At 41.8% G+C, this 72,089-nt stretch overlaps 1 protein-coding gene across 2 annotated transcripts; it reads left to right on the plus strand.

The window, feature by feature from the left end:
* Nucleotides 1-53,824: 53,824 nt before the first annotated feature.
* On the plus strand, nt 53,825-57,022 carry ID4 (inhibitor of DNA binding 4). 2 transcript variants are annotated; one of them, XM_054284950.1, is made up of 3 exons: nt 53,825-54,459; nt 55,115-55,173; nt 55,581-57,022. In XM_054284950.1, exons 1-2 carry the CDS (start codon nt 54,054-54,056, stop codon nt 55,126-55,128), a joined length of 420 nt encoding a protein of 139 aa, XP_054140925.1. In that variant the 5' UTR covers nt 53,825-54,053; the 3' UTR covers nt 55,129-55,173; nt 55,581-57,022. The 2 variants fall into 2 exon arrangements, with proteins under 2 accessions (XP_054140925.1, XP_054140924.1); XM_054284949.1 differs by having other exon boundaries at nt 53,825-54,452.
* Nucleotides 57,023-72,089: the final 15,067 nt, after the last annotated feature.

Here is a 72,089-nt window from a genome sequence, read left to right on the forward strand (position 1 = left end):
ATACAGCTGTTTGCAGCTTAATCTCTTCTCCAGAACCTGCTGAAACACCCCAATCATAAGCTGTAGGAAAGATGAAACTAACATCTGGAACATCTAGCATTCAGGAGTATTTGCACAGGTATACGTGTAAGAGCAAAAATTTCAACCGCCTAAGTTCGCCATAAAACACAAGCAGAAGCCAGATGATACACATCTAAGTGAGAATAAGGTGTGGGGCTTCTAGGAAGAAAGGAAGGTTGGTTTGTGGGTTTTGGGAGTTGGGGGTGGTTTTTTTGGTTTTTTGTTTGTTTTCAATGCTGAAAGTTTTCTTGGTCAGGACACTGAAAAACCTGACTCTAAAAATTAGCTTCTATTGCCAACACTAGTATTTATGGACACAGGACTGGTTGAGTTCCCTACTTAAAAATGCAGAATGCTTCCACACAAGAATGCAGGTAATTTGGAAGCTTCCCTATGTCTCACTATGTTCCAAGTCTATAAAACATTATGTTTGCTGGATTCAGAATCTCTTTGTCCCTTAGGACAAGTCCCAGGGTAACAGGGCATCATGACTTCATCACTGACCTGTTTTATCTGAGAGGCAAACTTCCAACCTTTCTATCAGTAAGGTGGATTCACAGCCTGGTTAGCAACCCATTTTATAAAAGCAGTTTAGTCACTTCCTTCAGTGCACGTATTTGACCTTTAAGCATATTTTTAGGTCAAGGGTCTTGATAGCTATCCTCAATCCCAGCTTTTTAAGCATACACTAGTCATTTAACTGGCCATTTCCCACTCCCAGAAAGCATCCCTGCAAAGCACCTGGGGTTTTCTCATGTCACTGGAATAGCTCCTTCAAGAGACAAACAACAGCTTTCAGCTAGAGAGGAAGAAAAGGAAACCAAAAGCCAAATCACAGCATGCTGCAACCTGCCACTATGGTCTCATCAGAGTAACATTAACAATTCCAAAGTTTTTTTCCTTTCCATGCCTGTCCTGCATGGATGGCAAGTAGCATGCAAACTTTGTCCAACCTTTCTCACAGAAGTAGCACCCTACAAGCAGCACACCTGAGCAAGCTTTCTTCACTTTCAGAACTCCTGAAAATATTAATTTCATTTTTATCATGGTGCACTGTGCATATATATATATATTGTGGGACTATTCCTCTCCAGTCTCTTTCATACTGCCTCTCTGTGCATGAAGACATCAATTCATTGAAAAAAAAATGCATTGGAAGGCTACCCTCTTGACTAGAATTCAAAAATATACAAGCCCATTTCTCAAAGAGACCCATTAAGGCTCCTCTTAGACCCAACAAGAGCATTAGTGATGAAAATGCATTTGAAGTTTAAACTGACTTCAGGGACCTAAAAAAAAAAAAAAATCCCAACACAGAAAGCATGTTTCTGCATGTCTTTGCAGTCTACAGTTGCCATTCTGATACTGTGTCGTGTTAGAAACACAGATAGCTACAAAACCAGCTATGCTGTGCTGGCAAAGTGCCCCGTGAGCTCCGTGCCCAGGTTTCATCACAGCATTCATTATCTGCCATCCTCTGAAAGGCAATAAAAGTTTAGAGATGCTTAGTAGCATCTTCCCTGACTTGCATGAAAAGATGCCAAGAAAATACTGATGATAAAAGGTATATCCTTACAGAAGTTAAATCATAGCAGAGAGTTAAAATAAGGCTCTAATTACCTGAGCTTGTTGCAACTTTTGTTTGGTAAGTCATGGAGAAATCATATCATCACTTAAACCAGTAGACATTTTAATAGCAACTTCAGAGTTCAAAATTCCCTTAAGATATAGCTGGTTTAATTTTAAAGAAAGCTAGAGAATATGATTCCCCAAAGACTGCAGGACGTTTAGAATCACAGGTGTATACAAGTTCTTGGAACAGACACTTATGGACAGTATTCTCATGCATCAAACCCAATACAGGTGCAGTACAAAAGGTATAAACCATGTTATTGTGTGAGGATTAACTCAATACCTTTGATATTAATAGGAGTGTAACCCTCCTGGAAAACAATGGGTTTGATGAAAGCAGCCTTCATCAGAGCTCTTCAATAACATGTTGGTCATCTGACAACTGTTCTCCAGAACAGTCAGTTTCATCCAAATCTACTTCAGCAAAGGTATGGACAGTTGAAATCAAAATTAAAAAAAAAAAATTTAAAAAGGAGATTTTTTTTCTGCCCTCTTCAGATTGTCAGCACTCGTGCAACATTATTTCCAGTTATAGTAAAGGAAAACATTGCAGGGAAACATCTCTCTGCCAAAGCATATTACAAATCACTGTAGTTTCAGACCAGCCCGCACAGAACCAGCCTGCCAAGAACCCCACAAAACAGTTTTGCTTTGTCATGTGAATAAGGTTCAAAGTCAGGAGGCAAGAGAGTTCACTTCTGAGTTGAGAGGCATGAAAATGTGAGCTGCTGACACAACAGGCAGCAGAGAGTAAGAATTTCACCTCGTGGGTCAGGATTCAAGACTGTTGTCTTTATTTTCTTCCCACCCCCACCTATAGTATCCAAACACCCACCCTCCTCTATGGGAATATTGGTTGTCCTTCCAAAATCTAAATTCAGTGCAGACAGTCAGAAGAAAGACATGTAATATAGTCTGTAAGGGTCAAAAAATTCTCTACCTCTGAAATAAAATTTTCCAACTGTAAGTGTCAGATAGCAAAGGATTCTTTATCTTCATTGGCCACACAAGTACTTTTGCACATCTGAATTTGTCTAGTGTCAGCTGTTAGCTACTTGCTTGTTATGTTGCATACCATTATTCCATAATCCATTTAATCTGTCATTGCTCAGTGTTGCTGATTAAAGAGGCCAATCCCATATTTCTCCTCCATATTTTGGCCATTCATTCCCACTATCACCATTGCATCAGTATTAACCAAATAACCAAGTAAGCTGAAAGCCAAATAATTGTTTGGTTTATGCAGGTTAGGAAACTCATGCGGCAACAGACTACCCCAGTTTCACACAGAAAGCACAAAAACCAGAGCTGGCACAAGGGAGAGGCAAAAATAAGCAAATAGAGGACAGTGGGAATTCCCTTTTCAGCAGACACATTGGTACTGTAGTTCCTTGATCTGTTTTATCTGGCATAATTCAATCTGTCAAATTAATCAGTGTAACACCTCAGTTTGGGAGGGATGTAGAGAACTCTCTGTTAATAGAACACTAAATCAGGACAAGGTGTCCTAAGCCACATGCTTGGCTTCTTCAAAAGATGCTGAGAACACACATGGGTAAAATACTCCAATTTGTTACAATGCAGTGATGGCATTCTAATGCTCTCTTCTGGCTTTTAAACCTATGCAACTTATGTGAGAACAGTCCTACCCTTTCTCAAATACACTGGTATATTAGAAATTTATCAACCCCCTAACAAATTATTTACATTTCTTAAGAAAGAATTTGCACCTCTTATCCATTAGTTTAATCCCTCCTATGAATACCTTAAGAACACTTACTTGCATTCTGCATTAATTGGCAGACAATAGTTTTCCTTCCTCCATAAGGTGAGGGGGGGAGGAGTGAAAAAAGAGAGTGTCTACAATTATGGCATTGCTCTTTCATTTCCCAGTGCATATAAAATCCTAACTGAAGCCACAACTCCATTTTATCCCAACTTTAGCACAGGATGAGTTTTCATTAAGTCAAAAGACTCTCAATATATGATGTATGGGGTCTGCATAAATATAGATAAGGCTTTCACATTTCTGCACCCAGTTTGGTGGTAAAAGTAGGAGTGAGTGCTGCTTTTTTTTAAAAAAAACACAGATCTTCAGTCAAAAATGGTACTTAAATGTCTTTAGAAGCCAATCAGTTTTATATGGAACTTTATACTTCTTTCTGTACTGAGTTTTACTAAGATCCTTACATATATTATAATGGAAAGCTGATTAAAATGACAGGATTTACTGACATCTTGCCACTGAAGAGGGGAAAAAAAAGGGGGAAAAAAAAAAACCAAGACTAAAGAGGAATGTTCTACAGGTTTTCACTGCCTCCTGCTGGCCTCAAGGCCAATGTTTTCAGAGGCACATGGTGCCAGGGCACTTGCCATTCTCTTGCTCAGGTTGCCACCAAGACAGATTTCTCATAACCAAGCCCAGAGAGAAAGGGTCAGGCAGTGGGCATCCATCTGCCAGGCCCAGCACTGAGCAATAAGCACCAAGGCGCAGTGCTCTTGATCCCACCTCCCAAGCACATGGCTGGCTGATCAAACAGGCCTTTGATCCAGCTGCTTTTGGCACGTCGAGTTTGAAAGCAGGACAAAGGCTGAAGAGCTGCTCCCACGGATCAGGACCATTATCTAGTGGGGTTTCAGAACTCCTGCTTTGCTCTGATGCAGCCTCACACTCTGACAGCCCTTGGCAGCCACTGTCCCTCTCTCAACAGGGGGCTGGAAGTGCCACCAAGGCACTGGCACAGCGGTGACATAACCAGCAGCCTGTTCTTGGGTCCAGCTAGTCCAAGTACAGCAGGGTATTGATGTAATACAAACTGTCTCCACTGAAGTTAGCTCAGAAATTGGCTCAGCTCTGTGCACTATCCTGTGGTAACGTACAGCAAAAAATTAGGGAAAGTTAGCTTTTATCGCTCTCTCTTACACACACGCCCTTCAACAGGCATCCCACATGCACTGCTGCTGTTCAAGAAGGTTCAGGTTCCTAAATTCCAAAGAATTCACAGCCAGTGTTTAGCACACATCATCACAAGTGTTGCCTCTTTATGCTTCATTTCGAAGGTCTTAAATGTTAAATTCTGCTATAAATCATCCCCTCCGGCAAACTTCAAACATCAATAGACTCCTCAAAAGCATCTGGTTAAGTTGTGGGTAGAGCATAAAGTTTTATTCAAACCACAAAGGCCTATAGGAAAAGAAGAATTGAAAATAAATAAATAAAACCCAACCAACAAAACCCTTACAATAATTTGCTTTGCCACCTGCACATAAATCCTAAGGAGTTCAGCCGGAATACCCAGTAGTTCTTCACAAAACATATTCAGGATTGCAGTTCCAGTTTGAAAGTTCATGATGCCAAGGTCATTTGAAAGCTGTGCTTCAGTTATTCAGCTCATTTATTTTTAAACCATACAATTTGTTTGATGCTCAAGACACCTCTAAAAAAACCCTTAAAGAACCTGACTGCAAGAAGATATTCCCTGGTCTATTGCACATCCTAAGAAACACATGGGCTGCCTCATGAGGAAATCTGAAAAAGTGTTTCTTCCTCACAATGCAGCTTCCCACTTGAACTCAGCCCTCCAGACAACAGTTTTCCCTTTCACACTTGCAAACACCTCCCAGGTTCTCCAAGAAACACCAAGTTCAATCTTTGAATTTCTGAAAAGTCATTAAGATCAGGGCAGACACAGTACTTCCTTTCTTGATTCTGTGAAGTAAAATGCAGAACTTTGAGGATTTTAATATTTCTAACAAAAAGTGAAACTTCTGCTTTCCACAGCCACAGAGTTGCACCACCCCTCTTCCCACCATGGCCAACCAGGACTTTTGTGAACAGTATCACGGCCAGAAGTCCATTGGATCATTTATCTTTATTTTCTTTTCCAGATCCTGCTTTCTCAAATGGTAATACCACCAAGTATCACCCTATTTCTAGTGTGTCATGATTTTTGTCTGTGGGGGTTTTTTTGAGTGAAGGATCAAGCCTAGAGGAACACCAACAGTTTTGCTAAAGCAGTTGTTGCTGTAAGTACAATTTGCAGTACATAGACTAATTCACAAGTGGTCACAGAATGAAGAGTGAAAAATGAAACAAAATGTTACACTGTCACCTGAGGCTGATGGGATATAAATATTTTATATATAAGGGTGTATATGCATGATTTAATGTGTAAGTCCTTGTCTTACACAATTAGGTCTAAGTGTCTAAGATTTAATACACCTCCCTGACACCACAGTCATGAATTACTGCAAAACATTGAATACAACACATTGCTTTGGACCAGGATAATAGACTGAAGATGCACAAAAGAAACACATCAAAACCTACTTAGGTCCTGCAGTGGTCACACACCATTATGTTCACACAGAAAAAGGAGCTTCAAAAGCTGCTTTTGGCAAGAACAACTTTGTTGCCTGCATTCACAGGGCTTCTCATATTTGTTGATGTTTGATTTTTAAGCATTTTATTTCTAAGCTCCAATATCCTAAATAGATTATTTGTTTTCAAACCACTGAGATGAGTTAGATTCTGCTCTACTTGTGCTCACTCCAATCCTCCTTATACCTGAGAAAAAAATCAATGCAGTCTTTAAATTTTTTAATAATAAAATAAAAAATTAAAACTTAATAATGAGCTAAATGTTACTATTTACAAAAGATCAAGCAGATCTCAAAGTTGTTTGAAGCTATAGCAAGTGCTTGTTCTTTCCAAGAGCATCCCAGCAAACAGGGCTTATGAGATATATTCCTGCTAGTTATAAGTGTACAGGGGCTTCTTCTAAATATTAACACCTCACTTTTTCTTGAGCATTTAGGGGGAAAAAATCTTTATTAGGCAACATACAGAAACTTCACCTCAAAAGATAATTCAATCAGGCTTGCTACTATGCAATCTATTTGCAGTGTCTCTGTAACTATGCAGCTGCAAGCATATGAGCCTTTACCAACACAAAGGCAAAGATTGGGAAACTAAAAATGGAAGTCTGCTCTGAAATAAAGGGTTATATATACAGGATTTTTTTTTCCATCTCCATTCTGAGTTTTATCCAAAAGAGAAAGATCAGTCCCTTATTTCTTATTTATCACAATCCTGCAGGAACAATATCTCCTGTGGCATGTGGGTATATTCTCCAAGCACAAAGAGGAAATGGTGCAGAGAATTTCATTCATCTCAGTATCTTTAGCTGTCCAAAAGTCAGTATCTAATCTTAACTAGACATCTAGGCTGCCTCAACAGAGAGAGAAGCATCTCCAGACAGTGATTCATCTCACCAGAAAACTATTTCAGCTGGGGTGGGGGGAACAACCTGCACAGGTACCTGGAGAGCATGATCACTCTTCTCTGGCCAGAAAGGGGCCATCCTGATGAGCATTCCCAAACTCTTCAAGAGCATCATGGAATCACCACATGTCCACGTGTCTTTGTGACACAGCACAAGGCGTTTACATGTGAGCAAGATGAAAACTGGGCAGCTGAGGGGCTGACATCACCCCCATCACAACAGAACGCCACGCACAGGCACTACAGAGCCATCCTAAGAGCTCCCAGACCACAGGGAATTCTAGTTGTAGGTGGATTGTTGCTTCTTTGTAAGATGGCTTAGGACTGTTTGTCTAGACCACAATCATCACAGCAATTTCTGACACAGAGGTTACAAAACCTCATTCACAGAGCCTTGCAAAGCAGCAGAGTTCTCTGGTTGCTCAGTTATTTGGCTTTCCAGCTGCAGAAGAGCATGAACACTGTGGATTGCTGTTGGGTAATAAACAAGCCTCTCACCAGTCTTCAGAGCCATTAAGAACCTGCAGCTGCCAGCACAGCTCTCCCCATCATCCTCCAGCTACAAAGAAACCTCCTGTTTAAGGTGTACTCCTCTGGCAGGTTCCTTTTCCACACCACATTCGGTAACCCGTGGCCTGAACTGATAGTTTTCCTCCAATGAGCTCATTCCATGTAAAGATCAGGATGTTTATTTCTTATGACAAAGAGCAATCAAGCAAGGAATTTGACATTCTGATCCATCTAGCAAAAGATACATTATCCCCAAATATGTCCTTCCCATTCTGAAGCCTTATTGCTGAAACTGCTGCTATGATCTGCAATTAGAAAATGCCTGTATCTGCTTAGGAATTGCTTACACAAACTGTCCCAAACACAGGCAGCAAAGAGAAGGAGTGCTCTTAAGGACATTTAAATAAAACCATGATCATTGGGTAAACTAGTCCTCTCAGAAGGAAAGCAATGAAATATAAACCACAGGTCACAATTCAGTATTGGCATAGCTCAATGGCAGCTGGTAGGCACCTGCCAAACTGAAGCTTTTATTTTCACCTACAGAAGAATGCAGATTTCACAGTGTGGAATTAGTGCTTTACAACAGCATTTGACTGTTGCTTGAGAGTCCAGCCTCTTAAATGTAGAGTTCCCCACCATCTAGGAGGAATTGATGCAACAAGGATTCTGACATCCCCCAAAGAGGATGAGATAGGATTTCAGATGCATCCGAGGGGAAAAATGGGACTTTCAGCAGGTTGTGATATTGGAATTGCTAAAAATTGTCTTTCAGCAGTATGCAGGTGACATGTTCCACAAGTAGAGTTTCTCAAATTAAACAAAAATATGGAACAAGGAACAAAACCACAATTTTTTAAACATTTAGATCTTGTTTCCAAGGGATCCTTGAAGATCAAAGGCAGGAGTCAGATGCACCATTTGAACAGCAAGCTCAGTACAGGCTTCAAAGCTCAGAAAACCAGAAGTTGCCCAACTGGAAGTTAAATTTGATTTATTCAGCAGCATTGGACTGGGAGGGGCACAGCAGCTTCTCTGTATTTCACAATGGAAACTCTTCTTTATTCATTCTGCCTAATTATATACTGACACTGGAAAATTACATTATGAGGGCAGTAACTTCTCTAAATAATTGTCACTCAAAGACACTCTGTAATGCTTTGTGATGTCTCCCAAAGCAGGCTATCCAAAGACTAGAGACAGTTTTATGCCAGAACAACTGGTTCATATAAGATTGAAGCATTTTGTTTTCTACAGCTTCACGTTATAAAAGCAGCTGCAACACCTGTTGGCCTAAGACATCTCATGTGTGTTTCATTTATCTATTGGATCAGCCACTGGAAACCTGGCCCCAACACTAAAACTGACATTACAAAAACTGGCCAGACTTAAGAGCATTTGTCTTTGGCCTGATTGGAGTTAACAGAATGTTTGTCTAAGAAACCAGACAAAAGTTGCATTTTAGGTCTCAAGAGCTTGGATCTTATCTTGCAGTTTAACCATTGAACAGAACTAGCACAGAGCCACAGGGCTGCTTGGAACGCTGGGGACCAGCCTGCAAGAGCTGGCCACGTATGTCCATGATTCACCAGTCAGACAGGAGAAAAGCAGGAGGTTGGGTGGGTTCATCTGAGAAAATGTGGGTTTGAGAATGGACACAGCCAGCCACCGAGGTCTCAAAGACTATTAGCAATACAGACATTAAATGAATTAACAAAGATGTTTCAAGCTTTACCTGCTTGAGACTCTGACCTAATCGAATTTTCAAGGTTATCCATCATTGGATATTCCGATGTCTACTCTGAATGGAGGAATGGATGCAGAGCAAAGACCCTGAAATATCACCTGTATGTTTGAATAATCAGATTTTTCAAGATCAGCCCTTAATATTGGAAGCCATCAGGCAAGATTTTAAAGAGTAGGAGAGTCAGCACCCTCAGTCTTTCAAATCAACAAGAGACTCTCTATAGAATTACATCTAATAAGCCTTAGAATGCCTAGCTCTAGTTAGTCGCTCACTTTAATGTTTCTGTGGTAGCATGCAGGAGGTTTTCTGACACACACTATTATAGATAGCAACTACTCTGTCAACACTGCCTTGAAGTATGTTTTCAAGGGAAAGAAGTAAAAATCCTGCACTTACTCGTGCTTGTAACACTATCGTTCTGAGATGCTGTTATTCCAGATTTGAAGGCGAAAAAAGAATGCATCTGAAAGGTATTGTGGCAAAACAAAAGCACAGCCATTTAAAAGTAAATAAAGATGCAGTTACCTGTTTTTACTAGCGCTCATTATTCAGACTCCTCCAAAAAAATACTACACAGATGAACACTGCTAGCCTCACTCACAGAGACAAGAGGATTTATTTGGGTCTATACATTCATAAAGCTTGCATATAGGCATACATATACACTCTTTTAGTAAGCCTCAACAACTTTTACAGTAAGATTTCCAGACCCTAATTATCACCTCAAATATTTTTAAATGGTTCATATAATGTTCTTGCCCAAGTTGATATTTTTATCTTTTCCTCATGAAATTATCCTTTAAATAAAAGCTGTTTATCCACGCTTCCCATCATAATTCTCCTTGGTCCCCGTGACACACAATGATGCTCTAGCAATACTCTGGGCATGGTGTGATAATGTATTGGCACAGGCCTTTGAAAGAATAAACAAACCAGAGTAAGCATACTTTCTGTTTACTTGCATGGGAAGATTAGCTCAGTACTAGATCTTCTGGCTGTGGTGACTAATTGTGGTTTGCTCATCTGTGCAGATTTGCTAAGAAAGTTCCTGGTAGGCACTATACATTGGAACTGCCTAACACCAAACACGAACTGAGATTATCCCATTGTGCTGTTTGATGCCATATAATCCCACACAGACTAAACTCCTAGTGACTTAAAACAAAAGTTTACCTCGATTGCACATTTCTGATCAGCACTTGTACTCAAGCACAATTGTAAAATGTGGAAAAATGAAGCTGCAAAAGGCATAGGCTAAAGATGAAGCCAATTCTATGAACCTTTATTTGGTAACTTTTTTCTTTTTTTTTGCAGATGATAAAAGTGGTTCCACACATAATGAGACAGAAAGAATAATCAAACCTGCAGACTAAAATATTTTACATGCCCACACCTTTTTGTAGATAACTTACTGATACTCATTTCAGCCATTGCTCTCTTTGTGTAATATTCCCTGGTTTAATTACTGAGAATAGAAAACTTCTGATTACCCTGCATTAGGGGAATCACAGCAAAATGCAGCTGCTTTATGGTCAGTTTTCCATTTCTATCATCTCTCTGAGCATCTGTGCACAATGTTAGTGATTATGAGTTGTACCATTCATTCCCCAGCAGGAGAAACAGTGCCAGAAATTCTGCTGTGTGTTTTGCTTGGCAAAAAATAGAAATCCCTCTGGAAAAAGAAAAAGGAATGAAAGCAGGGGAAAAAAAGCAGGTACCCAAGTCTCTTGCATTTTTCTTTTGGTTTTGCTCAGAACAAGTTTCCAAGTGCACACAGGTGAAAACAAGTCTTGCACGGTTCCAACATTATGACAGAACAATAGGAAGATTTAAGTGTGGCCATACACTGTGATATAGCCTAACTCTCACAAGCTGACAGACATTTCTTGTTAATTTTACTCTTTTCCCCAATCTTCAAAATAATTGAACATTGGAGTAGAAATCAAAGAACATATGTTTTTCTATCAGACTTACAGTTTTGAAAAGATCTGAGGATTCATTTTGAATTTATGTCAGAGAACTTCAAACAAAGAAATATTTTTGGACCATAGTGCCTAGCAATGAAACTACCTAGCGACAGATAATGGAAAAAAATATCATCTTTTTTTAGTCAGAGTAAGGCAGTTATCATATAACAGTTTCTTATACTACCTTTTATAATTATTAGAAAGATATTTCTGTAAAAACAGCATAGATTTCTGCCCCCTGTTTTACTAGATTTTAAGAAGATTTTGGGGACAGAAAGCGTCTCCGAAAACTATCTGATCATTTATGAATTTACAAGTACCCTCTAATGCCCTCCTAAAGCCAATGACCCTTCTTCAATTTAAGAATGTAATAAGAGCTCTATAGTAACAGGTATAGCATACAGCAACAGACCCAAGTCTTCGTTTCTTCATATAAAAGTACTTTCAGCAGAGGTTAAAGCTCCCTGTGTATAGTGCCCTGATTAAATATCTTGCCAATGAACATTCTCCTTCCACCCAGCAGCAATTTTAGATTTCCTTGTGGCATATTATCTTTCTTAAAGATTCTGGTATGCTTGTTTTTATGCTTCCATTCAAACACATGGCAGCAGTGGGACAGCAGGTTTCAAAACTGCACACCCTGACATCCTAAAAGTCTGCCCTCATAGGATCAGTGCAGGAAAAAGATTGAACTGCTAAAAATCCTGCTCCAAGGAATCCACCTCTGGTGCCACAGAAGGACAGTAAAGTCACCAGGGAGTGCCAGGTCAGCATGGCCAGGCAGAAACCCCGTGGGTACCAGGGTGCTTAGCAAACCATGGTGCCCTGATTTGTACCTGGATTTAAAGGAGCACTCACACAGGTTCAGAACAGGGCAACTGGAATGACAGCATAAAGACACAATTGACTTCTGGCCTCCCCACAGGAAAAGCCTGGCCAGCCTCAAGGATAAGAGGACTCAGTGTTTAGTCTTTTTAATTAGCTGGTTTTCCTCAGTACCCTTTTAATTATTTTTACATGGTACTCACTAGGGAGGCTGCATGGAATTCATTTTTCTTTAGGGAAGAGAGATCTTGGGGCCCCTGGCAGCATCCTTCTAGTTTGCTTTCTCTGAGACTAGTCTCTTTACCAGTAGAATCAGCAGGACCATGGGAGTTAATAAGCAGCTGGCCAGATGGTGCCTGCCCAAAGGTGTTGGCTTTGTAGACAACTGGAACTTCTCTTTGGGAATAAAATCAGTGATACAGGAGAGCCAGCCTGCATTTCAATCAAGTACAAGCAGGCAGACTATTAGTGGAGATAATTACCTTGCCTTTTTTTCCCCTCCTTCCCCCTCCCTTTCCCAAAACCAGTGGATACGGACCTAGGGAGTGAGAAACAAAGGATTCCCAGGGTTAAAAAGAACATTCTTCCAAACACCATAAGCAGAAAGCCAAGTGTTATTTATTCAGATGCACAATTCAACAATTACACCCCCACTGCTGAGTTAATACCTATGAAATAATGAAATGGCATGCAGCAAAAAAAGCTTTTGATACCAAATACTTAAAAACAAGTTAAAGACTTGCTCCATTGGTTTTTGCTAATCAGGCCACTCTTATGGCTTTATGACCATTATCACACAAGGTACTTCAAGTGATGATGATGCAGCCCTGACCATGCCACCAGCTATGTGGCTGTCTCAACTAACACCATGTTCACATTTCCAATAAGGAAAATGTTTCAGTGCAGCTCAGGCCTGAAGGGAGAATCTACCTAGACATCAAAACACACAAAGTCACTGAGTTTAAGTACACATCAGAAAAACATCTACATGGTTACAAAAGAACTTTTCTGCCAGAGCATTAAGAAAATAGCATGAGGCTGTTGATTTTTTTTCCTCAAATATGAGAAATATAAGAGCTAAGATAGTAAGTAGGAGTTTGAGCTTGTTTTCCTTTTTTTACCACACACACAGGACTACCACAAACCAGTCACTTCTTCTGTAGCCTCTGCTCTACCTCTCTAAAAGGCAGAACACACAGGTTATCTTAGTGTGGTGCCTTTGGGATACAGACCTTAATGATCCTCACAAACTGGAGTTACCAAGAAACTCAACACTGGTGCTTTGATACAGAATCAAAGTAAGGACTTGCATGAACTCTATACTCCTTCCTTGAAACAAGGTGGAACTAATTTGCTGCTCCAGAAAGTTCCCTCTGCCTGTAAATACATGCTTGCTTTCAGAAAGCTTCTTCTTTAGGCAACACTAGGATCTATTCAGGTGTCCCACTGACACCACTCCACAAAAGGTGTGTGAATTTGGAGAGATGACAGGCAAGTTCCCTCAGAGCGGCAGCCATCAAATCCTACAGTGCATAAGCCCATTCTTTCCATCCCATATCTCAGCCATGTAAGCTTGCTGTGCTGTTTTGTGCTGTTGTTAAGAAAACAGATCAATGAAATAGTCAGAATGTTTGCACCTCTCTAGTAGTGGAAGGCAATTCACTGCTCTTTGCTACCTGAAAGAGCTTCTGGAGCTGGAAGCTTCTGGGCAAGAGCAAGTTCTCTGCAAACAGACTGTTCTGACAGTATTGAGGCCAGCAGAGGAATGCAACTCATTCCAAATTCACATTGTTTCCTGCTCCATCGTGTATTTAAGTTCCCACATGCAGAGCCTGACTGCAGTACATACCCTTTTCTAGGAGGAAAAGAAAAAAGATAAAGAAAAAAAAGCTCTCTCCCCAAGTATCTTGGTGAATAGATCCATTGCACAGAAATCCAGATTATTCATAAATCCTAATTTAAAAGGATTAAATTTTTTCCTGCACATTACTAGGCCAATATGAATAGCCTTTTCAGAATCCTCACTGACAAGTGCAAACTGAAAGCTGCTTTGTAGTCTCCATGTTTCTCATGCAAGATTCATACTAGGTAAACAATCAAATTATCAACATTGCATTGTGTCCAAAACTGCCACCAGCTAGAATAGACTTACAGAGAATGTTCCTACACTGAATGCAGAAAATATTTTCTGCAATGTCAAGTAAATCCTCCATTCAGATGACCTATGAATAGCAGCATTTGTGAAAAGCACAAAACCAGAAAAACCACTAGCACACTTTCCTGTGCTTTCATGCCCTGACACTTCTCTCACCATATTATCCTCCTTTCCCATCTGTGTAATGCCAATCACAGTATAAAAATTCAACTGCAGATAGATCCTCAGAGTCCACATAACAGAAGTTTTGCATGACTGCATTAATTTCTAAGTTAAAAATCTGTGATTTGTCTTCCTCCTTCCCAGCTCTCACAAATGGACATCATATGTTCACTAATGCAATTCTCTCCTTTTAAAAATCCCATACAGATTTATCTGCTGTCTTTCTGTTTGCAACTATTTCCCTCACATAACAGATCGTGGCCTTTATATAACAAAATTAAAGCACTAGGGGAAAAAATAAAAAAAAAATCACACAGAGAAAAGTATTAGAACAAAAGACTCCATAGTAAGATGTATTCATCAGCTTCTCATCAACTGCAGTTCTCTTTTCCTAACCCTTGAGTTACTCCTGTACTTAAACTGCAATATGGATGCAGACCAACAGGCTTGTACCTTCATGTAATTAAGGAAATGTCTCTGCTTTGCTGCTGCACTCTGCCATAATATAACAAATAGCACAACAGGATTAATCTGCCACCTCTGACACCTTGTCCATTGCAGAATCCTTGACTCAGACTCATTCAGGTGAGAAGGGCCTCAAGAAGCCTGTTATCCAACTAATCCCTCAAAAAGGCCAGCTAGAATCAAACCAGCTTACTCAGGGTTTTATTCAGTTGAGCCTCCAGTGATGGAGGGCCTCCAAGCAATCTATTCCATTTCCTGACTGTTCTCACAGGGAAGGTGATTCTCCTCCAAGACAGTCCATGACACTGGTTCTCACTCACTTCCTACATCTATGCAGGTATTTGCTCCTAGGAGCAAATGTGGGACTCCTTCCATGCTTTCCCCACAGAGTGAAGGTAGGCTGAGGAGCCTGCAGGTCATTGTGTGGCACTTTTAACCTTTCCTGGAGATAGACACAACATTTGGCTTTGTCCAGGACTTGGGGCTCTTCCCCAGTCTCCATGATTATTCAAAGACCCCACATCCATACAGACATGAACCAGCTCTCTCAGCAGTCTTCAGTGCAGCCTGTTCTGTCCCACTGACTCAGATGGTTCAAGTTCTCCCAAGTATTCCCTGACATGCTCCTTGTCCCTTGATGGGGCTCAGTGTCCTCCTTGAACTCTTTCATTAGGAACAGAGGCCTGTGAAACCTCACTGGTGAGGACTGAGGCACAAGGGACAAAGCTACCTTGGCCTTACCTGTGCCCTCACACATCCCACTCAGAAACAAGCCCCAGAACCCTGTCCCAGAACCCTGTGACTGTTCATGCACACTCCATCCTTGTCCCAAACCTTGTGGCTAATCTTGGTACACTCAGCATACCCTGTCAGTACCACTGATGCTCAGGTGGATATGCAGCAGGAGGGGACAGCCAAAAAGACAGGCAAGCCTCAGCAGACTTCCCCCACCATCCCAAGTCTGAGCAGCTGGTAGGCAGCAAACCCACAAAGGCTTCAGGTCAGTGTGGTAGATAGGTGCTTCCATCCCACACATGAGATTCTCCAGCAACTATCATCCTCCTCTTTCTGTTTGTGCAGAAACAGATAAATTAAGCTGTGTCTGACACCTCCCCTGAAGGCCATATTTTCAGGGCACAGCACCTGTTCTGTAACTACAGAATAAGCCTGCTGCAGGTGCAGAATTTCAGGGCTTTGGGAGAGAGCATTCCAGAATAGTACAGAAGATAAACAACCGATTAAATGAAAGAACTATTTGTCTTAATACAATTCTTTTTTAAAAAGAACATAAACCAACAATTTCCTATATGTGTATAAAAAGCTCAAAGCATAAAAGTATTTGCTCAATTAAGAAGACAAAACATTTGCACAATTCTTACCCAATGAGTTGCCCTGCAAGAACAGCAATGTAAGAGTTCCCCACCTGAACGAGTTTCAGCAATCTCTCCTCATGTTCCCTGCACATGCATTTAGGAAAAGCATTCCCCTCCCTCCTGCACCAAGTCACACACAATTGGTTTGTCACGTCTCAACAGCCCCCTTCAAAGTAACACCAGTGTAATTATTTTGTTTGTAATGAATTTCCATGGGTAAAACAGACTGGAACAAAGCAAATACTCTGCAGATAGAAACAGGGATTCAACCCCACAGCTCAGTCCACCATGGCTGCATTTAATATTGAAGCTTTTGCCGGAACAGCAAGTGATATCTCACTCAACCATGATCACTCACTGCCATTAACCATGACCAAAAGTACATAGGAACAAATGATGAAAAATACACCGTTTTATACCAGACTGCAGGCATTGGAAGTTTACACCAGATCTGGTTGTATTACAGACCAGAACTAGTTTTCAGAAATTAGGAATAAAACCTCATAGAACTATACTTTTACAGCCTTTACCTCATACAATAATGACCACTGCATTATCTCCCAATGATATTGAAGCATTCCTTATGCTTTCTAACTAGCAATAATGACCAGCAGAAACCAGATTTCATTGCAAGTTGCTTCATTAAATTGTGGATTTGCTACATGCTCATCTAGATAAGCAGTGGAATTTTAGCAAGCTGTTATCTAAGGTATAGGTGACATTTTAAGGGCAAAATAATTACATGCAATTGAGCCCTTTTCCCTAAGCCTGTTCATAGGATCATTTAGCAGGTAGTGTGCATTGGGTGTGGCTGAGATGGAGTTAATTCTCTCCACAGCAGCCCTCCAGAGCTGTGCTTTGCATTGGTAGCTGGAAAAGTGCTGCTAACACTCCTGTGTTTGGCTCTGCTGAGCAGGGCTGGCACAGCATCAGCACTGTCTCCCCAAAATTTACCTCCAGAGTAGGCTGGAGGTGGGAGATATCTCAGGAGGGGACACAGCCAGGACAGCTGACCCAAACTGACCAAAGGGATATTCCACACCATATGAGCTCAGCTCAGATATAAAAGCTAAATTAAAAGGGGAGGAAATGGCAGGGGCTATTTGTTACCTATAGCCCTTTCCTTCCAGAGCAACTGCTTCCTGGGAAGTGACAGGACATCACTTGCTGATGGGAAGTAGAGAATAAAATTTTGGTTGGTTTTGGTTGGGGTTTTTTTTTACCTTTTATCGCACATGCACAATCTCTGCTTTTTCTTTATTAAATTGCCTTTGCCTTGACCTGTGAGGGTTCATCCTATTTTCTCCCCTCTGTTCTGCTGCAAAGGGGAGCGATGGAGCAGCTTGGCAGATACCTGGTGTCAAGCCAAGGTCAACCCACTGCACACAACATTAGCTTAGACAGCACCACTTCAGTAGTTTTGAGGTCTGCTTATGCAGCTAAAGTTACACAGGCCCAAGGCATCTGAAATGGCCAGAGTAAACTAGCAGAATGGTCCAAAAGGTCAAAGGTCTGGTCTGAAACTGAAGGCTGAGTAAGACAACCATTGGTATGGCATTTTCAGCTAAAGCACAGACTAGAAGGACTCTGTTTATCTGTTTGTATATCAGTTTCAACCTGTACAGGAATATCAATTACTTTTCAAGGATAGCCCTCACCTTGTTATTTCAAAAGTGAGAAGTGATAACAGCATATGTTGATTTTCTTATCTTTCTCACAAAAAGCCACAATTTAAAATAAACACTACCCTTGCATCTCACAGAGAAAAGGACATTTATTCCCCAGAATTTTTAAAGGTGTGAAATTCAATTTAATAATGACAGGTATATTAAATAACAAAGCTCTAGAAAATATATGTAATTAGGTGAGAACATGGTCATTTAAGCAGATATTTGTATTGAATCTTTGCTAGATTCCATGCTTGTCACCAAATTAGATGTTGTCCCATGGTATGCATTATAAATGAGGCAATTCATTTCATGAGGTTTATAACCAGTGACTGGAATTATAATCAACAATATATATTAGTGCCTTCTAATATCTACAATATTTTGGAGCTTATTATGAGTTCATGCTAGTTGCATGTGACAGTAACTCCCCTGTCTTTGTACAGACTACTGATTTATGCTGGGGTGCACAAGAATAAAGTCTTCAAATTTATACGAAATACTTTGGTGCTTAAATATGTTTTTAAGGTACACATTCTTTTCAGATCATTTACATACTGCAAGGCATTTCCCAAAAACAGAAAAATGGGATTACTTTTGTTTTTAAATGGCTATCATCCTTTACAAACTGCAACCTTTCCATTTGCATAAAGCTGAAGGTCATTTAGTCCCTTAGCCCCCAGAAACAGCAAAGGAATGAGACTATTCTCTTTTTCCTTTTTGAAGCTACATGCTACAATACATGCAGCAATCCTGGCTCTCTTCTGCAAGTTTGATTTAAGAAAACAAAATACATCTTTTCCTACACCTATCATTGAATCATACCAAGGAGTTTTTCCATTTCTCTCAGCAGGAAATGCCCCTATCTTCAACAGCTGTAATCATTTAAAATGCATCACAGTAATCTTATCCCATAGGTATCTACTGAAATTTTCTACCATACACATCAGATGCATTCCCTATTCACATGTCAAAGAAATAGTAAAATTATACCTTAAGTGCCACAAAAGCAACAAGAAAGAATTTCTGCAAAGTCAGCATCCCTACAGAAACTTAGTGGGGGTGGGAATTTTTTTTTGGGGCAACATATTTAGACATTGGGTTGCACCTAAAGTTACAGAAAAGCAGAGTTTCTCATTGACAGGAAATGTCAGGCTCCAGGACAAGCAAGACTAAAATATGCAAGTATTAGCCTCTATACAAACCACAAGCATAAAGAAACTCAGTCATATTGCCCAGGGAAGACTTCCTGCACTCCAGAATCACAGTGAAATTAAGCCTTGCTAATCTTCCTTCTCCTCCTTAAATCTCTGCTGCTGTATTAAGTGATATTCTCAGTTTTCTTGATCAGGTACAAAAGCTCCCTGTACCTACAGCTTTCAATCAGCCCTTTAGGCATACTGTCCCAGAATCAGTGTCCTTGAAAACTCTTCCCAGGTTTGCCATTCCTTAAATCCTGCCTCTGAGACCTCCAAGGCTCATTCTACAGAGACGAGGCCAAACCCACATGAAACCCAATCTCATCTGATTCCTGGCATGGGAGCACAAAGCATGGAAATTCTAGTTGAGCGATTCAATCCTATATCTCTGCAAAATTTCCCATTCCCAAGAGAGCCTGCTTAGCAGGTTTGCTGCACAGTGACACAACCTGACAAGCAGAGTGCCACAAGACTGATGAGGCAAGGCTTTCAAGATACCCAGCTCAAAGGCAGAACTAAGAAGTGGACAATTCTGACCTTAACACCACAAGAGTTCACGTCAATCCTATCTCAGACCCTGCTGAACGGAAATCCCACTGCTCTAAAAATGCTGCAAAGAAAACATTCCAGGCTTAAGAAGGTGACATTCTTCTGAACACATCCAGTTTCTTCTGTTTATCTCCAAATATTTGTCCACGCTCAGCAGCATCTTGGCTCAGCGTGTCATTTTCTTCACATTGATCCACTAGGCTGATTGGAAGAGAGATGGAAAACTTTTGTTAACAGGAAAAGGTTTTCCAACAAATACCCAAGAATTGAGCTGATCTTCAAATGCTCTGTTCAACTAAGTTGCAGCCAAAGCTTTCAGGTATAAGACTGGTTATTTCACACAGCTGTGAAACAAGGGACAAGAACAACATTCAACAGTAAACTTAGGGATTATAAGAAATCCAGTGTGTTTCAACCATTAATCATATTCTTACTAAGATTCTCAATACAACATGTGAAAGCTGGAAACATAGGGAATCATTCCAATCTCTGAAAAATATTTTGATTTGATGGGATATAAAAATAGTTTTACAACTATGTAAATATAGCAGAACCACATGTACTCAGATGATTTCTACTATTGCAAATAATTACATTGTCTAGACCACTGAGATATGATGTTAAAACACCTAGCTAGAAAAAGACATTGATTGGGTTTCTTGTTATAATAAGCAGAAATCTAGAGTATTGCTACTGAAGCCAGAGTTCCGCCTAGCCATGCCAAAGCAGCACAGGTGTACCACTATCTTACAGAAATTCTTTAACTTCTCACGTCTTGAAAGTTGCAGTCGGGAAATAAAAATAAGTCACTCCATAATCACACAGTAGAAATCTATAACGATGTCAACTTTTTATACTGAGACTCTGAAAGGCAAGACCTATTCAGCATGAAGACAAAGGCAGAAAAACCTGTGCTGTACAGGAGGAGATACACAAGACAGAAGACTCGGTACATCCATTTCATACATGGAGGCTGAGGTGTAGAAAGAATAAACATTTCTGGTTCTTTTAACAGCTTTGCAGCAAGTCCATGATCAGTCAAACAGGATGAATATAAAAACACTGAAATTTCATACTTAAAATAAACATGCAGGTCAGTTAATCAGGAAAACAAAGAAGGTGTTAAGCTATGAACCAAGATAAACACCTTCTCTTTCACGCCAGGGATTTAGGAGAAAAGAGAAAATATGAGCTGGTGAGCAGTCATTGTAAAAAGTCAATGGCAACACAAATACATTAACATCTTGGCATTAACAAGATTTTACAGCGTGGTCACTGGCATTCTGCAAAAAGGGAAAAACCCATGTCACTGTTAAGCCATAAATAAATTGCTGAGACTTCAACTGAAGTGAAGGCCTTTTAGAAGAATATAAAAAAAAGGCCAAAGACTATAGACTTGCCACATCAAACCAGGGAAGGTCAGTTTCCTAGAACATGACCTAATCAATAAGTGAAGAAAAGGCATGAGGTAGTCTCCCACATGAATTTCTGACTTGGACAGGGAAGCCAAAGGACTTAGAGAAAAGGGATTTAATTCTTTGTAGACCACTGTGTTTGGACACTCTGATGTCTCTTTGTTTGCCTCCTCCTTGAAACCATCCACCTCTGACTTGTATTATTTACCCTCACCCACACTGACATCTGTCAGCTGGGCTCTCAGAGCAATTTAACTGGCATGTCCTCAACTGGCCAGTCATGCTCAAAAGGACACTACTGTTCCCTGAGCTCCTCAGCTATTCCCTATGCACAAACACAGCTATTCACTTAGCACATTCATATGTGGCTTCTGCCACACTGTGCCTGATTCTCCACTACAGATTTCCAGGAAGCAATCTCACAGCTGAGCAATCATGACTCCCAGCGCAATAAAGTGCCACACTTGGCTCCCTTCAACAGATAGTGCCTTCTCTACAGCATCTAGAGAACAAGCAAGGATGTTCTTTATATGAAACGTGCATGGAGGAATGGACCACCAACAAACACCCTAGAGCCTGTGCTTTTTAAGTTTTATTCTTTGTCCCTTTAAAACAGAAACAAGCAGGGGAGTGTTTAACAGCATTTGAAACATGAAAAGCAGCAGATTTTATATGGTGTACAGAAGTCACAGAAATTTTGCCTTACACAGGAAACCAGTTTATGCTAAAACAGCTATAGAGCAAGTTAGTCTCAAAATGTACACTTAAGGCAAGTTTGCTGGTTTCAGTACTCGCAGACCCTAAAAATGAGATTCTGTTCTTGATACCTGGAATTGAAAATACAAGCCACTTATGACTTTCAGCCATGTCTTGTGACTTACAGCCATAAGAACACAGCATAGTAGAAGGGACTGGGGTTCTAGCAGAGGTATCTGATATGAAACTTCAAAATTAGTAAGGAAGTCCAAATTATCCCATGCAGTAAAATGGCATTCAGAAGCCTCCCATAAGCAAAACTGTACACAGTGAACTACTTTTGACTGTACAAGATAAGAGCTTCTCTTTAAACTTATTTTACAAAACATCTTTTTCTTCTGAAATTCCTTTCAAAATACTCTTGGACTGGTTGAGAATCCTCCTCAAATCCCAGATGCAGAAGCCTTTTTCTTCAGCTGTTATTATGCATAATATAAGAATCCAAGTAAGGTTTTCAGCCTTTCTATGGAACTGGAGTCTGTATCAGTCTGTATCTATTTCATGAGGATGATTCTGAAAACAAGCCTGTGAATGCCTATCTTCACTCAGATGAATAGCGACAGCAAAGTCCTGCAACACATGAAGGCATGTCTTTCTAAACCAGGAAGAGGAAACAGGCTTACTGCAGTCACCATACATATTTGCCTTGAGACAAGGCTGTACTGAGACACACCTTCCATAACTACACTCCAAGGACTGCTGCTTTGATCCAAGCCTGCCCTGCACAGCTCCCACCACTTGCATATCCAAGTTCCTAGTGATTCATGGAAACAGCACAGACCCCTCTCCCTGAGTCAGCCTGAGATGAACTTTCCAAGGTGGTGGAACCCAGCACATTCTTCACCAGTTTCCCACTCTCTGCAAAGGGGACTGGTTTGTTTTCTACAGAGTCAGGAAAGGGTATAACACAAACAGGACTTCTTCAACTGGGATGCCCTGTGCTCTCCTTCTTTCAGACATTCAGGCCATTTAGCTCTCAAGTATTTGTGTAGAACCAGAAGAACAGGGCTTCTGATTTTATAAGCCCATGCACAGGGTGCAGAGTTCATCAGCAGCTGCAGGGCAAAATCATATGCTTCTAAATGGAGGCCAAACACTAATTCTACTCTCACTACAATCAAAGAAAAAAAATCTTCATTGATTTCACAGTGCTGCTGCCAGATTATATCCTTTCATTCTATTATCTGCCCCCCTGTCCCCCAAAATCTACCCATCACACTTGATAGTATCTCCACAGAGTTATAAGGGCTGCAGAGATCTTTCTGGTGATTTTCAGACAGACATCTACAATGAACACTGGCAATCATCTACCCCAAGTTAGGCCAAATGAGCTCTCCAGTATTACTCAGGTATTGTATTGCTACCACAAGAAGTCAGGTCTAGCGCTTGGAAAAGAGGTTTTGGGATTTTATCAGTTTTCAGGACTTTTGTCATAGCTTCACATCTTATTACCACAATCTTAATTTGGAATAACCAAGAGTAATAGCATAACTACAAAATCACTAAAAATCCTAAATACCATGCTAAAAATTGGCCCCCTTACAATAAGATTGACTTTCTAGAAATATCCAGTATAGCCCTAAATTTTGTGCAATTCAAAACCTAAGGAAATCTCAAATCCATCATAAAAGATACATATTCCAATGCTTATCTAACATGAAATACATTTGCAATACTTGGCTTTTTTGCAGAATTAGGAGCTGGTTTATGTATCAAATGCTACCAACCAAAAATAAACATCTTTTGAAACACAACAAAAAAAAGTTTAACAGTTTCAAAACTGGAAGAACCATGGGCCTTTGCCCTTCTCTTAAAATTCCTATTGTTGTAAGAGAAAAGGCTTTACTATATTATTAAAAAACAAACTTTGATTTCACAAACCAATCTTTTATGAAATTTATAAGTTACTTTCTTTTTCATGTAATTAAATGCTGGAATTTCTAAAACACCCCATATTCTGCTGCTGCAGTATTGAGGACTCCCATTTGCACAAAAAGGCCTGAACTCTGCAGTCTTCACACACTCCTGGTGACATAAGCCCAATGCAGACTGGAACTTCTGCTGCAGTTAGAAAAGCACCATCTACACCAGGAAGTAACAGAAATTAAATCAGAACTAATTTAAGGACACAACAGAGAGGGGAATCACAAAGGTGCTTAAAACATTGGTTTGCCCTTCACCGTGTTTGGTGAACTGCGTTGCAGGGGTTTTTAATGAGGATTGATGACCAGCTGGGGTTAATGGCCCTCAGCTGCACCTCAGGCCATTAACTCCTCCCTATCAGTTATTAATCCCCAGGAAATACCCTGCACCTCTCTCCTTATTGCTTAATCATAAGTAGCAAGAGATGATCAACCAGTCAAGATCCTCGTGTGGTGTGAGTACTCCTGCTCCTGCCTCTTCACACAGCATGCCTTGTGCTTCAGAACAAACTATTTAGATATTACCACACCGAGGTCACAAAAGAATGAAGAAACACATGTGACAGTGAGAAAACAAACATTTTATCTGCTGACTGCATTTCACATTCTTTCTTTAGAATAAACATAATATTTATAGCTTGTATACTTTGTGAAATTACACAAATCTGTTTGCAATCCCACTGCTATTAGACTACCGGGGGCTCTTTGCAGCTCTAGAGCATATGATGGGGCCAGCGCTCTTACTACTGCTGATTTTAAAGCAAGAAAGTATCAAGCAGATGTTATCAAATTGTAGCCTGAGAAGTAAAAGTCCTGCGGTCAGACCAAGACGCTGCACCAAGAGGCCTGTGGAAGCACAGCATCACAGGCCTGGAACACTGCACTTTTCTTTGGAAAATGCACAGCTCAAAGGAGACTCAGTCCATCCCTACCCCTGCTTTTCCCAAGCCATTGAAACAGTGGTTTGGCCCAGTCTCAAATCCGTATGTTAGCAGAGGATGAGCAGAGAGCTTATGCTTGGAGCAAATATAAAAGTAAGGACACAGCCTTCATATTTAAATTCTATTGTAGAGAAAGACTGCAGAAGAAATGGATTTGGCTGAAGAAGGGAAGTGGAATTTGTATGATACAACATCCTATGGACAAAAATTATTTAGTCTTTCTTTACTATTTGCACACCAGATTTGAAATTTCTGAGAACAGGGCTATGAATCAGGACATGTATAAGTAACATCCTTTAATCCACACCTAATGAGTTCCCCCCCTCTGAAAGACGACACACAAATACACAACTGAGTGATCTGAAGATCATCTGTCTTGACTGCATCTTCAGTAAGAAATCCTACATGCTCTCGGAATGTCATTTTGTATCAACCTCACAGAAATAGCAAAAAAGTGGACTTTTCTTTCATTCTTTACCTTTCCAGTTTATTTGAACTGTCCATGTTGTGAAGCTTGTGGGGCACTATTTTTTTTAAATGGATCAACAAACAGTTCCTTGTGTCTGAGAAAACTCTTACAGGTAAAAGAAATTGTGATTTTCATCCTATGAACACCGAGAAGATCATTGTCAACAAATGCTTAAAAACATCTAAGAAACAGACCCCAAAGGCTACAAGCTGTTGATTAATATTATGCTCTTTAAAGGGAATAAGATCACATTAAGCTTCAGATCAAAATATAGATCTTTCTAGGTCACATTTACCAATAATCCATGGTGATATAAATTAAATCAACTGCATCTATTTGTATACAATTCATCAATTATGAATGCTCTGCTATCCTACTTAAATGTAATTATCTACAAACATATAAAATACTTTTTGAGCTCCTTCTGACAATGCCGTACTCTTCATAGTTACAGGCAGGACACATTTTGAACATTCAGTAGAATTACATCCATTTAGAGAGTTAGAGCTAAAAATCAACATTTGTTCAATAAAAGTTCTCCCAAGACGTGGGTGCTGTCAAAAATAACAGAAGAATCAAGAAAAAGATTGTTCAAAGAGGTAGTACATCAAATTCCTGAACAGCTTGTTTAAGTCCTTATACCACCTCAGCTCTAACAACTTTTTCATCAACTTCAGTAGGCTTTGGATCAGGCTCCAAGTTGGAATGGAAGTTGATGATAAAAGTAGGAGTGCACCGGCTGATGCCAACAGGCTTTGAATCGGTCCATTGTCATGAAAGCTGTTTACAATGTATGAATAAGTAATCCATGCTGTGCTATATACACTACCTCTCTGCTAAGGATAATTAAGCTAGTGTATCTTACTGACTCACTGTTTTTACCATTTGCACAGCCAACTGATATATTGCTGAATATTTTATAAAACAAATCTTTACATATTTTTAAAATTGAAAATCAAAAGATTTTCATGGGGTTTATAAAAAAATACAATAGAAGCTCTCTTCCTCCTACATTAGTTTTTTTAACCTAAGAGCCAAGCTAATCCTGATGAAACATCTTTACATCAACTGCCCATGTTTTACAGAATGTTTTTCCCTAATGAAATGAATCAGATATATCATAGTCACATTTATTAAGTTTTGTTAATTATTAGGAACATTCTCATACAAAAAAAATTTAAAGATTTGTTTAATGTCATATCTATATGCAGTAGATAACAAAATTATATTCATTTAATTTCCTGATTTAATTCCTTTGCTTAGAAGTAGGTGAGAGAATTATGAATACATACGTCAGTCCACTTTAATACTGAAAACACACATTGTAACCAGCAACAAGTGGACATTTTTAAAGATCATTTGTGCAATGTGCTGAACTTATAGTGTCAGATTCTGAACACTTCTGTTCCTAGAAGGGATTTAGAAAATATAAGGGACTTCTACACAACTGCTGTGCTTGCCTCTTAGAATGGGGATTAAATAAGCAGCTATATCCATCTTAAGCTTTTGCACAATTTTTTTTGTAAAATACATACTTGAACTCAACTAATCACCAGAATGGGCTTCTGCAGAGACTAATGACTAAAATTTCTTGGTATATGTTATAGAATAGTGGTTCACAATAGTCTCTCCTGTCCTTAAAGGATATAAGTACATTATGAAAACAGTACTACTGAGTAACAACTATAATATAAAGGAGCTTATTTTCATGTAATTATAACAATAATTTACTTATAAGCTTGTTGTTTATGTAGTTTTCTATCAAACATATAATAAGGAAACTCTGGATATGGTCCTTCAGAAATCTCTGTAGAAAGGGTTTTGGTCACTAGCATTTGTAATTCACATATCACCCAAAATAAGAATTCAAGTTAGCGGCTTGATGCTAAGAAAGAAGATAAGGTCTAGAAAATAAGTCTGCCTGTAGCTCATGGCAGAAGACAGACACCAAGGCAGTTCAGCCCACTGAAGCTCTTTGGACAATAGCCTGTGTACCTGGGAATGATTCCTAACTGCCAGCTTCAGATGCCGCCTTATCCCATGTTCCAACTCTGTATCAGGTCAGAACCAGGCACATATGATCTCTTCTCCCATTCTGCCCTGACAACTGCAAGAAAGAAGCATGACCTTCGAGGTGAGGAGGCACCACAACTTGCTCCAACTAGATCTCTGATTTAGACAAACCAATCTTATGGCTTGGAAACCTGCCCCACTGTCACAGTGTATGTCACAGTTGAGACAGCCACAATACACAGAGTAACACCATACAATATCAGAAAACATCAGCCCATACAGAGTAACACCATACCACTTCAGAAGGCTTCAAGCATCTGTCCACACAGAATAACACTACTTGAGAAGGCTGCAACTGCCTTTCTTGTTCTTCAGCCCAACCTTCTACACCCTTATCATTCATTCCTTGCACCTGTGTGTCCTCTGTTCCCTTTGGTGGTTGGTCAGGGCACCTCAGCCCTCTATGTCTCATTACCTTCAACACTGTTCACCTGCTTTTCACAGCTGTACCCATTAGGGATGAGGCTCGGCCCCAGCCCCATTCCCAATTACCACAAACTGTGTGCCTACACCCCACGACAGTAAAAGTACAGTCTCCTTAAAAGTACAGTCTACAGATAATGTGCACCTAAATTGGATCCCTTGGGTAAATGCTTGCAGCTGGTTGGGATTAATCCAGTCCTTATAGGTACATCACACCTGAAGTATGGGATGTCATCCAGAGGGATCCAGACAAGCTCAAGAAGTGGGCCCACAGGAATCTCATTAAATTTAACCAGATCACATGGAAGGTGCCGCACACAGGTTGGCACCCCCTTATCAGTACAGGCTGGGTGATGAATGGCTTGAGAGCAGCTCTGCCAAGAAGGGCTTGGGAGTGCTGGTGGATGAGAGGCCAGATGTGACCTGGAAGTGTGCACTCCCAGCCCAGAAAGCCAATTGCATCCTGGGCTTCATCCAAAGCAGCGTGGGCAGCAGGGACCTCACTTGGAACACTGCATCCAGCTCTGGGGTCCCAGCACAGGAACAACATCGACCCATTGCAGCAAGTCCAGAGGAGGCCAACAAGATGACCACAGGTATGGAGCTCCTCTGCTATGAGCAAAGGCTGACAGGATTGGGTTTGTTCAGCCTGGAGAAGAAAAAGCCTTGGTGTGACCAAACTGTGGCCTTCCAGCACCTGAAGGGAGCCTACAGGAAAGATGGAGAGGGATTTTTTACAAGAGCATGTCGTGACAGAACACTGGGGAATTTATTCAAACTGAAAGAGAGTAGGTTTAGATCAGATATTAGGAAAAAAGATCCTTACTGTGAGGGAATGAGGCACTGGAATAAGTTGCCCAGGGAAGTCATGAATGTTCCATCCCTGGAAGTGTTCAAGGCCAGGCTGGATGGTGCTCTGAGCAAGCTGGTCTAGTGCAAGGTGTCCCTGCCCACGGCAGGGGGATTGGAACTAGATGATCTTGAAGGTCCCTTCCAACCTGAGCCATTCTATGATTCTATTAATATAATTGTTCATTAGGAGCAAAAATAAGGACAGATTCATCTCTAATTCTCTGAAATACAGATCTTAAATTTGGTATTGCCTAATATTTTTCTATCATTCTGAAGATATTGACAGAACAAAATAAAACAGTAATATAAAGCAACACTATAAACAATATCTATTTTCCACTATAAAACTTGCCTGCATTTTTAACACTAGAAATACAGATCTATATTCAATCCTTCAGAACCCAGCTTGCATTTTGAACATAAATTTGCTTCGCCTTACTCATGGGGAGAAGGAAGAAATCTAATCAAATTCTACTGAGTGTTTTCTCTGCTATAATTTAGTGGTAAAACTGGCAGGCTGCCTAACCACGTCAAAAAAAGATACATTTGAAATGCTGTAACTATAAAATAACAAGGAAGCTTTTAGCCACATTCATGTAGTGGAGAGTATGAAAATGTTTACTTGTAATGTTGTTAGCATATGAAAAGATTAATCTAACAGGAAAATACATTTTAAAGTTGTGAAATTGTCTTGCTTGGTGTATAAATATTTTATGTAAATAAAAGCGGATTTGAGATTCATATAACATTTATATATTTTTAAAACTAAAGGCATAGCAACTGACTCTGCAAGGCGTTTTTCAGTAATCCCCTCACTCTGCTATCTCCACTAACGCCTTTATTTGTTTATATTAGCTGTTCCCCTAATGAAGATGGCGCCGGTGGTTCTGTCTGGCTGGGCTGCTGACAGGACACCATCAACTTCCAGGGGAGGCATCACTTGGGGGGAGCAGGCTGGTTTTCAGCTCAGTGGTTCTCATGGCAGGCCACGGTGAGAGGAAATTGGTGCCAAAGACACGAATAAGGAAAGGTGACTTTCCCTCAAGATTGTGATTGGAGAATTCTGAGGAAATTGGGGTGACATATAGGGATGCTGCTCTTAGTACTTCAAATGTCTGAGGCCATTTCCTCAGGTTGGGGGGTTTTTTGCCACTTTTTTCATCAAGTTGTCACTGGAACACAGAAGTCATTTTAGATTGCTGAGGAATTGGAGATGGTTTTTCAATCGCATGATAGAGAGGAGTAAAGGGGCCTAAACACAAATGAAAAAACAGACATTCTTTTTCTATTCCAACTCAACTTAACCAGGGCTTATTTTTATCATTTTTTTATTACTTGGGACAATTTTTAAAGTGTCCTCCATTCAAGAAACAGAACATAATTTCTTGGCAGACTAATGGCCAACTAACAATACCAAGTAATTTTCATAAGACGTAGGCAGTTGCTATCACAACCATCACTCCTGCAATCAAAGAGTGGGATTACTTTGTGGAAGAACCACCACTTTCTACCAAATTTCAAAGCTTTTTCAAAAGTTACAGCAGACAATGAATGTCTGAGTCAAGATTCAAAGAAAAGACCAACAATTTCACTGCTTTGGAGGCTCAAATTCACAATTTTCCAGAGAACAAAAATGTGTCCATTAGAGAATCTACAAAATGACACATTTTCTTTGTAAGCCAGATAGCATTAAAACCCAATTGAAGAATAAAATAGCCTGTATCTGGTTATTGGGGAATGTGGTGAGTTACTGCCTCTCAAATCATAATTATGGCACTAGAATTTTTCTTATTAATTGTTGTTAAAGAAGGAAAACTTCCATGACCCATGTAGCTGATATAGTTTACAAACTCTCATTCTAATTTAGGATTATAGTATAATTTTTTTCTCTATTGTCAAATCTAAATAAAACTGAAAATACAGTCAAGTTTATACAGTGATAAATATAATGAAGTCTGTGGATTTGTGTCACAAAGTTAATCAAATCAAAGGCATTAAACTCAAATCTAAATATAATTTCCTGGACAGAAGCATAGCCAAGTTTACATGGTGCAAGTTTGTGGATCACTCTGCCATTGTAAATGCTTGTGAAATTCTGGGGCCGGGGAGAGGGATGGAGGGCTGATGCTGATATACACAAAGAACTGGATGATTCAAGCACTTTGACACACCTAATCTGGGACCATCAGCTTCACCTCTCTCCTAACACAAAATCAGAAGCATTCTGCATCAGTTTCCAGTTGGGTTTTTTTTTAAAGGCATTTATGTGAATCAGGATTCAACACCAAGGGGTTTCCTCTGAAATGGAAAATTACTCTTAAGCAGTAAAAAAGCATGAGTTTCAATTGGTATACAGAAGCTGTATCATGAGAACTATCCAGCAAACAGAAAACTTAAAAATATCTTGAACATTCCCACAAAAATTTTACCAAAAGGCACACTGTACACAGAATTGTTCCTCATGGGATGAATCTTAACACTTGAAGCGGCAAGAAATGAACAGCAATTTCACCCACGACACACAATCTGAAAGCAGGGGGGAAGACAATCACCTAAACAAATAACCCAATTCGCAAGTATAGATCTGCATCCCTCAAACCAAAGATTGTTTTGTTGTTAATCAAAATAAGAGAAACAACAATTAAGTAATATCTTTCTTTTAAATATCAAATGCATTGAAGCGGCAGTAATTTATTTTTGTGTCATTATTTCTCCTGAAACTATGCAAAATAACATTTCAAAATGCTGGTTTTCAAAAAACATAACCATTAGGATAGTTGTTACATATTTAATTTCATGCTCCACTCAGCATAAAGCAGTTGAGAGACTGCCAGCCAGAGCAAATTAAGTAACCGGTTAGATAATTTCCTGCTTAATTGAAAGCAGGTAGTTTTTAAAAGTAATAATTGATTTTGTTTCTAATAAGCGTGTAGCTATTTCTTCCTTTTTCTATTCCTGTTATTAAAGGAGATTGCACTAAACCTTTGTACACTGTTAATGACAGGCAAGGGAGGAAAAGAACTGGAGAACACTGTTAGTTTAGTATTTTAGATCCTAATTGCAGCAAAAATAACAGCAGAATGGCACCCCAATATTGGTCCTGTATTTCAAGATCATTACTTCAGAATGTAATTCAGGTCAAAAGTTCTCATGTTCATGCTTTTCAAGGACAGGAAGTGAACCAGCAATCTCAGCATAGTTCAAGGTGAGGAAGCATCAACTATTCTAGCAGACAATAACCAACCTCAGGAAAAAAAAAAAAAAAAAAGAAGAAGAAGAAGAAAAAGGTATTTTGCTATTACTACTTTGCTTGACTTTTAGGAATGGTCACTCCAAAAGAAAAGAAAGCTGTGATGCCTAAAGATGATAGATAAAGAAATCTTTGACTGATGCTGTTATATGATGTAGTAGAGAAGGACTTAATTCTCTACAACTGTTCAAAACACACCTGTCACAAGCAGTTATTCACTTGAAAATTTTATTTAAAAACAAAAGAATAATTGTTCTATTAAAGTGTTTGAACAAAATATTACATTTTCTGATCTAAAGAAAAATTTAAAATGACTGTGTCCATATTTTTTTATTCTACTTTGAAAATTAACAAAAGGAAAAGCACATTCTACGTGTGCAGAAAGTATGCCTGCAATCTTTGTATTACAATCCAATGTTTTGACAAGTTGCTATAAGAAATAGTCAAATTCCAGTGTGACTCATTTTAGACTCTATCCTCATAACTGTTGAGCACCTGACTGCTTCTCTTCCACGGCTGCATATATATAAGCAAAAATTCCCTAACTGAGAGACAGAAAACAACCTGGAGCCTAAAATCAGTAACACATCTGTATAAAACGTATTTTATCTGTATAAAAAGCATAAGCTATAGCATCATATGTACATATGCACGCAGTAGATTTATAACCACCACAAAATGCCGAGATGATTCTCTCAAAGAAGAATCACTGCTGATTCCAGGCTGTCAGGCATTTTCCATATTGCTATTACTGATTAGAATGCTGAGACAATTAAGACCTGCACCAGTTTGGGCAAGCAAGAGTTCTGCGGCCTGTCAGTAGGTTGATCCATGCATTACTGACACCATTTTGTGCAGCTTTAAGTATTTAAATCTGGTGTTTAGTATACAAATCCTTCTTCTGAATTTACAGTCTTACATGCAAAGATTTAAAGAAAAACACTCTCTCCTCACAGAACATAATGCAAAGGCATGCAAGGGTATCATAAGATTTGGGGTTATCTCCTTTAGTTTCTGCTAAGTACAGTCACTGGCATTTGCTAGTATGCCAAATGACATGAGGTTTTTTGGTTTATCCACACTGACAAATCTCTAAAGAAGCTAATAATCTTAACAGCAACACTATGATGCTTTTTCTGAAAATCACGGCTGCTAGCCCTAATGAATTCTCATTTTGCTTAAAGGTCACCCATACAGTACTTAGAGTTTGCCCATTTGTATGCAATGACACTAAATCATGCCTGCATTCCTGATAGCTCTCCCCCACTTTTTCACATGGGAGTATTTATGTACAATTAGAACTCAAACTTCCTTACATATATGTGTGAACTTCAGTCTGTAATGCTGTGGTCTAGAGTGGCTGGGGATGGTGGTTAATAAGTGCAAAATTTATTCAAATAACTAAAAAGCACGTGCCTGAAGAACATGGTGTCATCATGCACTGCTATTGTTAAAATAATCATTCAGTGGCAAAAGCGTTCTAAAATTTCCAGAGTTTCTCTACTTCTGGTCTTGAGTGCTTCCCATATCTCACCACTTCTGAAGCTAAATGCTGGGTTTTCTACCAACTTATGTCTCCAGTTCTCAAAATAAAAGAAATTAAACCCAACACATGCAAAAATACTGCAAAACCTGACATTAAGTAGTATGTCTCACCTAATGTCATGTTTATGTTACAGTAGCTTTCAGTTCAGCAACAGGACTGGGGCTGATTTACAATATCTGCTTTTGATATTTATAGGATTTCATAGTCCTCCTTTTGACTCCTTAGATATCAAAGAAAATTACATTAAATCTGCAAACTGCTAGGCTGTCCACCACTGACCTTAGGCCAGGGTCATTTAAAGATCAAACTTATACAAAAAGAAGGTATGGAAAAGGAAGACTGAATAAGAGGAAGAGGTAGAAATACGGTGTGGATGTCTGAAAACTGAAGGTAGGAGAGGGGGACATGCCTTACTTCATGATATCCAAATGAATGCTTCATGAATGGTCACTCCAGTAAAAATCTGGGATATCTAAGGACAGTGGAAAAATTTTTGGTGGACATGTCTCTTCATATACTCCCTACCCCTCCACTCCAAACCCCACCCAAAAAAAATCCCAAGCAACCAAGCAACCAACCAACCAGACTTAAAGATTTCCTTCTTTATACTTAATCAAATGACAGACATCCAAATTCTGCTTGAAGTTATTAAGAATTGCTGTCAAGTGACTTGTTCTTGTTGAACCAATGGATTAAAGGTAGCTGATGCTTAAAAGGAACAAAGATACAGGATGAATACTTTCAGAATATGACTGCACATTCACTGTTATGACTTCAGAATATGACTGCACATTCAGTGTTATATAACACTGTTATTCACATGTGTTATATATACACATGTACAGTGTAAGCACACATATATGCAACTCACATAAATACACTCTGTTTATTTTTAGATTCTGTAGTCCAAAAAAATGCAGAGTATTAAATGTGTGCTTTACTCCTGGTATTTTCACCAGTCCTTACACTGCTATTAGGACAAACTTTAGGATGCTGAATTGAATAATGACCATAGGACACAATTAAGTGAGCTGTAGTTGGCCAAAACAACTAAATAAGCTATTTTCAACATCACCCACAATTGACCCCAACTTACAGGTTCTCAGTTTTACATTAAATTTGTGCCAAGAGCTCATGGACAATTAATATAATTGTATGAGTAAGTCTAATTTCTGAATTACTCTCAGTATTTAAGTGCAGCTATTTTCCCCCACAAGCTTCAGAAAGAAAATGAGTCATTAAAGATTGCTAATGAATAACTATAGATTAATATCTAATAATTAATCATAATTATATGAGTAGGAATTCATACTCAAAACATTCATCAGAACAGGTTTACTTATCTAAATACATGGATGACCACTGTGAAATCTGTTTTTTGGAACAGATACAATGCTGTATAACAAAACAAGTAAAAAGTTTTGGGGGAAATGAAGAGAAAAATAGCATAAAGTGGTGTCCTTTAGAAGCGTATTTATGTATATGCAGACAAACATAAATTCCAATTTCTTTCTTCTTTGCAGTTTCAGACTGCAATGAATTGGCTCTTATGAAAGCTGGACTGTAAGAGCAAGAGTCTCCAGACAAAAGTAGATTTCTAAACTTGCCTTATCTTAATGACCTCAACCAGAACTCTGCCATCAACTGAAATAAAAATTCTGTCAAGTTTTTAGAATATACAAAGTCACAACAGCAAGGAAGCATCTTTTCTTTATCAAATAAGGTATTTGAAGAGGGCAGCCTGGCCAACAGAAAGTCTTTAATTGATCAAAATTAATTACAACTCCGAGAAAAAAGAATAATTCTTTGTTCTTGCTCGTCTTAAGACCAAACTATATTGAAGAAACCTATACAAAAGCTAGATTAAAGGTTGAGATGCCTCTTGTAACACACCAAGCTTAGTCTTGTCTTCTTCTGAGAGTTATGGTCCTGATCAGTTTACCCTCTGCATCATCTGCATTTATCTGTCACTCAACCTGGAATCACAGTAGTCACATCTGAAAGGAAGCTAACCAAGTTCTTTGAAATGTTAAATGCAGTTTTTACTTTAGTAGCTAGAAAAATAAAACTTAACTTCAGACAGCTAAAATCTTCATGAAAATCTGGAGCAAGTTCTACATGAAGGTTCTGATTTTACATGTGACCTGAGTGCAAGGTCACATTGAAGGACAAATCTATTCAAAATTAAGCACTGTGGGTAGACCTACTTTCTGAAATGTTATTAGTCTCAAAACATCTGCCATAACCACCCTTTTGAAGTGTCCTCTAGGGGAAAAGAGAAATGGGGAGGCAGGGAGGAAGGGAAGGAGAAGGGTTCATTAGAGAAAACATGCACAGCATTTGTCATATATTAAGATAACCAGCTACACACTTTTAACTTCAGTATTTTAAATCTGCACTGGAAATGGTGATCCCTAGGAAAAAAATAGTTCAGCATGGGTTGGCCAAACAGAAACAAAGTCTGTATATATGTTATTAGATCCCTGAGGGTTGAAAGAAAAGTCTCTCATTCCCTGAAGGGAGAACAGAAAACAAACAAAACCCCTACTAAATAAAATAAGCTTTACTGTGAAAAAAATTATCTATTCTTCCTCCTCTCTCAAATAGTAAAGCTGTTAATAGCCTCAGCATTTCAGTGAGGAGCCAATTACCTTGGCCACAGGAGTAGCTGTGGCTCTGTTAAGACAGGACCTTAGTTATTATCTGGGCTCTGCTGCTGAGGCTGCACTTCCTCATGGCCCAGCAGGATGCTCTTTAGGATAACCAAGTCAACCTCTGCCCCAATGTCATGCAGAGCTCCTCCCTATCTGCTGGCTTCACCAACCACTCAATATTATTTTCTCTCAGGATTTCACCTAAGCAAAAACCTAAGAGAAATTCTGGCAATCTATCATGCAGATCAGTGTCCAGAGTCTGTGCCCATAGGTACTGTGGGGTAGACCAGTAGGTGTCAGGGGGATTCAGCTTGCCTTAGTTTTGTCTGTCCCTGCTTTCTGTACAGCAGTGCTGGGGTTTATTGACTTAGAATCATAGAATTGTTTAGGTTGGAAAAGACCCATACGATGATTGAGTTCAACTGTTAGCCCAAGACTGCCATATTCACCACTAAACCATGTCCCTAGAGTGCCACATCCACATTTTTTTCAAAGTTTCTAGGGATGGTGATGTCCATTCCAAGGACAGCTTGTTTCAATGCCTGACCACCCTTCCACAAAGAAACTTTCTCCTATTATCCAGTCTAAATCTCCACCGATGCAACTTGAGGCCACTTCCTCATGCTGGCTCTTGCTGCTTGGAAGATTAGACCAGCCCCTAACAGCATTGGAGAGAGGAATGATGAGGAGGACTCCATGATATCAGAAGGCTAATTAATTACTTTATTATACTATATTACACTATATTACACCACATCTAAACTGAAACTGCACAAGCACACAACTCAACAAAATCTCGTGACTGTCTGCTGACTGACAGTCTGGACACGCGCTTGGCCCTGACAGGCCAAGGAAACAAAACTCCATCATTTTGGGTAAACAATCTCCATATTGCATTCTACTTTGGCACAACACAGAGCAGCAAATGAGGTAAGAATTGTTTTGATCATTCTCTTCTCTGCTTCTCTCACTGCTTCTCTCAGGTTCAGAGAATGTGAATCTCACAAATCCCCACCTGGCTACAGTCTCCTTTCAGGAAGATGTAGAGAGCAATAAGGTCTCCCCTGAGCCTCCTTTTCTCCAGGCTAAACAGCCCCAGATCCCTCAGCCACTCCTCACCAGGATTGTGCTCCAGACCCTTTCCCAGCTCCGTTTCCATTCTCTGGACACACTCCAGCCCCTCAATGCCCTTCTTGCAGTGAGGAGCCCAAAACTGAACACAGCACTCCAGGTGTGGCCTCACCAGTGCTGAGTACAGGGGGACAATCCCTGCCCTGCTCCTGCTGGCCACTCTATTGCTGACACAGGCCAGGATGCCATTGGCCTTTTGGCCACCTGGGCACTGCTGGCTCATTTCCAGCCCCTCTTCCCCCAGCCTGGAGCACTGCCTGAGGTGCTGCGACCCAAGTGCTGCACCTGGCCCTGGGTCTTGTTGAACCTCACACAACTGTGCTACAGCAAGGTATTCAAGGGTGTTGTATGCCATGACAGACCAGAGGAAGTGGAAGCTGATCTTGCAGGGCTGAGTTTCCAACTCAGAATATATTCAGCAGAATGGTGTCACCCTTCCTGTGGGACTTTTTGGTCACATTACCTGGGCCAGTCTCCTCTCTCCCCAGCCTTGGCCAGTACTTCCATTCTGCCATCAACCCCTATCTTGGACAGCAAGGTAGGAACTTCCAGACAATAGCGTTCCAGCTGTGGACAGACCTGGACAGGAATGTAACACCAGAGGGAACCTTCAGCTGCTAATGCTTCCATGCTTCCATTGTGAATACCCTGGATGGAATTCTGTTGCTAGGAGAACCTCCAGCTCGTTGTACTCCACAGGTGAAGGGCCCAGATAGCTATCCAGTGGTGTGCCAGCTGGATAGGATAAATGTCAGGAGTGGTGAAACATACAAAGATGCAGCAGAAGAAACTTGGCTCTTTCTCTGAGGACCCCTATGAATATCAGTAGCCATTTTCCATAATTTGCAATGGAAATTTACATGGACTACTACTAGCTTTGACTATATTTGCAGAGTTGTTCATGAAGTGGGGGAACAGAGGCCACTGTGAGCATCACAGGAGGAACACAAAAAGGGAACTCTATAGCCATGATACATCATTTCAACCTGCTGAAACTAACATACCAGCTTTAGTCAGGTGGACAGGCCACCTTATTGAAAAGGAATATTAAAATTTTGTTCAATAAACAGGCTGGAATTTCAAGGTCAGAGTCAAAATCTTAGTTTCCTGTTGCTATTCATTCCAGAGAAATGTGGTTGATTTTTTGGAGTAATTGGATTTTTTTCCACAAATTAATCTCAGTCACACTGTAATTAATAATAGTAATAATTAATAAAATAAATACATAATTTTAGTATTCAAATTTGAGGGAGTTGGATACTTTATGTATCCACATATGTCCACATCACACAAAAAACATTTTTAATTGAGTTAACACAGTTTATAAAGTTAATATGAGCCCTCTCGTGGCCAGGCCCACTTATTGGGTGATTCTAAGGATGTAATGACACATAATGGAAATGGGCTGGTTTTCATATCTTATCCCATTTAAAGCCTGGAAAAGACATCTTTCAAAAATAAAGAGAAATCTAAAATTGTTCCTATTTCACAGATTCTCTCCAGCAATATGTTTTATCTAAGACCACCTCACAAAACTTCACACAGACCATGTGAAGTCAAACATGATGGTTCTATGCTTGTTGCACCATGCACAACTGTCCCAATTTCTCTAATAGCATATCTGACAAACTTTTGCATCCTGAAAAATCTGAAGCAAATATATTTAAAATAAACTACAGTAAGAGATCTGCACTGACACTACTGTGTCTTCCATGAGAAAGACAGATCCCACACTAGTCTATAGGTGACCTGGTTCTCTAAAACTGAAAATGTACCCCCAATATGCCAGGGAAGAGGCTCTCATACAGGGTTCTTGAAATTTGTCAGTCAGCCTTCCACGGGAAGCACAGCCAAATCCTCAACTCATCTTCCTTTGAGGAATTATGTTCTCTCTGTGAACACTCCACTGAAGCTTCTTCCTCTGTGCTATAGCTCATATCACAGGTTGCCTGAAAATATGCGCTTTACATTTTTTTTATCATTCCTTCTACCTTCTTGAATGGGCACAAAGTGTTCGTGATAATCTAACCCCACAAAAACCAATAATAACTTGGGACTTCTGGCACCCTAACATCCTTTGGCTTCTAAGAAAAATGGAGAGAAAAAATGGTTCAGAATAAGACAGTATGTTTGAATACGTTCCAGTTATCAGAAGGAAGAGTCATGAGGCCCCAATAATACAAAAAAAACTCTGAAGGTAAAGAGAAATTTCTAGCTTAGATATCTGTCACTGATATACCAAGGTAATAATTTTGCAGTACTGACGAGGAAAGTGTGTCAAAAACTGTTTATGAGTCAATAAAAACTCAATAAATAGTTCCTAGCACATGAAAAAAAATCATTATAATGATTTCTTTTATTTTTATGCTAAGGGATTCTTTCCTTCTTGGATAAAGCACTTTCTATACAGTCAGCTGAAGACTATGTTTCCCATATTTCCTTATCGAGTCACTGCCACCATCACAATATATGTCTAGCCCTGTTTTGGAAACTGGGAACTGTCTGTTTGTATTTCAAATGGATGAGGAAGGATAAAAAGCTTTGAACATGTCTCAGGCATGTTGGCCCACACTACTTCACCAAAAGAAGTCCTCCAAGTTCAAAAGTGTCTGCCAAGGCTGCATACATGACATTTGCTATTTCAGTTCCTATGGGAGAGTGAAGATAAGATCCTTATGGGTAAGGAATAATATTAGACAATCTCTAGCCAAAGATTTCAGAGAATGCTTTTGCCTTTACTTTTTGGAAGTACTGAAAATGGCCCTGATCCAGTAAAGCTCTAAAGAACATAATTTAAGCACTTTGCTAGATTAGAACTGTAGCATGCAATGGAAGAGAACACAAATATGTGACTATTACAAACACTGGAAAAGGGAACATACAAGCACAATTGAGGTTTAGTATTACAGTCAGTTTTTCGTATGGGAAATCCCATGTTCCTATGGATCTGCTCCCTTTCTCATAAGAAAAATTAATGGCAAATTGCCAGGGTATGGACCTAGTCTTTAACACAATCCCCTTGTGCTACTGAGTCTCTCTCTACAAATGTTCTTCTTAATGCTTTTAGTGATATTCTGTGCCAAATCATAATTTACCTTACGCATCTACACAGACAACACCAGATAAAGTTAATCTGCAGATATGCCACAGGTGATGAGCTGTAGATCAGGAATGCTGAAGCAACAGAGACACCAGGATGAGCTCTGTGCAGAGCCAATTCAGGTCTGATTGAGTGCATTAGCTAAGGCTGCAGCCCAGACCACGGCAAGATTCACATCCATACAAGTACTTTCATGTAGCACAGAATATGAATGCATCTTGTAGATCTTGCCCAATTATCCCTATGCTGTGCTCCCAGGAGAGTTAGGTAGCAAAGTCCAGATGGATTTGAGAGGCTTTGGGATGGAGTTAGGGCTATTAACCCCAGACTGAACTCAGTCTGGGCTTTGGTGGGCACGGCACAAACCCAGCCCGGATGCAGGACTGCTGCTGAGCTCATCTCTGCGTCCTGTGGAGCAGAGCACACGGGCTCTGTGCTCAGGCTGGCTCAGTACCTCCTGCTCAGCACCAGGCAGCATCAGGCCTCTGTCAGGGCACCTGCTGCGCTGGGCTCCTCAGCACTGCTGATAACAGGAGTGCAGCATGGACACACCCAAACAGGCACGGATCTGGTTCAGCCAGGCTTAACACATCGTTTCCATAGGGGTGGAATGCTGCTGGAGTGTGTCCAGGTGCACACACAGTGCTAGGTGTTCAGAGCCACTCTGGGTCCTGAGGAACTGCTGATCAGACACCCTTGCAACAGAGTCCTTAGCTCGCATCAGAGTTTCCACAGGGCTCCCCTCCCCAGCATCACTTACAGGAGTTTGCCCTGCCTCCTTTGCATAGCACCCAGCTCTTCCATCTGTCCTGAATCTAAGTGCAGCTCTCCAGGAAAACACATCACAGAAAGGTAGGATGCAAACACATTACAGAAAGGCAGGATGCAAACACGTGAAGGACTGAACCTGAGACACAACAGCATCACAATACTGATGCAAAATCATCACAATCTGTGCCAAATCATACTTACCCAAACCAGGGTAAGTTATCCACATAAATCAGAATGGATGCGCTGTGATTGCATTATACAGAGACCATCTTTATAACAAGATGCCAGCATACCAGCCTGGCTTTTTTGCGTCTAAAGCTTTTGGTTACAATGAGTTATAATTCGTTATAACAATGGTAATAAATTAAAAGCACAAAGGGGCAATTACAATCACATTAAAACATTCCGTAATTTTGGAAAATTAATGTTTCACTAAGCCTTCATTTTTACAGATAAATTGAGTCAGAACTGTGCTGTTCCTACACTGTGCTAACTAGTATCAGTGTTAAGCTTTTTGGAACCATATGGAAAGCTATCAATTTTTTTCTTAAGTAGGATTCTCATCACTTTGTTTAATATCACTACAAATTACACAGGCTAATATTTACAGATGGTTTCCTGTAGGAACTGTGAATCAACAAACTCCAAGGCAATAGGTAGTAACTATTCATTCTCAAAGGAAGTAGTGCGAGCTACCTGCCAGAGGGTTGTATAGAAAACCTGGGAAGCTCTCTCACTTCCAATCCTTCATTTGACTCAGGGGCCCCTTTGGGACTTTGGAAAATCACACGGAGCAAATCTGCAGCAGTATCAAACTGTAGCATGAGAAGTTCCCAAATCACGTTTAAAAAAAAAAAAAAAAAAGTATAGATATATAAAATCACATCAGTAGCTTCAAAAGTCACAAATTTTAATGTTCCTCTGTAGGTTTGTTTTATTTGTCTCCTGATGCTACTGCTGCAAGTTTTAGTGAACTCAGACTTCAAAAATTCTCTTAGTGAACACAAAGCATAGAAGCATATCTATATAGAAGCATATCTATTAGGTCAATAAAACAAGGTATTTGCAAAGTTGACATTGTCCCTAGCTCTTTCACAGAGACATCGAGCATTTTGTTTTTCAGGCAAGCTGAGAAAAACTACAGCCTTTAAGCTTTCAAAACACTCTGTATCAAGATTTTCATGTACTGGACCACAATACTGGGGTAAAAAATGTTTCACGCTTGGGCAGCTAAAGAGAAAACACTTTCCAGAAGTACTCAGCACACGAAAGTCCCGTTTCCATGCAATCCTTCTCCCACCGCCTCAAAAATCACACAATTACAGGCTTGCGGAGAGGAGCGTCCGAACGAAAAGTCGGACCAAAAGTCCGCACGGGAGAGGTAATAGAAATCTATTTTCCTCAGCTGTGGGGAGGAAAAGGAAAGCACCTAGGGAGAATATGGTGGAAACCAGCAAAATCAGTTAACATATATATGTATATATATGTATATATATGTGTGTGTGTGTGTGCGCGCGCGCGCGCGTATGTATATATGTATATATATATAAAATGTAGATTGTATATGTATATATGTATATATGTGTACATGTGTATATGTGTATGTGTATGTGTATGTGTATATGTATATATGTAGTTATGTAGGTATGTACGTATATGGTGAATGTGGAATTTTTTAAGACCACACAAGCTTCCCGAGACCCGGGGGCGCCTCTGGTCCCGCAGCATTCATTCCCCATCGCGCAGGGCACGGATAAAACACCAGCGGGGGCAGTGGTGGGGGTGTAAAGGGCTGCCCGAGCCGGGGACGGTCAGAGCGGGGACGCGCGGCGGGGCGGTCGGGGACGCGCCAGGCGCGCTCCCGGGGCCGGCCGGGCGGGCAGCTGGAAGTCATTGCCCGCGGATCGGCGTCCGCGTTGCCGCGGCGACCGCCCCGGCGGCGCCAGCCGGGCCGCAGTGTGAATGGGTGATGTCACGGGCCCGGCGCCGGCCAGTCTGCGCCGCCCGGGCCAAGGCAGCGGCCGGGAGGGGCGGAGGGAGCCGGGGGCCGGGAGCGGGAGCGCCGGGAATCGCCCCCCCAGCCCGCAGCGCCCCGCGCCGCTCCCACGCGTGGGGCGGGAGCGCTCCGCACCCCGCCGGTGTTCCCGCCGCTTCCCGGGCCGCTGCCGCTCGGCCCCCGCTGGCCGTGGGGGCCGGGTGCTGCGCTCGGTGCTTGCCAGCTCCCCATTGTTTGAATGGAGATGTCTCTGTTTCCATCCTCAATTCATTTGCAGGCACTTTAGAAAAGTTCTTTCCTGCAGGAATGAGGGGCTTTTCACTGCGCTCCAGCAAGGTTTTACAATCCCTGCCAACGCTCACAAACTTGCCACATTCAGCCTCGAAGTTTCCCACTGCTTTCAGCAGCAAGATTCCCACACTGCAGAATACACGATTATATTGATAATTTGGCCCGTTTCAATAAAATAGCCCCTCAAATTCGCAGTGGAAGCTTATTTCACGTGTGAAATTCTTCATTACTTTCTTACTGCAGTTCTTCACGAGAGGATATGTTCTTAATGGCGTGTCTTAGGCCCACGGTGGGAAAATATGATTGTTCCTTAATGTAAGTTGTTTACATAGATCCACTCTTTACATTAGTTTCAGAGAGTTCAGGACAAAGACTCCTCAGCAAAAGCCAGCGTAGCTCTTTTTTTGACGCAGCAGGAGATGCAGGTTGGGTTTAAACATAAATATCTCTCCTTAGAGACATTAAACTATTGCAGAGTGCAGGGTTTTGGTTTTTTTTTTCAGGGAATGGAATGGCCCCTCAACCATCAGTCTGAAACTACAGCTCCTCTGTATTTTACCTCATCTTCATCACACAGCACCTCTAGCTGTGGGCCCCAGAGCCCGCATGCATGGGAGCTGTCCCAGGCTGTGCAGAGGGAGATGTGACATCAGGTACCCCTATCAGTGCAATCTTAGAGCAACTCAAGTTACAGCTTTGTGTTTTGCTTCGCTTGGCTTTTGCTGAGGAGCTGTTTGAGGCCAGGCAGGTGGGACGCTTGCAATGCTTTTAGTTGCAATTCTGCTCGTTTTAATTCTCACATTAATAAACTGGTTTCTGCATAAGTTCTGAGAGAACGAAAGGAGGTTGACTCCGAACCTTTAGGAATTATAACAACCACTTGCAGCCATACAGAAGCCTCGAAAGGCAGCAGAAACCGTAGCTGAAATGTCACCCGTCAGCCTGCAGACCCTTTATCTGAACCTTGTCGCAGCAAAGGCTCAGCCACCCGAAGGAGCAAGAGTGGCAGCAGGAGAGGGGACACTGGGAGCTGCAGAGTCTCCACAGGCCAGCAGGGAGGATGGGGAGGGGACCCGTGTGCCCCACCAGCGGCTCAGTCCTCACAGTGGCAATGGATTTTTACACCGATTCAAGCAGCACATTCGGTCTGCAGACGAGGCGAAAGCTGATGCCCTGCAGAAGTCAGCATGCAAAGGGACCTTGCAGTCAGTGCAGCATATCAGGACCAATGGCTTCATTCACGGGTGTGCAGCTGGGCATTGGGACAGGCAGGTACGAGGGACTCATGTGCAAACACCAGTTTATCAGAGGTTACTCAGTGCACACACATTGCAGGGTCAAACACTCGTCTTTCGTTTGCTGGACACCTTGAAAATTGGAGGGTGGCAAGTAAACTGAGTTTATGTAAATATGATTTTAGTGTGAGGCTCAAGTCAATTCTTTCTGATTTTAACTGCTTGATATGATGTTTATATCTTCAATGACCGGTAACCTTTAAAATCTTACTGGGATTTTAACACTGAATGCTTTTGATGACTGCTTAAAGGGAAATTAATCTGACAACAATCACTGACAGTCAGCCATCTCCATCAGGTAACTTCGCAGTAAAGGAAATAAATTCCAGCTGGTGGGGGAAGGGAGAGAGTGTCCTGAGAAACTCACTCCTGTGCTCCCATTGATCATCACCTGCACCGGACTTCATACAGCAGTTTAATCCTATTCTCTCCCTCAAAGGTTTCAAGCCTCTGCAAGATCCTGACTGCTAGGGAACAAAGACTGGTATGTGGTTCCCTCAGAGGTCAGTCATTAACCTGCCCCAACAACAGTTTTAGGAAGATCAAGGCAATGAAGAAAAAATAAGAAAAAGCACTTTCACTTTGGAATGAATTGTTCAAAATGCCCTTATGCATTCGGTTTTATTCCCTTTCAACTCCACGGTTTTTAGTTCCTGCACGTATTTATTTCTCATCAGGAATAATGGTAAGATTTGCTCTCCCAGAGATTTGACCTTAAGTTTATTTTAGCCCCAACACTATAGATCATTCTATCAATTATGAATGTACTCATGTGTACAGAGGAACTGGTAAGCCAGCTCAGTAATGCTACCTTGTTCTGAAGACTTACCTTATAAATAAATTAGGGACATATCTTTATGAAGTACCAGAAAGAAAGGAAAAGAAAAAGAAAAAGAAAAAGAAAAAGAAAAGGAGAAAAGATGGAAGAAAACCAAAATCTAAAAAGCCACATTTTTCTAAAGATAGGACAGAAGCTAATATCAAAATTGGTTTCTCTGTGATTTGTATTTTCTGTGCCTGCATGTCTGTATGTGAGACAATATACTGGACTTGCAGTAGCCAGACTCTCAGTGAGACATTTATTTCCATAAGTTATTGATGACCCTTTACCTCACAAGTGACAGGCCAAAGTAGAGCCACGAGCAACTTCTGAGAGGTCATCAATAACAACTGAAAATAAATGTTTTATCCAGTCCCAGCCCATTGTGTGTCCTCTTTATGCAATGCCAGTTAAGTTTCATCTGGCAGAGTTTTCTGTGGGCTGTAACTACCTCAGCTCCTGTCTGAAGCAATGTGGAAGGAGGAACACACACACACACACATCCCCATGTGGTTGCTCACACGCTTGGTGGAGTACCTTTTGTGAGATGCAGAGGTAAAAGCAAGCATCTCTCAGCACATGAGGATGAAACAGTACCCTAAAGAGTGAAAGGAGAGACTGCCACCTTACTAAAACATTAAACACCATAGAGGATCCTGATGCTGCAAATGCAAGACAGTTCAGGAGAAAGAAGATACAGAGGGGACAAAAAAAAGAAGCTGAGATGCAAGGTTGTAAATAAATCATACCTCATGCTAATATTACAAATACAGAATATTCTATTAATGTATTTCTAATAATAATTCATACCATACTGCAAGAAAGACTGATGTATTGTGTGTGTTAAGTTGTCCCTGAGGGCAAAAGAAAACTCTTTTTGTCTATAAGGAATGTCTTACTCCCAGTGGAAAAAGACAGCAATGGACATGGGATACAACACCATGGGGACATAAAATGTACTTTGAATAATCATCATCACTTGCCAAAATGTCTTTTAATTAAACATTTGTGCCTAACATTTCCATTTTTCTTACTTTTTTGCATATGCATTTTCACGTTTTACAAAATATCATTTTGAGAGCCAGTCCTCAGGTGCTCAGTGTTCAGCAATTATTTCAAGAGGCTGGAGTAAGCTAATGACTTTGCATCCAGTTTTGAAACTTCTGCTCACTTGAGCAGTCCCTATATCCATATCCTAACTCAGGCAAATAAGCTCATTAACTTCAAGAAAAACTTTCTATATAAGCAAGGATTTGTGCTGCTTTTCAAGTCAATTTCTCCATTGAGGTAAATTAAGAGATTTACTTGAATAAAATTTTATCAGTTCTTTAAAGTGTTGAAAGAGCACGTTAGTGGAGCAAAAATTACCAAAATAAATGTCATTAACACTTCAAGATAAATATGTAGAAACATACTGGTATCGAGGACAACTTGAAATAGTTACTTAGCATAAGCTGTGTGATTACCCAAAATATTCTCATATATGCACATCATTTAGCTTAAAGAAAACAAAGTGAAACTATAAGAAATTTGCATGCTGAAGCATTTTGAACAGCAATTTTGAATATGTCTTTAAAATAATTTTGCTTAGTTTGTCCCCTGTACAAGAAGCAAAACCATGAAGAATTACTACACAATTACTCCTAAATGGAAAATAGCATTCATTCCCATTTCTTCTAAGAGAAAATTAGTAAGTCATAGAATATATTTAACTGTGAAGAATTGCACTTCATGGATCACTGTCCAATATTCCCCCTACATCCATCTTTCTTTTTTCTGCATCTCCAGCCATTTGCAGTTTGCAATGTATATCTTGATTTAAATTCACGGTGCTACACAGTGGTTTTCATTTGACAATCCTGTTGCCCTAAAAAATATATAAGGTCACTTTAACATATACTATTGCTGAGATTAAACTCACGATGTGACCCTGTCTGCCTCTAAAGGAGACGTTACCTGGCGATGGTTTCTTCATGCTCTCTAAACATGAAATCCTGCAGATTTCAAAAGAGCAGTTTCTGTCAACAAAAGCTGAGGTCTCTTGTTTTCTTAAGTGATGACTTTCTCAGAAGCCACGCAGGCTGCAGAGAATGATCACAGGAAGCAGCCTGCTACAAATTAATGCAAAACTCACCCTTTGAGCAGACTGCTTCTTTCAAACACACACAAGTACATAAGAAAATTAAACTGGTGCTATCATCCTATAAGTAATTTCCTGCTATTCTAGCATTTCTTCTGCAAGCTGAAATAAAAGAATGAGGAAAAGCCTTTGTTACTAAGGTCTTGGTAGAGCCTCACATGTTATGGCAACAGGAACTCTATAGTGGGTAAATAAATAGATAATAAGATTACAAAGATTTCAGCAGGTATGGGAAGTACATGGTGTGGCTCATAAATAGCTGCAGTCAGGGGATTTGAAGATGCATTGAAAAGCTTGTCGTCCACAAACACAACCACCAGACTTGAATTTCTAGTCCTTTCTAACTTCTGTTCCCAGTGGTGGCCCCAATTTGACTTGAACCAAATCCAGCAAACGCCATTTTCTATAGTGCCAACATATTTGTCAGGCTGTCAATAGCATGAAACAAAATGCAGAACTGGAAATGAGTATTTGGCAAGCAGGTTATGTCTGAAGGTGACACTGGCCCATAAAAGTACTTTGAGCACCAACTGACTACAGTCACACAACACATCAATGCATTCACATCAACACAGAGGAAGCAAAGGTCTCTCCATCTACCTTGGATGTCCTGGCATTCTGGGAAAGGTCTTCACGGTCAGGGAAAAAGAGGTGATTTCTTCTTTTAATTTAAAACATTTTTTTAAAGATTAAAAAAAAATAAACAGACGATTTTGAAGAATTCCTTAAAACACTCATGGAGAACAAATAATAAGCATGTAAGCATTAGCTTTCAAAATGTAAAATGTTGTATTAGTGCAAAATATTGCTGTTGAGGGTTTTCTTGTGGCATGAACTTAGACTGCTTTTGCTGATGAAGCTCTTCAGGTCCCCTAAAAATAAATACCACTATCATTGGTGTAATGATAACATATGCAGATGAGCATGTACACATCTAGATACTTATTTAATTTGGGTCGATTTGCCCATTGTCCCTGTAGGCTGCATTATTTGTGTGATTATAGACCTCTTAATGTAAACTCACAACAAACACAAAAATAGCATGAGGTGGTATCATACCATCGGTTTTCAGGCAGATTGGCTGAGGATTTCTGTCTGCAAACAAAAGGTATGACATTGCACATAAATCTGATCTAAATCTACACAAAATAAAATTAAAGTTAAGACTCTAAATTCAATCTGTTACTATGTAACTCAGTTTAATGGAGTGTTCCTCAGGAAGCTGCTCCAAATACTCCTGAATTATTTTCCCCTTCCCCCGAATAAGCATCTTGATTGCTTATATTTGGACCACACTGCAGAAGGTTGTCAACATGAGTTATCTTTCTTGCCACAAGCCTGCTTTAGTCAATGCAGAAATCTGACATTACCCAACAAACCCAGTGTTTCTGGTCACCTGAACAAAGCAACCTTCTTAAATGACATTAGCCTTCAGCTGACATACAACCACCAGCAAATGCCAGGGCGCCTGTCAGTGACATACCAATGTTTGCTGCTGCTGCAGACTCTCAAAGGGACAAGGTGGCTTTGAACAAATTCCCACAACACAGCTATGCTGGAAACAGCACAGAGAAACTCTTGTAGACATGAAACTCATCACAGTATTTTTTTGGTTCTCTCCACTAACTGAGGTAAAATATTTCCTTATGCATTTGTTTCAACATTTGTGTAAAAAAGAGCATACTTGACCATCAAGCCATGGAGAAGGGCTTTTTAAATTCTGTTCCTCATCTCTCCGTAATGTCTGTTGTTATGTGACTTTCTTGTAGCATACAAACCCGAAGGGAAGAATAAAGTAGTGGGCAGAAGTATGCTCCAGTCATAAGAAGGGTGCTCTAATCTGGGGAATTACATGAATATGCAAGAAAAAGAAACCAATTCTCTTTTGTCTGTGAATAGCTTGAGCAATCAACAATCATTTTTCCTTTTATTTTATATTAAACTTCATGCAAGGGAGGACTGAGAAATTGAATGTCTTGAGAATCTTTTAGGTTTTCTTATTGAAAAGAAATTTCTGTAATAAACACAACCATAAAATGAGAAAAAAAAAACAAACACATTTAGTAAAGTGTATGAGTTGTATTTAAAATCTGGGTTTGAGGAATATAAGGACAACAGTATTGAAGATGGCTGGTGTTATTTGGGGAAAAGGCTGTGTTAAGTGAAGTTCTGGTGATCAAGAGCTTTGGTGATGAATTGTTTCTGGTGAGGAGTGGTAGCAGAAGGCAGATGGATTTCAGTCCATTGGTACACTCTGCAGAGTGGGGTAACTTCTCTGTACTCCCTGAATGCCCAGTGGATCTTCCCTGATCCATTTGAAGGATCCATGGGGTGTCACTGCAAAGGATTCTGCAGTCTCACCTCCAATCTGTTGCCTAAAGGGACACACAGACATGTGGGAATAATAATCCAGTAAAAGATTTACACAGTCTTTCCTCCATCTCACTCCTCCGCCCAATTTTTCATTTCATATCACTATCCCCTGTTGCCAAGAGGAGTTTATCTATGGTGTTGGATAAGGGAGCACTAAACACATTATACTGCTATTTTAAATGACATCACAACTAACTAGATATTTTAATTGAAGGTAAATAACCAACATTATTGCCTTTTGAATGATAGCAATAGCTGAGAGTAATGGCACCACTGAGGAATCAATTGCTATTTCCCTCATAAACCATAAACCATTCAGAGATTTATAATGCTTTTTTAATGATCAGCTTTTCTAGGTGTTGAGCAGCTCCTCCAAGATCCTGAGTTTCTGGCTGCTTGCTGAAGTCACCAGGAATGGGGAGCAGGGGGTCTCAGTGTCATGTATCTCTGTGCCCACCAGGATGGAACTTGTCACACCAGTTACCAGCCTCCAGCAAAGGAAAGCTTGGGGTTTTACTGCACTGCTCTGACACCGTGTGCCCCAAGCTCAAAAACGAGGACACTTGACTGAACCACTGTTTCATAACCTGCTTAAGAATAAAAATGCATTCAGCATTTGTGTGCATTTCATGCCCTCTTAAGGTAGGTATAGCAAGTAACCTTGTGTAAGTAACCACGTTGATTGCTTCCTTCCCTCTGCATACCTTAATGTGTTCCCTGCAAATTTTATCTGTCCAGAGACTATTTTAACTAATGTGTTGGTTCAATGGCATCATATCATGCACAAACATCTGTGGATCCAGAGTGCTGTCAGAGGAAATGCCACACATTAGTGCTTGGATGGATTGTCCCCCTTCCCTGGTGCCATGACTCAAGAAACAGCATCAATGTCTCAGGTTTATTTTCTCACCTGGAGTCAATGGCATGTTCATATACTCAGACCTGTGCTGACAAATTCAGAATACATTATTCATTCTTGTTAAATTCAGTGGGATTATCTTCATGACACAAGGGCATACAAGGCCAGTCATTACATTTTCATTTTCAACTTGTTTTTCTTCGGGTTTGAATCAAAAGTGACTTTCCTAATCTTCAGAGAACACCTATGATGTGGTCTGAACTCATTGATTCGCTTTTAAGAGACCAAACTGGTCCAATCAAGCATTATCAAGGACTGTGGGCTAATACTGCAAGAGGTTCTTACAATGGAAATGAATCTTGACTCTGGTTTTGGGAAGAGATCACAGAAAAACCCAGCCAGATAAACCCCTTCAGCCAGCCAGAAAGGGACCAGATGTTTAAAGTTGCACAGAATTTATTTAAAAATCCAAACTTAGTCTGGTGAAAAACGGAAGTGGTAATCTCTATATACTCACATCATGAAAAATATTACTATTAATGGGACAAAAGCATGAACAATAGCCACTGTTCCTCCTTCTTGTGTACAAGCCTCTTTAGGGATGAAGAGTTTTACCATGCCCACCTAGATGGATAATATTCTGGGTTCTCCAATCTGTGTCTGAAGCAATTTACTCAGCACATCCACCCTAAATTTTGAAAAAAGTAGCCAAGCTAACCTGGTCCCACTTAAGTCATGACAAAACCACCACTGATTTCAAGGAGAGCAAAAGCAGACCTGTTGTCGGCAGGGAATTGGTGCGTAGTGCTCAGCCGAGCATGTCCGACTAGCATGTATCAGCTTCATGAGTATCAAAGGGAGTTACTAGAGGAAAACCCTGAATATTTATAGGGTAGTTGAAGGGAAGGGCTCTTTTTGCCTCTCCCACAAATCTCTGCTGTGATACATTAGCTATGAATGCACGAAATCCTCTCACAACTTCAGCGCTTGCAGCCCCTCAGATTTGCCTTTGTACCCTCTGTGCTGGAAGTAGCCTGATGGAAAAAGACCTGGTGGGGCATTTCATGGTTCTTCATGAGTTTACAGAAATACTGAGTCATCTTCAAGAACCAGTGTGGTCTCAGTGGATTTGCTGCTCCAGGATGAGTGTTTTTGTGCGTTTGTGTGCATGTACAGAAATAATCTGTCCAAATTAGCTTGGGAGGACTAGGGGGGAACCAGTTACATATTGGGGTTTCCCAGAGATTTCCAGTGAGATCAGAGAAGCTCCCAGGGGGGATTCAGTACAAACAGAACAGCCCAATATTACAGGGTATCTAGTTGCATGCCGATTTTAATTAAATGGCACCAGCAAGATTTGAGCCTGCATTTTCACCATAATTTACAATGGGTTTTTTTTTCTAAACAGCACATCAAATCTGTCCATATTGCCAGGACTCCAGAAACAGACAAAGTAACCATAATACACACTTTAAGGCCTGTGCCTGCAAGGAAACCCAAGGAGTTTCACTGAATAAAACCAATGACTACAACACAATAGGGATCATGCAGCCCATAGGTAATGGAAATACACCTTCTCATCACATCCTCCTGATGTAGCATACATCTAGACTGAGGTCTAGATTTACACCTCAAAGATTTACACTGCACAAGTGGATTTGAAGCTGAGAGGAGCCTAACTGCCGTGAATGGCAGTGGCAGTGTGGTACAAAATAAGGAAAACAGGAGTGTGAGCATTTCTAAGCAGAGCCTCCAAACACGCGTCTTTAAGAGGTGAGAGAGAATGCAAGTGTGCTTCATTATACGCTTCAGATGATCCAGCCTCACCCCTCATTCAAGTTCTGGCTTTGACAGCTTCCCACTGTATCCTTTATATATCACCCGTTGTGACTAAGCTTGGAGGGGACATGTAATCATTAATCACCATTATGGATTCCTTCCCTTCTGGTGGGTTAGACGTACAAGCCTAGGGGCAGATCCTGCAGCCTTTTCTCCTTCCTTCAGCCCTTTGCCCCAGCAATCAGCCCTGCTTTGCTCCCGGACAGCTTGCAGTGCTGTAGGATCGGGCGCCAAGTTTCTTACACCGGCGCCCCATTCAAATACACAGCGGCTCTTAATCCTTAGCAGGAATTAACAGGAAGTTTCAACACTGCATTATTAAATTAAAAGGTTACAATATGCCACAAGATGACTTAAGCAGGACTCAGGAGTATATGTCTGTTAATTTTAATGCTCTGTCTCGAAGTACAGAACTCTGGACATTTCCAGCATCATATTTAAAACATGGTACATCTACTAATACGTGATCTGGTGCATTAATGGACCAAATTAAGTTACAGGTATGAATTTTACATAAAACGGATTAATATTATATGTCATGGAGGAATTTTAAATACTCCATCTCCATGCATTTTTAATAGTTATGTGCTCTAATTTAATGTTCCCTGGCTTTGCTTTGCTGGAAGTCCCTAAACCCTCCTCCTTCCTTCTCCCCCACGCTCCTCAAGTTTTGCTTGGGATTTTCCCTGCCTGTAAACCAGCGTCCCCAAGTCCCTCAAAAAAACGTGTAAAGCTGGAATAAGTCTCTTACACCGAGAGGATAAAAATGCGATTCACCACCACCCGAGGAGATGCCAGCCCTCCCGGGAAAGGGAACGGGGGAGGGATGAGAGGGCGGGCGCAGCCGCCTCGCTCCGGGTCGGGCGGCGGGGAGCGGCGCCGGTCGCGCGGGACTGCGCTCGGGAGCGCGGGGCCGGCGCCGGGCTCCGCTGGGCGGCGGGTCCCGCCCGCATTCCCGCAGTCCTTCCTCCCCGGCACCGCCTCCTCCGCCTCCGCCTCCTCCTCCTCCGCCCCCTCCTCCCCGGGGGGGCCGGCGCGCGCCGCCCGCCCCCCCCGCAGCGCCGCCGCCCCCCTGCCCCGCCGCCATTGGCCGCCGCCGCGCTCCGGGGGGGGCCGCCGCGCCCTGATTGGCTGCGCGAGGCCCCGCGGCGCCCCCCCCGCTCCCGCGCCGCGCTCGCCGGGCCCCGCCGCGGAGCCGCCCGCCCCGCCCGCGCCCCGCGCTATATAGGGGGCGGCGCGGCCAGCGGCGGCAGCAGAGGTGGTTGTGTTCGCGGTCGGGTGGCTGCGGAGCACCGGCTCTTCGTTTTAAGAAAATTAATATTTTTTTCCGGAGCGGGCGGGTTCCCGGTGCCGCTCCTGGCGCGGCTCTGCGAGCGGCTCTCGTTGCGTTCCCGGGGCGGCCGCTGTTAACGCCATCGAGGCGCTGCGGCCGCGCTCCGCTCCCGTTGCGGGCGGTGCGTGCGCGGCTTCCCGAGGTCGCAGCGGCGGCAGCAGCAGGCGGCGGCGGTGGAGAGGGAGGTCTCCCTCCCTCCTTGCGGCACCATGAAAGCCGTGAGCCCCGTCCGGCACCCCAGTCGCAAGGCGCAGCCCGGCGTGGCGGGCGGCGGTGGGGGGCACCCGGCTCTGCGGTGCCTGGCCGAGCACAGCGGCTGCAAGGGGAGCCCGCCGTCGGGCGAGGAGCCGGCGGCGCTGTGCCTGCAGTGCGATATGAATGACTGTTACAGCCGGCTGAGGAAGCTGGTGCCCACCATCCCGCCCAACAAGAGGGTCAGCAAAGTGGAGATCCTACAGCACGTCATCGACTACATCCTCGACCTGCAGCTGGCTCTGGAGACGCACCCAGCGCTGCTCCGGCAGCAGCCGCCGCCGCCCGCTCTGCACCCAGGCAGCTGTCCCGCGGGCACCCCCCGGACCCCGCTGACTGCCCTGAACACTGACCCGGTAAGAGGTGCGTGATGCCCGAGCGCGGGGAGCGTGGTGCGGAGCAGAGCGGCGCGGCGCGGTGGTCGGCGCCGGCCGCCGTGGGAGCGCCCCGGCGATGTGCCGCCACTCTCGTGCCCGTGGCTCTGCCGAGAGCCGTGGCTCCCGGAGGGGACGGGGCGGACGGGCGCAGGAACGCCCCGGTGGTGCGCGGTGGGTGCCCGCATCCCCTCGGTGCGGGCAGGCTGCCGCACAGTGTGTGCCGTGTAATTACGGCCTCTCGAGGGAGTACCTGTAGCCGGCGTGTTCGCACACTCGGGAACGGGCGCGCTGTTCCGCGCTTTCCAGCCTCCGCGCCGTGCAGCGAGCGTGAGGGGCTGTGGGGGCCGTGCACATGGAGCGCAGCGTGCTCAGGAGGGGCGGGAATCGGGGAGCGACTCCCCGGTACGGGACCCACGGTGGCAGCCCGGCGGCGCGGGAAGCGGCGTGTCCCGGCACCCCGGGCTTGCCGCAGCGCTGCGGTGACCCCCTTGGCTCTGTATCCCCGGGGGCTTCCCTGAGCGCTCCCGAGGGGGCTATGGCGGTGCCTGGGTGCGCGGAGGAGGAGGGGGTCTGGGCAGTGGGGGGTGTCTCCGTGTCGTTTCTCCCCAGTTGTTAATTTGCCGTGTTTGGTTGCTGCGCAGGCAGGCTCTGTTAACAAGCCGGGGGACAGCATCCTCTGCCGCTGACCGCCGCTCCCCAGGTGAGTGCCGGGCGGGCGCGGGCCGCGGGCGGGGGGAGCGCAGCGCTCGGGCTCGGTGGGGCCGCTCCGCATCCTGCGGGAAGGGAGCCTGCCGAGGGGGGATCAGAGCCCGGCGAGAAACGCTTGCAGGCGGCATTGGGGTTTTATATTTAATTACGGGGTGGTTATTTTATTTTCCCTAACTACCGGGTGGTTGGGGTTTCCCCCTCCCCCCGCGGAGCGCCTCTGGCTGCGGCGTGCAGCTGCGCATCCCTCCCTCCGCCTGGCCCAGCCTGGGAGCTGCGGTTGTTGTTTGACCTGGTTTGTTTTGGGTTGTTGATCAAGCATGTCTTGTGTTTTGTTGGTGGCGCCAGTCGGTCTGGAGCGGAGCGGTTCACACACCCCCTCTATTCATTCCTCTCCCACAGGTGTGCGGCGGCGCCGCGCAGAGGCAGCGCGGGGGGCGGGCGGCGGCGGGGGGGCCCGGCCCTGCCCCGCCGCTCCGGAGCAAGGAGCCATCCAACCCCCCGAGCAGTTCCCATGCTTCACCCCGGCAGAGCCAAGCCTGTTCACCATTTTGCACGTCCGTAGCGGTCCCCCCCCGTCCCCAGCTCCCCGTGTCCTTTTTCCCCCTTTGCCCCCGGTTCCGTCTCTTCTCGTCGTTCCCGGCCAGCTGTGAGCGGCGGCGTGTCCCACGGTGGCAGCGGGAAAAGTTGCGACTCTGCCCCGGGATAGAGGACCGAGCCTAAACCAGACTTTAGAAACCTTGTAACTCTTGAGGGACCGAGCAGCCGAATCTTGAAGCTTTACTAATCTCCCAGAGCATTTGTAGATATATTTGACATCTATTGTTTAAAATAGATGGATTTTATTGGGGCCCAGGGAACTTTCTTATCCCTGCAGGAATGTTACATATTGTATAGACGAATGAGTGACATTTCATACTGTGTATATATAGAGATGTTCTATAAGTGTGAGAAAAGTATATGCTTTAATAGACTACTGTAATTATAAAATATTTTTAATTAAATATTTTTTTGTAAATATTATAAAGGTGTGTATGGTTTTTTTAATCTGTGGGAGCTCAAGTACGGAGCTGCTAATATGGAAATATCTTAAATGTTTAGGACTTTTTTTGTCCCCAAATGTCCTTTAGACTCGAGTTGCAGCTTTAGCTAGCGGTCCTGCATGATTGCATGAGGTGTCTAATTGCAAATAAACTTGTTTGGAGTCCATACAACGTGTTTTCCTCAATCTAGACTAAAAATGTTTGTAAGTGTATTATATAAATTTTGAGACTACACTTTTGTCATTTAGGCACAGGGATTTTTAGTGCATTCTATAAAAGTAGCGGTAAGATGTGTTTTTTACTGAGACAAGAAAAAATTCTATCTAGTTTTTTTGCATTACGGGGGCAATGCTTTAGATCTCTTATCACTTTGGTTTGTTTTTTTAAATCTGGTCTTGAATTAGATCAAGAAATTTGTTCGGAAACTTCGTTCAGCACCAAAAGGTTTTATCGCAAATTTGTGTTCCTACAGCTTATTAATTGCTTAAAAACTGAAAACTGTTCTCTGCTTGCAGCCAAAGGGCAAACCATTAACAAAAACAGTTGCTGTTTCCTTCGTCCAAAGAGTATTAATAGTGAACTGCAGAAGGGCACATGGGCTAAGTCATTATGATCAGTGATGTAAATTCATCTTAAAATGAACTTAAGTAGACCAAAAATCGGATAACTGCGTCAAGATTATTTTTCTAGTACAAAATTACTTACATTTCACTGCAGCTATGTTACAGTTAAAATCCTGTTTAATCTCTGTGATGTGTAACTACTACATGTGAACATTAAACTAGATTTACCTGTCTTTAACTGTGATTCTTCAGCTTATTTCTTCAATCCTCTGAATTTGCACATTTTCCTTGCTATTTGTTTGTAGCATTTGACGGGTGAATTATTTTTACGGCAAGCTCTTGTACCATCAGGTCCTGCTGGCTGTAAGCTTGTGTCCAGGCTCAGTGAAGGATCCTCATCTTGTGTGATCAGTAGCCTGCACACTAGTGCAATGGGATAGTCGGAGTGGGAGAATTAAGTAGGATTTAATTGGGTACTTTGTAAATAGCTAGCCAACTGTGTGTGTAACATGGTCTGTTTGACTAAAAAAGAGGATTTGTTTCAGATTATACAAGTGTCAAAAGTATTGTAACCCAAGGGAGGACTTCTATTAAGCTAAATATTTATAAGGAAATTAACTATGGGGGCCATTAGGTATTGACTACAGTGATAGTGTCAACCAGATGAACATTTTCTTTATCAAAATAATTGCGTAAAGATCAAATCAAAAAGTGGCTAACGCATCTGCAAACACAAGGCCTCCTGTCACTGCAAGTGCTTTAAAGGCACAGGCATTTTACAGCCTGAGCTGGGGCTTAAGGCATGGGGAGTGGGTGCCTGCATTGTATTTCACCAGCTCTGCCCATGCACTTTTAGTCAATTTAATGAGCAAAATACATGTTCTTGTAAAATTTAGTCACAAACCTCTTATCCTGGATTCTCCCAGCTATTTTCGTGACAGTAGCAATGCTATCAATAGGATTTTTGCTGCACTTTGGGAATTTTTCCGTTGTGTTAAAAAAGAGAGAATCAACGGTCTTTTTTCCAAAGGATTGGTTTAAATTTACATTGATTTTCTTTGTTTATCATATTAATATTTGTCGTTCTCTGCTTACTTCAGCTTGTACAGCTCAGATTATTTTGTATACAATTTTTCGGTAACATTGCTTCTCAGTACACTCATTTGTTGCTATCCACTGTTGCCAAATTATAGTATTCCATTACATAGGAGAGGAAGCAAGCAAGAGGTGCTGTCCTAAAACATAAAACTATCTTGCAGAGTTTCTAAATATCAAAGCTGACGTATCCTGGGAGAGCTGGTAAACGACTGAGCTGCTCTTCAAGGGAGAACGTACCAAAGCCCGGATTGTTTCGGGTCAGGGCAGTCTCCCGTTGAGTTTAGCAGCTTAAGGGTTTGGGTTTGCTTTTTGGAAAACTTGCGGTGCAACAAGTTAGGACCTTTAGAAAATGAAGTCTTAATAAAGGGCTGTAAAAATGTTTCCTGTTAAATGTAGGATTCTTCAGAAATGTGAAAGCCTGCATATAGCACTCAGACTAGATTACAATAGATGCTGGTCTTCACTTATTCCTTACGCTACATATAAAACTAAAGGAATATCTAATTGCTTGCTTCCTGATGCCTGGGATCAGTACAGTCCTAAGTGCAGCCATAATTATTTTCTGTTTTTCAAAGATTTTAGAGTCTTTCATCATACAGTAATCCCGTATCTTGTTTAAATCATGTTTTCCATATAGCAAAAGGCGTAAATGTTTGAACAAAGGCAAATTAAAAGGACTCTTTCTTCTAATGACTTGAATTTTCTCTTAGTCACAAAAGCATTCCTTAAAAGGAGCTTTTTGATTGCGTGATGAGAGTTGTGGTGAGGCTGCCAGATTAGGAATTAGGATACCAAATTCTGTTCCCAGCTCTGCTACTGAGGCTCTTTTGTGACCTTGAGCAAGTCACCGGCTGTCAAACAAACTTCCAGTTTTCTGCTTGTACCAGTGGCAACATGCACTCATCTTTACAGAAGCTAGGAGATGAAACAGGCAAAGTGCATTCCTGTTTTAACACCTTTCTTATGCAGAGCAAGTTTTGGGTAAGAAGGGAAACTTGAGGAAAGCTGGGGTGATTACCAGGAGCTTTCCTAAGGAGGAGCTGGTTGGGAAATACGCTGCAAGTAAAGGTTGCAAGAACCTCTTTTCACAGAACACTGAAATTGTCAAGGACTAGAAAACAGTCTCTAGGAGGAAAAGATGAGGGAGCCAGGTATTTTCTGTCCCTAACTCGAATGCTTTCTGCAGAACACAGCAATAAATGCTGCTAATGCTGCGTGTCCATTTTGGTGAGCAGCGGCGTGGAGGTCCCAATCCTTGCAGGTGCTGAGGCTCTCCTCTGAAATTTCCAAGCGACAGAAAAGGTTCATTCCACATAAAAGCCAAATGCCAGCTCCTGTGGCATTTTTCCTGCTGTTTCACACGGGAATGGTATTTATTTTCACTTTCCGTAGCGTTCCTTTTAAATAGTTGCATTTTCAGCCACAAGCGAAGTGGTCATAAGGAATGCCATAGCTGTCCTGCTGGTTGTTCCGAGAGTTAATGAATAAACCATGTATAGGATAAACAGGTTTATGCAAATGCAAAGCAGCACTTTACTATTATTTGTATTTTCAAGGCTTTTGTAGTCATAGAACTCACATTTCTGTAAAACCTTTACAGTTGGAGAGAAGAAACCACGGTGCAAGTAATTCAAGTAATTGTTTTAGATGCAACACAATTTACCGGTTTCTCCAATAGTAAGGTTTGCAATACTGAATAGCATGGTTCCAAAACAGTATTGAAAACGTTCTGCTCTCCAGTCCCAGAGCATGTGATCTGAAAACACTGGCTAAATATATTCCCCCATACAACTGCTTGCTTTTTTGCATTAGAAAATTCACCCTTTACTCTCATTCCTGGGTAAGAGAAAACTTGCGTGCTCTGCCTACCAGTAGAGCTTGCTTTGCCAAATGTCCAAAGCAGGCACGCAGGCACCAGCGCTTGGAGCACATCAGAGCTGACTGGGGACTGGGCAGCCTGGGGGTGTACAGCACTTGGGAGCTTGGTTGCAGGCAGTTGCCAGCCATATGCCAGCATCCCATAGATCAGAGGTAGTCTCTGAGCCACTACATCCTGGTCATACCTTCTTGAGAAAAACTCTTTTCCTCTTCACAGCCTGAAATAACAAAATAATTTGCAGGGACCAGGGTATGGCATAAACTGCAGTGTAATCACAGCAACATGGATATGTGGAGGAATTTTCTAAGTTGGTATCCTTCCTCCTTAGCAAAACATCTGCCAGAGAAAAGCCGTGTCACCCACGGAGCGCTGGGGAAGGAGCAGTGCAAACCCTTCCGAGTGCTGAGCCCAGGCACAAGCCTGTCAGCCAGTGCTGGTCCAGAGCAATGGACCTGGCTGCTGGGCGCACTAAGTACTCCAAGGCAGTATTTCCCCCTGGTTTTTTCCTCTTGAAGGTATTAGGGGCTGGTTTTAGTCAGTGCTTGGCAGTGCTGAGGCAGTTGAGGACCTGTAGGCATATCTGCACACACAGACGTGCAAAGATGCCAGTGGGTTGTGGTTCCCCGCCTGTCCCTGTGTCCCTCAGAGGGGCACGGGCTGGGAGAGCAGAGCACTCTTCTGGCAGCTTAATTCACCGTAGAGGACGCAGCAGTGGCTGGAATGAATTAGTCCCCATTTGTAATTTCTTGGCCTGTAGGGAGAAGAGCTGGCACCCCAGACTTTGGCACACAGAGCCAGGAGCATTCCCTCCCCACATGGAGTGTGACAGCAGCACGGCACGAGATGTGGGGCCGGGCAGTGCGGGCTTTTCTTCCTTTGATGGGCACGAAACACACTTTGACACAGGACAAGGGTTGGTTTTTATTTTCTTCTCTTTTTTTTGTTTCCTTTTCTCTACTTTTTTTTTTTCTTTCTTTTCCTTTTTTTCCTCTTTCTCTAACCTTCTTTTAGCCTCGGGTTTACTTCCTTTTGGGTTTCTTTCCCCCCAAAGATGATGTGTTTGTCAAGTGATAGGATGGACTTGCTTCTGGTAAAAGAAGCACTTTGACAATTTTCACAACATGCATAATTTGCTTAAGGACCATAATGGCTTCTTCTGAGCCATGTGTCATGTAAATAAATATTCCAATGATTTTTAACATGAATATTATGTACTCCATAGATCAATGGCTCCTTTGAAGCTTTTAGCATTTATCCTGTAAGTTCCTATTCAGACATTTTTAAATATGTGTTATTTATTCAACAGGCTATCTTTTCACTCAGAAATGCTGATGTCTATGTTTGTAGCAGTCTAGCATCTACATCTTGTTTAGAAAATTTAAAAATCAGTATTTCTTAGTCTTTGCAGCAGGTTGAAAATATTCCCATAAAAATTCTGTAACATGAAAGAACACTTCAAATTATTAAGACTGAAACATACATCTATTTAGGATTATTTTTTAAAGACTCTGTCTTCTGTTCCCTTCTACCTTCTCCAGCAGCCCTGAAAACACGCAGGGACAGGAGCGGGTGATGTGTGGGCTGCAGTGCAGGAATTCAATCCCTGGGAGGGTTTGGGAGGGTAACAGTGCCTGGACTCAGGGGGGCACGTGGACACAGTGCTACAAATGAAGATTTCCCCTTGACTTTTGCTGTGTCTGTTCAGAGACTGGGGGGTCCATCACAGCACTGGGGCAGCAGTCATGGAAAAGGACATTGCCTTCTCCAGTTTAACAGGAAGCAAGTTTCTTGGTTCATGTGCAGGACAGGCTCACCAGGTAAACAGGAGCCCATATTACCAGCACTGCCTTGTGAGCTGCCCCAGGACTTCAGGTGCCATCAGGGCTTTTTGGGGCTGTGGTGTTTTTGAGATGGATAGAGGCTCTGTGCCAGGCAGCTGCCAAAGCCAGGGGCAGGTGTGAAGGTGCAGTGCACGTGGAAGCAAAAGCATGGATGCAGATTACTTCGTGCCTTTGCAGCTATTAGCCAGGGCAAATCCTTTCCTGTTCTCAGGTGGTGGGGGAGCAAGCAGAAGTTTGATCCCCACCTCAATAGAAAGTTGCAAGGGGAACCCAGTGAGCTCCTGGGTCCTGGCAAGAGTAGTCCATGAGATAAGAGGGTCTCTGACCTCCATGCAGGCTAATGAAGGAGGAAAACCAGGGCTGAGAAAGATAAAGTTCATATTTAAATGCAGGCATCTGCAACAATAGAGGTGGAAACATAAAAAATTGCTATCTAATTCATTTGCTTGTAGTATGAAGGCTTTTGTCTCACCTTGTTTAAACAGTCCCACTCCTGTGTTTAGTTTACTTGTGTTAATATCCACCAGAGGCTTCATCATTTGCTATTGATGAGCATACACAAAAAAAAAAAAAAAAAGGTACTGCTGCCCAAGCAATTAATTCTCTTTCCAAGTGTTTAAAATTCAGCATGTCCCTTCAGTTCCAAAGGTGCTAGATCTTCAAAACCAGCAAGCTGCTCACAGTCAGCTGGGAAACCCCAAGTTATTTTGGAGCACATAAAAACATTCAGTGCTGATAAATACTCACGCTGTGTTTTGCATCTTCATAATTTGGGATTCCTTTTACTTGACATATGCAATAAATAAAGCAATAAATAAAATATGCTTCCTGCCTCAAGGACGTCTCTCTGTGTAAGTTGCAACCCAGTATACAAACTCCTTCCAAACCAGCTGGTGCTACACATCTACCATGTTCCTTATTCTAATTCAGGGACACCTTCATAAGAAGGTGACTTTGAACAATGCTCTTTAAAACCATGATGGAAGCAGATGTGGATAAGGATTCTAATAAGAATAAAAAGCAGTAAAAATAGAGCAGTGCTTTAGCTGGAAAATGGCTAAAAAAATTTCATTAGCCCTTTTTGGTGAAAAATGTTACCTAAAGCATTGGAAACTCCAGTGACTCAGCTCTTGGATCAAATGCCCACCGGAGTCTTTCCATCACCTTCAGCAGATGTCAAATGGCGAATTCACATGAATGAATGGGTACATTTAGGTCTCTGTAGTGCACTGCTTTGCATGGACAAAATCCCATTATGCTTCCTCCAGGCCTCAATTAGGAGGTAGGTTTTGCCATTTTTTGCCAATTTACCCTAGACCTACACTGTTGTCACTGGTATAAGAAGTTGGGGGTAGACTTCAACGATGCAGAACAGCACCAGGAACCACAGCTTTTAACTTTCTCCTATTCTAAAACCATGACAGCTCTCTATGCAAAGACTTATATGTGATTCAATAGCAGCAGCAGCTCTGTCAGGGCACAACGATGAAGGAAATTAATTTTGAGGCCCAGCCTGTCCCTGGCTTGGCCTTGGACTCAGTCTCATGTTAACTACAGAATTATAGAAGGGTTTGAATTGGAAGGGACCTTAAAGATCATCTAGTTCCAACCCCTCTGCCACAGGCAGGGACACTAGACCAGGTTGTTCAAAGCCCCATCTGACCTGGCTTGGAAATATCTTGAGAGTTACAAAATTCTCTTTTTAATTGTCAGATGAGTTTTGAGTTGAGTTTTGCCATGAGTTTGCCCATGTTTAGTTTAGTGGGGAGAGTCAGATTCTCACTGCCATCAGTTGCTGGGGAAGCTTGCATCGTATTTGGCTTGTATGCTGAATATAAACAAAGCTATCCGTCAGTATTTGCTTGGATTCATTGAAATATTAAAACAAATGCTTATGTCTGTGTTACAGAGCAAGGTCTTCTTTATTTTGCTGGGGCAATAGCCATATTGAAACAAATTGTATTTTGTTTTCTTTCAGACAGGTGTGATGGCACACCTGCGGAGCTCAGGCTTGAATAGCAACTCGTAACCTTTTGTGGGTAAGGTGGGGGGCAAATCCTGCTTAACAAGGATGTCAAACTGATCTTTGTTCCCTTCTTCCAACCAAGTATCTGTGGCAACAAACTGGAGACAGGTAAACAATCGGCTTCTGCTACCGCAAGCTTTCCATTTACAGTTCACCAGGAGCTCTTATTATATGAAAGGAAAGGGTGGATGTGGTGTCAACACAAGGTAATAGTAATATTATTTGAACAGGTGTGTGGGGTGTTGCTAAAGTGAGAGAGCAGGCAAGCTGTAGGGAGCAGTTAGTACAGGGCTGTGCATGTAATAACCAGAGCTCATCCGTGTGTATTATCATAACAATCATGTGTGGCCATGGGTTTCACAATAAGCTGGTCTGATTTACCTGGTGCATTAAACTAGTTTTGCTGTTTCTCACTTCCTAACTCCCTTCTGGAATAGAGCCTGAAAAAATACACACACTAAGAATTTGGTAAGCAGACCCACAGTGCACACAACTACAGATAGATAACCCACCAGGCCACAATTATCCCCCAGACTCCACTCCTCCACAGGCAACTTTGCTGCTGATTTACATCTTGGAAAGAGAGAAAGCAGATTAAGCATCTCAGGACTGCATTACAAAGGGATGGCAGGTTTGCGGCAAGTGTTAAGGCACCGTGGAATTGGGAGAGTCGAGTACCTCAGCAGTTTTGTCTATACATCTATTCTCTGTAATGCAGTTAATTTTAATAATGTATTTCCAGTCTGTGATGTGTGTTAAATTGATATGTATCTGTGATTCGAATGTATATTCATCTCTGAGTGTATAGAGTTAGATAAATATCCTTTCAGCAAGAAAACTGTGTGCCACAATAGAGAATGGAAACAGTAAAAATAATCTTTTAGATTCTGCTTTTAAGGAGACGACTGGAATCACATTAGCAAGGATTAATGCGGTAGGTACATACCTTGCTGAAATTTGCATGCTTCCATTGTGGGAAAGTGAGAAACAAAGGGAAAAATCATACCCTGATGTGCTCTCCAAGTAGACCTATATGCGATGATAAGGGACAATATAAATTATGTGAGGGTGTTCTAGACAATTAGACAACTCGTTGGTCCATTTACAGTGCTGCTCGTAGCTTTATATCAAATCTGATGGAAGAGTGGCAAATTCTAAGCAGGGAAATTTTTCACTCTCTCCTCTCCTCTCCTTAAGCCCTACTTTGTTTAGAGATATCGTAATGCGTATCCCGAGCATTTTAATAAGAACCTATTGCATGCCACTGGTTTGTGCAAACAGTAGTTGCATTATTACAGAGGATGAATTAATCTTGCAGGCGTCCATTTGTGTAACTCAGATCAGGCAGGGTTTATTTGCGAAGGGCTGACCCTGCTTCCTGGCAGGTTTGCCGGGAGCTGCCGTGCCAGATTCCCTGCGGTGGATGCGAGAGGGTTCAGCTGGCACATCCCAGGGACCGAGGGGACCGAGGGGACAGTCACATGGCAGGGGCTGTGATGGCAGCGGCACCGCGTCCTGCGCTCCACAGGCTCCTGCAGGGATCCTTTAGTGGGTATTGAAGGTGGTAGGAAACGAGTATTCTCAAAGCTTGGGTCTGCATTCCTCTGGTAATGCAGATTTAGCCCAAGGTCACACAAGAAACCTTTATTTCAAGCAGCTTGCTCCGTCTTAAGGAGAATTGCTACAGCATTTCCCTGTGTACACATTTCATTAAGTAAATGCTTAATAGCAGGGTGGCTGTCATCTTAGGGCAAATATTTTAGAAATCCCTTGTTAGTCACATCAGGTGTGCTTCTTCAATATTGCAACATCTGTTATTTGTTAGATGCAAACAGAGAATGAAAATGTGTATTTGCCTTGTCCTGGGCTCTTCAAGTAATTCAGGCAACCTGGCTGAATGTGCTGGAGACAGTGCTGACAGTACAGTTATGTCAGGAGGGTAAAATTGCACCAAAACTTGAGTAGGGGGTAAACCAAAAAGTGTTGTATTATGCTTCGGTGCCCTCTAGATCTTTTACGATCCAGTGTGTACTTTAAATATACCTTGATCCTTGGAATTTCCTTGTAGAAGTCAATGCTGTGCTGCTGTTCCAGCACGGCAAACACTGGATGGGCTCTTCACAAACAGTGGGTCAGTCACAGTCAGCTGAAGGGAGCATAGTCATGATCGCAAGGATCTGGGTTTCTGCAATAAAGCAAGTATTTTGATCTTTCTTTGCACGCATGATTATTTCACAGAAGATGCATATTTCAATTTTTTGCATCACAAAAGTCTGATTCTTTGCTTTGGATTAGTTTTGCTGGTTTTAAAGCAAATATTGAAGTAATCAAAAATAACAGCCTGGTAGGGTTTTAGGCGTAGTTTGAAGAATCTAATTGAATAGGGACTTTAATGAGAGGGCAGTGGATTCTTAATTATCTCAGGCACAGTTTAGCACTTTGGTCATGTATGGTATTGCTCTGGGGTGCATCAGTCTGTTAGTTGGCTATTGCAGCGCAAAAGTTGGTGGCAAAGTCATTGTGGTGTGCTGCAGAAACAGGATTACAGCTGCACAACAGCCTAAGCAAGAATTCCTTGAACATGGATGGGATATATTCATTAACATCATCAATCAATTAAGAGCGTATTTAAGTTTGGTTTGATATAAATATATATATAACTCCTAAGAATATTGCATGCCTTCCATCAAATTTAATTTTTCAGAATGTTCGTCTATTTTGCTTATGTCGATTTTCCCTTGCTGACATTCTTTCACACGCTTGGGAGTCGTCCCCTTCCTTTGGATCAGCCTAAGGAAAATGCTGCCCTCTCTTGAATTTGAGGACGCAGTGCACCTCCTGGCAGAGGCTGCCCGGGGAGCAGGAGGCAACAACACATTCCTGAGAGAGGTTCGTGGCTTCTGCGGGGCTGGTGAGTGTTGAGAAAGGCAGCACTGTATTTTAGACTAGTAACCAGGGTTAAGAGAATTGTTCTGAAGGATGTAAATTCTCTAAAATAGAAAGTTTCTCTCTTCGGAAAGGATTTGGAAAACAAGCAAATATGCTTTATTCCATTATGGAAACACCTTAGCCAGGAAAATGTCATTGTCTCCTGTGCCTGCATAGAGAGGAGGCCAAGTCCTGAAATGCTTTGGACTACTTTCACTCAAATTTAAGTTATTTCTTTGACTGTTTCAGTTGTGAGTTTTGCTGAATGCCCATCTAGATCTTGCAGTCAAAGGAAAACTTACTTTCTGCTAGGCCTTCTCTGAGGGAGGGAGGATGTGACTGGCTGCCACTGGTCCTCTGCACCAGAAAAGAAACACTTGGGGTCACTCTAGTGTGTGACAACCCCCAGAGCTTTCCCACTGGTGTGGAACCACTGATGTGTTGCTTGTAGAAACCAGCATGGCACTGCCTTGAACAGCTTGGTCAGGAGATGTGTCTCCAGCTGGAGGGAGGAGGAGGTTTCTCCAGCTGCTTCTCCTCTTCTCTTACAAGCATGGATAGGATGTACTTCTCGTGTGTCTTCCTTCAAGGAGGGATTATACAGGGGAACTTGTGGGAAAAGCTATTCTGGAGTAGCTTCTGCCTCAATTTCCTCAACAGGGGCATTAAAACAAGCAAAAAAAAAGCTCTCCCCTTCTCCCAAGACACCCCTGCTTGTAGAAAGATGTGTACTTTTCTGCTGGAAGCAAGGGGTGAAAAAGACCATTAGGTGATGTGTAAGAGGGATTGCCTAGAAAGTAGTCCTACAGCAAGCCACATCCCTAGGAGGGAGGATGTGCAGGTTTTGGTTTGTATTAACTCCAAAGATGCCAGTGCACTCATGAGAACCAAGTTTCCTGGACATCAGATACTGCATGAGAGGAAGGTGAAGCAGCATGTGCATTGTGGAAGACAAGGAGTAAAACATACATGCACATTTAAACCCATGGTCTTTTGTTTACTGTTGTTATTTAATAGGTTTTTCTGAACATACAGCTCCCCACCCAGCCCTCTTGCAGTTCTCAGAAACTAAAAGACAGGGAGGCAGCAAGGAGCCACATGCAGGGAAAATGATTGGCTAACAATAGCTGTGAATATTGTTAGGTACATGATTTGTGCAAAAGGACATACTTCTTAATATTTATCTCACTTTTCTGCACCTACAGTTATCTTGGTTTTGTTTTTTACACAAATGTGAGGGTGATTAATCCCAAATGCAATCTGAAAAAGGATAAACAGAAGGAGACTGAGCATGTGAATGTCACTTGCACTGCATACTACCTCATCTATATTAAATATGAGACAAAGTAATAAAAATAAACAATACAGTATTGTGTCAGTTGCAACTCAGGCAGTAACAAAATATTGCCACATTTTTTCTTACAAAGCTGGCTGTGTGGTGGCTGGAAAGACCCCTAAAGCATATAAAGCTCTTATCTTCATACATTTCCCTAAAGAATAATAGATCAGTCGGTGCTCTGATGCTGTTTTAATAATGTACAATTTACAATTCATTTGGTTACCAAGCACTCACAGTATAATTAATTTCACAGACCCTTTCTACATATTGGCATGGTTTATGACAGTACAGAGGGAAGATGGGAAAACTCTGTTCCCCCTGCTGTCACAGGAGAGTGCCTGGATGATGTGTCACCTGGCTGGTCTCACAGCAGTCCTGCCTTCGTAGGGGTGAGAGGGCTTGATTTCCCCTTTCCTTCTGCCCCAGCTCCCAGCTGCCTTTCCCATCTCCTACATGAGCCCCTCGATGGAGGATGTTGCCTTGGGGATGAGCCAGGCTCATCCTGCAGCTCCCCCTTTAGCACTGAGCCAGTTCTGCCCCGTCCCTTTGAGTCACAGCAGGCCCTGAGACCTGCTGCAAAAGCTAAGGGGAGCCAAGGGGAAGGCTCAAGGACAAAAGGCAGGTGACAAGACTCAGTGCCTCTCAGCAGTGCCTCCCTTCCCCCTGGCAGCTGGGGACAGGAGAGCCTGTCAGGAATACAGGTATTGCTCCAGTCAGGAGTGACTGTCCATCCAAACTGCCAGTGCACCAGCCCAAGCCTGATATCATTTAACAGAACCAAGGCACGAAACACAGGGGGAAAGGCTCCAGGAGTGGCAGAATACATATTGTTGGGGGCTTTATTTCCACAGTCCTGATATTTTTCCCTTTATGGTGATCTGTACAGTTGCCTGAGAGACTTAAATAATGGACTCTCTCTGCAATGAATGGAGCTGCTGTTCTGTGATGTCTTGCACATCAAAGCAATTTTTTTGAATCTGCATTTACCTCTTTGATAAAGACAACACTGTGAGGAATTCAGCAACTGCAGAGAACCTGCGGGTCTGCACATCCACCCGGAGCTTGCTTTGACAGCAGTGTATGAATTGCTATTGAAGTGGTGGTTTTGTTTTCATTATCAAATAAACAGGGGTTTCCTTTTCTGAATTTCCCAAACATTATTTTCTTGTTTGAAGTTTTTGATTCCTATAGATGCACAGTGTATGTATACACATACATGGCTACTCATATATGTGTGTATATATATATATATATAAGCAATATAAGCACACTAACACACACACATACATATATATATATATATATATATATAGTTCTGTTAGATATATATAAATGCCTGAGGGTAGAGGTCACAGTTTGTGAAGGCTGAGCACACAATCCTGGATATAAACACACAAGTACTCACATGAAGTGCAGCTTAAAGCTAGGTTTACTGATTTTCTAAAGCGACAGTTACAGTTTATCTCTTTTTTTCTTAGAAGTTCAAAAGCTGGTTTCTTCCAGGGACTAAAGAGCATTGTAAGCCACAGCCCCAAAAGTTTGATTAGCCCCTGTGTGGTTTTCACAAGACATTAACTGTAAGAGGTACATCTCTTGCACTGTGTCTGCATCTGGCTACTCAGTTGTAATGATTTGGTTTCCTAATCTCTTGAACAAAAATATGGGGAGGCAGAGACCATGAGATACTGCTTTCACATCTTTTTTCCATATGGGATTTGGCAGCCAATTTGCCAACATATTGATGACCTGCTGCTCTTATTTTTTACATCTATAGAAATTTGACTCTTCTGTGAATCAGGGCATATCTGTAAACTAAGTGAAACCAAAAAAGGTTATTAAGAACATCATGTACATATGTATAAAACATCAGCAAGTATTATTATTATTATCATCACCAATTACTATTATACACAATATATTCACAATTTAAAGCTTGTGTGGTTAATGTATCACAGGGTTCAGTTCAAAACAGGGCTCAAAGTGTCTCTCTTGCAGTCAGGTTTACAGAGGGTTTGAAGCAGTGCTCGTGTGGCATGAGAGGGCTGATGGAGTCCTATCCCCCAGGAGAGTGTTGGTGTCTTTTGTGCCTGAGAGAGACCACCCAGGAAAACCTGATGTGCTCCTAAAATGTGGAAAGTAACAAACCTGGAAAACTTTGCTTTTAACCTTTGAGTATCAAAGAGTTAAAATCTAGCCTTCAATCCAGGTGAAATTTTCCAAGCCTATGGTTTTGGAATGGATGAATGTCTGTGTAATTATTTATTATCTGCTTTGTTACCTGTTTCATTTCTCTCCTATACAATATGCCTCTTAGCATAATTTTTTTTCAGTTCAAAAATATCTTGTTTTGATTTGATGTTGCTCAAGAAATAAACACAACTGTGTTCATAAAATCCCTGCAAGCACTAACCTGGTTGCAAGACAAAACTCTCTACTTTGAATTTGCAGGTCTGTATATAGCAAAGAGCAGGAAAGAAAAGAGAAGGAAAGGAAAGGAAAGGAAAGGAAAGGAAAGGAAAGGAAAGGAAAGGAAAGGAAAGGAAAGGAAAGGAAAGGAAAGGAAAGGAAAGGAAAGGAAAGGGAAGGGAAGGGAAGGGAAGGGAAGGGAAGGGAAGGGAAGGGAAGGGAAGGGAAGGGGAGGGGAGGGGAGGGGAGGGGAGGGGAGGGGAGGGAAGGGAAGAAAAGAAAAGAAAAGAAAAGAAAAGAAAAGAAAAGAAAAGAAAAGAAAAGAAAAGAAAAGAAAAGAAAAGAAAAGAAAAGAAAAGAAAGCATAGCATTGCAAGGAAGTACTACTTGCTTTATTTCATCTTTTTTTTCGCTACTAAAATCAAAGAAAAAATTCTCAGCCATGAAAGTACAATTGACAATGTTTAAACCCACCATGGCTTAACAGCATTTCAGAAGTTATAGCATTAATGAGAAATAGAATGATATTTTAAAGTTAGATCACCTATTTCCTTTGGAAAAAAATAAGATGGCAATAAAATCTGAGCAACAGCTAAACCAATTATCTTTCTTTTATGACCCCTTGGGGAAGAAGGAGTCTTTTCTTGTTTCTTACTCCGTATTAAATATGAGTTGGAACCAAGATGGTTTTTGCAGCAGAAAGAAAGCCAGGGGCCAGGCTAATGTCTGTGTCACCAGTGCCATAGTTCTGTGGTACACCTTCCCTCCAATTCCCTCTTTCTGAACCCACAGGGACCCCTGACACTAGAAGGTTAGATGCGCTTTGATGAGGAGGACAGCTGGCACAAGATGGCCCAAATCCATTCTCCTAATCCCTAATTCTCCTAATTTCTCTCTCAAAATGCCTGTTGGGAATGGTCTCTGGCAAGTGCAAACTGTGAGCTGGGTCCAGGGATGGCTGGGGAGAGTCATACTTGACCCAAGTCAGCACCATGCCAAGGACTGCTGTAACAATTTAACAATCTGGAAAATTGAGCTCCAGCACCTGGGGATGTTCCTGGGCACCGTTTCCTTGACTATCTGCACGTGGCCAAAGCGAGCAAACTGATTGATAAACACCTACATGATGGTGCAGGGTTGAAATGCGTGACAGCAGCATCCCATGTGCTGGCCCAAACATTTCGCTGAAGTTTTGCAAATCAACCAATAAATGTAGCAGTTGCTTTTAAAAGAGGGTCTCAAATTTGCCAAAATGAGAGTCAAATCCCCAAGCCAAAGGCAAGATAACACTCAAGTGGCTTATTCATGAAAAGCTACCACTTGGCTTTCCACAACAAACTTGCCAATGTAAAGCTTCATGGAAGGAATGCAAAACAGCTGGGCGAAGCTCAAAGAAGAAAAATATTTTCAGTCAAGGACAAAATAATCATATCATCTCGAGCTGTGACACACCAGCTTACTTAGCTTTGATTTTACCAGCATAACTACCTGGCACTTTGTGTGATCAAGGTGCCCACAGCTGTAATCTAATGTGATCTGGAGCTTATTCACTGATCACAGCTGTGTAATTTCAGGTAACATGCTTCCCTTGTTTAGTTTTGTTTAACATTGTTAAATATATAGTCAGACCATCTGCACAGTATTTTTTAAAATTGGAAATTACAACCATAACTTCCTTTTTATATATCAATAAACTAAATAGCAAAATTTCAAAGGGATCCTTCTCTACCAAACAGTGAAGCAGAATGTTTGTCCCACGCCACACCATTGCCTAATTGCACACTAATT

This window comes from Melozone crissalis, unplaced genomic scaffold, assembly GCF_028551555.1.
Source record: "Melozone crissalis strain CALT ecotype California unplaced genomic scaffold, PUWL_Pcris_2 ptg000042l_1, whole genome shotgun sequence".
Classification (NCBI taxonomy): domain Eukaryota; kingdom Metazoa; phylum Chordata; class Aves; order Passeriformes; family Passerellidae; genus Melozone; species Melozone crissalis.

Bases quoted from the DNA above. Each gene is read 5' to 3' on its own strand.
- ID4 (XM_054284949.1), top strand. From the start codon at position 54,054: ATGAAAGCCGTGAGCCCCGTCCGGCACCCCAGTCGCAAGGCGCAGCCC. The intron at 54,453-55,114 runs GTAAGAGGTGCG...GTTGCTGCGCAG, and splicing joins CTGCCCTGAACACTGACCCG to GCAGGCTCTGTTAACAAGCC.